Consider the following 70565-nt stretch of genomic DNA (forward strand, 5'->3'; position numbering starts at 1 on the left):
AAATAACGTCTCATAACCATCTGCAGTATAGGAATCCACACCCCACACTCATCCACAGCAGCCGGCCAACGTTCTTAGTGGTTGAGCCATCTCATTAGTGCAGTGCTGGTCTGGTTTGGTTCTTGTAGCCCCAAGGCGCAGCAGAGACAGGAAGTGGGAGTGGCCATGGCTGCAGAATTGATCAAGGACCAAGGACACTAGAAGTGTGGCGAAGGCCAATGCTGACCACAGCAGGGCAGAGAGAATTCACTGGAGCCTGTAAGATCAGAGATCCTGACATCTGAGGCTCTAGTGGTGTCGCTATAGCTGGCTATGACCACTGCTCACAGCTGTGGCTTGCAGCTGAGGGTTCCACCAGCTGCTGAGTGCCGGCTGCTCGCAAGTGGAACGCAGAGCCGTTGAAGCATTACGATTAGGGCTCTCACTTCAGCTCATGAGATGTCAGCGTTCACGGCACACAATGCTACACTAGGAAAGAGTTGTTAATATCATTATTATTTGCTTTTCAGAGACAGGGTTTCTCTGGGTAGCTCTGGCTGTCCTGGAACTCCCTCTGTACACCAGGCTGGTCTTGAACTCAGAGATCCACCTGCCTCGGCCTCCCAAGTGCTGGAATTAAGGGTGTGCACCACCATTGCCCAGCCAAAAACAGCTATTCTTCTTTTTTTTTTTTTTTTTTTTTTTTTGGTTTTTCGAGACAGGGTTTCTCTGTGTAGCCCTGGCTATCCTGGAACTCACTTTGTAGACCAGGCTGGCCTCGAACTAAGAAATCCACCTGCCTCTGCCTCCCGAGTGCTGGGATTAAAGGCGTGTGCCACCACGCCCAGTCAAAAACAGCTATTCTTATTGACTTGTACAATTCACATTTGCGTAAAGCAAAAAGACCCCAGCCACTCAGTCGTGCACAAGTAGGCAGCTTTTACTGAGACTGAATGGGTGACATCAAGCTACCCACATAGAGATCCCAGGAGGAATGTTCCGGAGCCAACAGCAAGAGGAAGTCAAACGTTGTCTTGACAAAAACTCAGCTTGGCTTTTAGGAGCAGAAGGCAAGTCATAATGGCGGCAGTGCAAGAAAGGAAGCAGGGTGCAAAGTCTGCAGGGACAGGCGGTGGCCTGTGTGACCTTTGCACATAGTCTTGATGTATTGCATGTCAGTATCTCTGTCCCTTAGCTCCTTGTCTCTAAACTTGTTCTTGCCGGTTCTCCTGGTCTGTTCTGAGAAGCTCTCTCTGAAAATTGCTTAAAGGAGGAAGAGAGTAAGATGATCAGAGATCATGCAGTCATCCATTTCCAATCATAACCAGCATGTTTTCACAGCCATTGTCCAATATCACCACTGAGTCCAATGGGGGAGGGGGACAGTCCATCCAAAAAGCAAATGTTTGAGCCACACATATGGTGAGCTCCATGCTAAAGGCTTTTCTATGTGTTAACTTGGCTACCCTGTACAACCCTGTAAAGGCTCTATTATTATCTCCACCTTGCATGGAGGATATAGCTTAGAGTCCCCACAAGACATGAGACTGCAATTCCCACCAGAGTCCTTTCCTTCTGAGTCACAGCCTCCATTGGCTCCATGCAGATCTGGTTTCCCACTGCAGGGCCTGCCAGGGGCAAGTGGCCAGACCGTGCATTCTCCAAGACCATGATCTCCATAAAAGGCTGTTGGTGAGTCAGAGACACACTCAAAGAACTAAAAGAAGATGCATCTCATATTACCCTGAACTTGTATTCTTGTTTCAAACCAACACCTGGCATATATTGCATATAACATATACAGAGTTCATGAAGTACTTTCTTCTGAATTTATTAGAATGTTTTAAACTACCTCTTGGTGCTGTTACTTTAAAATCTGATGCGCTTTACCTAGAAAGGTCAAAAGACAAAGTCCTTGTGATGGGAGGGTGGGCGAGTGGCAACACAACACATATGCCTGGCATGCTCTCCTTCAATCATGACCATGCCCCCAATAACGTAACCAACATACTACTTAAAAACAAGCTTGCCAGATGTGACAGTTCATACCTGTCATCCTAGCTCTTGGGATGGTGAGGTAGAGGATTCCTGTGAGAGTAATGCCAGTGTGGACCACATGGTGAAAGTCTGTCTCAAAATAAACAAACAGATAAGCTCATCCCGTTTCCTATCTTTCTTACATATCCATAAAGAGATATACATATATGTATATACTTAAGTATGCACACATTTATACATAAATATATGTATATTTATTATTTATATATAATTGATTTTTTTTTTAGGAGAGCACTTTTGGGGCTGGGGAGATGACTCAGTCACTAAAGTGTTTGCCATGCAAGCAGGAGACCCTGAGTTCGGATTCCCAGCTACAGGTGTTGAGTGACTGTGATGCCAAGGCTCAGGAGACAGAGGCTGGCAGATCTCTGAACCTCTGTGGCCAAACAGATAAATCAGTGAGCTCCAGGTTCATGGAAACTGACTCACCTTTATTCACAGCACTTGAGAGGCAAGGCCAAGTGGATCTTTATATTCAAGTCCAGTGAGCTCCACAGAGTTAGTTCTAGGACAGCCAGAGCTATACAGAGAAACCCTGTCTCATGAGGGTGTGGAAGGAGCTGGAAAGTGGGGCTAGAGAGATGGCTCAGCAGATAAAAGCATTTGCTCTCTTGCAAAGAATCTGGGTTCGGTTCTCAGCACCACGGGGCAGCTCACAACTGCCTGTAATTCCAGTTCTAGAAGGTTCTGACATCCTCTTCTGGTCTACTGGAGTACTGCATGAAATGCTACACATGTACATGCAGGCAAAACACACATTGAAAAATAAGTAAATGAGATTCCCTTTACAAAGGTAGACTGACTGAGGCAGATATGCAAAGTCCATCTTTGACTTTGTACACTCATTTGTTCTCAGGTATGCATACTTTCAACACATACACAGTTGTCATTTTTTAAAGAACACTATTTTTTTTTTAAAAAGAACACTATTATTATGTGGTGGCACATGCCTTTAATCCCAGCACTCAAGAGGCAGAGGCAGAGGCAGGTGGATCTCTAAGTTTGAAGCCAGCCTGGTCTACAGAAGAAGTTCAGGACAGCCAAGGGTATACAGAGAAACCCTATCTCAATAGGGTACTGCGTGCACGCAGCACTCAGTAGACAGAGGCAGGAGCATTGCTGCAAGTTTGAGGTCATACTGATTGTATATTTATGTGTGTGTATGTATGAATATATGCATGTATGTTCTGTATGTGTGTATACACACACACACACACACACACACACACAGAGAGAGAGAGAGAGAGAGAGAGAGAGAGAGAGGTTTCAGGCCAGTCAGTGCTACATAGAGAAGCCATCTCAAAAGTAAGATAACACAATAAAATAATGAACACTTAGAATGTACTGCAATTTGAATATTTGTCACTTTATTTTCTGCTGCTTCTGGAGATTAGAGCCAGGTGACGTGAGCCCATTTAGCAGTGACTTTTCTTTTTAGCCTTGTGGGGGCAGTGATCCATTTGAACGGCATGTGCTTGCCTGGCACAGCCTGTGAGGAAGTCCCATGGCTTCCTTCCCGAGACCTAGCTTGGTGCAGATCCTCTGTGTGCCCAGAACACAGCAGCTGTCAGCATGTCCCAATGACCCCTGTGGCCCCTACATTGGGATGTAACTGAGCAAGGGGTTGCTCTAAATAACTCCTGGGGCAGCCAAGCCTGGTTACAAGTCCTTTCTCAATATAGCCTTTGATTCCCTTTCCAAAGGTCAGCAGCTTGCCTGACTGTTTTAGGGATGGCCTCTCAGCCTGTGGATAAAAGAAGGAGGTTGTTATGCGTAGCATTCAGGAGACCCTGGCTCTATCCCTAACATAGCAAAAAGGAAAAGCGGGACAGAAGAGGGAATTTTTATAATTTGAAAAATGAGTCAGAGCCTGAAAACTCTCAGGCTCTCCCATGAGTCTTCACCTACAGAGGATGAATTCTGACAAAGTTGTAATAACACAAGCACAAGCCTGGGGTCACCTCTCCCACTTGTCCTGATGTCATGAGAAGATTCTCATTACCAGTCCTATCCACGTGCATGTTCACTTTTATATCTGTAATGAAAGTAGACATTTCTACTTAGGTTTTTCATATGTGGGTGTGCATGTTCATGCGTGTGGTGCTCCCGAATGTTGGGTGTGGTTCCTCGGTGGCCCCCCACCTTAGCTTCTGAAGGTCCTTCACTGACCTGGAACTGATTCAGTCAGGCTGGCCGGCCACCAAGCTCTAGGAGTCTGCCTGCCTCTGCCTCCTGAGAGCTGTGACCTCAAGGGTGTGGCATCACATCTACCTTTTTTTTTTTTTTTTAACATAGGTACTGGGGATCACACTCAGGACCTCACGTTTGTGCAACAAGCTGAGCTGTATATTCAGTCCTGACAATTTAATATTTTTACTCTGCCATTTAAATTATAAAAATATCCCTTTATGCTGGGCATGGTGGTGCACACCTTTGGTCCTAGAACCTGGGAGACAGAAACAGGCAGAGCTCTATGGGTTCGGTCTAGCCTGGTCTACTTAGTGAGTTCCAGTTTAGCCAGGCTTACATTGTGGGAAGCCACATACGCCATTACAAGATGTCACTGGCTACCGCTGGCCACCTCCCGTAAGTTAGGGTAAACAACCAATGTGCGCATGTGCATAAGGGTTTTGTGCCAAGTCACAGCCCATCCGGGGGAATGTAAATGAGGTACTGAAAGCACAACCAATCAGGTATAGACACGCCACTCCTAGGCCTATATAAGCAGCGCCAGTTCTGGGGCTCTCTTCGCTATCAAGCTCTCCTAATAAACGTGTGCAGAAGAATCCTGTTGTGGTGTCTTCTTTGCTGGCGAGTCGGGCGTCCACTTTACACGACATCTTGATGCAAATAATGAAAAAGGAAAGCAAATCAAAACAAGCAAACCTTTACAATCTCTGTCTATTTATCTTAAGATTTGAGAGAACTGCAAAATCAGTTCAATTCCCTGTTTTTATGAGTAGTGCTGAATCTCATTAATTACATAAAGCATAGTTGGGTGTGGCAGTGGTTGACTTTAATCCTATCACTTGAGAGGCACAAGCAGGTGGATCTCTGTGAGCGCAAGGCCAGCCTGGTGTATGAAGCAAGTTCCAGGACAGCTGGGGCTGTTACAAAGAGAAACCCCCTCACTTGGAAAACAAACAAACAAAAAGCCACAAATGAGATTCATAAATAAATAAAAGGAATCATTACAAGCACTATAATCTGAACCTAGATGAAAGTCAATTCTGTCTCCATCTCCCCAATTCTTTTCTTTTTTTTTTAAGATTTATTTATTATTATACATAAGGACACTGTAGCTGACTTCAGACACACCAGAAGAGGGCGTCAGATCTCATTATGGGTGGTTGTGAGCCACCATGTGGTTGCTGGGATTTGAACTCAGGGCCTTCGGAAGAGCAGTCAGTGCTCTTACCTGCTGAGCCAGCTCACCAGCCCATCTCCCCAATTCTAATTCCATCTGCCAACGTGAAGAGTAATCTATATGTTTTCTATTTTTCTTTTGTCTTTCCTGTGTAAATAATATATAATGGTTGACACATATTACCCCAGCACTCCAGAGACTAAGGCAGAAGGATCCAGAGTCTGGGATCCTTGAATTGGGCGTGGTGGCACATGCCTTTAATCCCTGCACTTTGGAGGCAAAGACAGGTGGTTCTTTGTCAGTTCAAGGTTGACCTGGTCTACAGAGCAAATTCCAGGACAGCCAGGATACACAGATACACAGAGAAACTCTGTCTGTCTCAGAAAAACTAAAGGGAGGAGGAGAGGGAGGAGAGAGAAAGAAAGAGAAAGAACAAGTCAGAGAGACAGAATCTAGGTTACTGAGACCCCGTCTCAAAGGACAATCACACTGTAGAGTACCAACATTTCTAGGTAGGTATTATGTCAAATGTTCCTACTGCAGCCCCTTAACAGTCGGCTCACTGAAGACTGGAATCAACAGGGGAGACCAAGATCCCTTAGTGAGAAACTCTGTCAACCTTTAAGGGTTAGGAGAATTTTAGGGGACAGTGTATCCATCTTTGAGACCAATTTGCCTAGGGTACTTGTAATCTAATAACCCTAGCCTATCAGTTATAGGTGTGATTTCTGCACTCTGGTCATACTGTGGATCAGGACCATGCTTGTATGGAGCCTGTATATTATACTGAGAAGACATGTTTACCCTCACAGTGTCTGAGGCACGACCTGTGTGTTTACACTGATAAGGACCTGTACCCAGAACTGGGGGAAAACATTTTTTTTTTTCTTAAGTTTCCCCACTATCAACAATTCACATGAGGACTCTCCTCCACTCCTTTTCTTTCTTTTGAAATTAGATCGTCTGTAGCCTGTGCTGGCCTGGAGTTCAAGGCTAGCTTAGGTCATTTAATGAGATCCAGCCACAAAAAGTAAAATGAGGGGGGGCTGGGGAGATGGCTCAGTGGGTAAGAGCACCCAACCGCTCTTCCGAAGGTCCAGAGTTCAAATCCCAGCAACCACATGGTGGCTCACAACCATCCGTAACGAGATCTGGCACCCTCTTCTGGAGTGTCTGAAGACAGCTACAGTGTACTTACATATAATAAATAAATAAATCTTTAAAAAAAAAAAAAGTAAAATGAGGGCTGGCGATACAGCTCAGTGGTAAAGCACTTCTAGGATGGACAGAGCCCCGGATTCAAGATCTCATAGCAGCAGCAGCAGCAACAACAACAACAGCCTTCGAAAGCAGGCATGGTGGTGGACATCTCCTCCCCCAGCACGTGGGAGATGGAGACTGGAGGATCAGGAACTCGAAGCCAGACTGGGCTGTATGAGACCCTGCCTTAAAACAAAAGGTAAATAAAAACAAACAAAGCTTCACGCCCTAAAACACAGTCAGTTTGTGGTGGTCCAAGTGAAGGAAGTTGGTTTTATGAACAGATCGAAGACAGCAGAGAAAAACAACCCCTAGAATGGACTGGTGATTTCAGCTCCGGTTTTGTGACAGAGCAATGGGGAGCTGATGGATGAGTGAGTTACTGTCCGGGGTGACTCCTGTGTGAGGATGGAGGCAGGGGGAGCATCATTACTACTCTGACGGATGCTGTCTGTCAGGAGATCCTGTGCTATCTCGCTAATGCTAATTTCTCAGAAAGTCAAAGAAACCTATGGGCTTCACTTGGTGACTGGAACTTTGATTTTTTTTTTTGGGGGGGGGGGCTTGGCCTGTTGGAGATGCTTAGTCCAAAACTGTGGACCCCTGGCTAGACTCAGTGGTTAAAGTGTGCACTTAGCATCGGAGAAACCATTAGTTCAGACCCCAGCACCAAACCAAAGCGAGAACACCCATGGCCTCCTGGAATCTTGATTTAAAATCCCTGAACGGAAAACACCCCTGGAGATCTCAGCATGGGCACTTATCTTATAGAAGAGTAAGCATGTCCAGAGAGGGGCCACAAAAGTTCTTGCCCTTAGCAGATGCCACACCCCACGGCTAGCCCCCTGGCAGTTTCATGAAGAGCAGTGCACATTTTCTGAGGGTGCTTCTTACTTTCCCGAGGTCCTTTCTCTTTCTCTTGGTCCATCTAATGACTGAGCGGAAAGTCCTGAGGGAGCCAGGTGACTCAGAGCTTAGGGTGACAGGGCAGGTTAGGGCTGTGCGTGGCAGAGATTGCTGGGCCACTAAGAGAAGGGAATGAGTCATGGAGGAAACCAGAGAGGCTTGTGGAGCTGGGCCAGCAGCTCGGCCTCAGGCCAAGATCGGCCCAGCAGCTGGAAGAGCTGAAAGAGGAAGGATCTGAAGAGGCAGCTCCTGAGGGAAGAGACTGGAAGGGTGGAGGGAGCTCGTATCGGGGCTGGTCAGTTACAGGGATGTGCGTTTTAGCTCTGGGACGCTGTGGGGACGCTGTGGGGCCACAGAAGTTTGGGTCCCTTCCTCTTTTGTCTTGGTGGCCAACTATTATGACACGTCTAAACCATTTTGCCACCTCAGGCCTTCCTTTCGTATTTCTTAAATCATTTTTTACACGTTCAGCTCAGTAACACTGATTACATAAATTGCAATACATGCAATGATCGTGGTTTCCAACATTCCGAAGGAAAAACGGCTCTCCCTTCCCTTCCCTATACCCCCTGGTAATCTCTAATTACTTTGCTTCTGTGGATTTGCCAATTCTAAGCTAGCTGTTTGTTTGCTTGTTTTTGCTTGTTTGTATAGGGCCTTACTATGTCCTGCCAGGCTGGCCTGAAACTCACAATGGCCTTGAACTTGTGCTTCTCTCCTGCACATTTGCTTAAACTCTCTGTGTAGGTAAAGATGACCTCCTGCCTCCGTCTCTTGGGGGGTTGGAATTAAAATTATGGGCATGTGGCACCATGCAGTTTATTAGTGTTGAGGACAGTCCTCGGCTTCATAAATGCCAGGCCAGGCCAGGCCCTCGTTTTAACTTATCAGGACAAGGCCCTGTGTAATACAGGTCGCCCTCACTTTGCTCTGTAGCCTATCTTGGACTTGAACTCTTGATTACAAACAAGAGTCAACATGTCCATTTTTTTTTATGTATTTATTGTGACAAAGTCTTGCTATCTATGGAGGGCTGGTCTTAGACTCATAATCTTTCAGCCTATATTTTTGGAGTGCCAGGCTCACTGGAAGTTCTGAGCCCATTGGAAGTTTCTTTTTTCTTTTTAATTTGGGGATAATCTCGTAAGTTTCTTCCAGAGGCACCAGTAGTTGTGGTTTATACATTAGTTTAGTTACAGCAGTAAAGGGGACTAAAATATTGTATTTAGAAAATACATAAAAACATATATTAAAATGTTAAAATAGAGTACAAGAATAAAACAATATTTTACATGTGCCATTTCATAAAACCTACAAAATTCCTGGTATCTACTAGTTATATACTTTTAATTTTTTTCTTGTATTTTTAAAAATTATATATATGTGTCTCCATGTGGGTTTGTGCATGTGAGTCCAGGTGCCCTGTGAGGCTAAAAGAGGGTGTTGGGTCCAATGGAACCAGGTTTACCTGTAGCAGTGAGCTTCCCAATGGGAGTGTTGGGATGTGAACTCAGGGTCCTCTGGAAGAACACGTGCTCTTCACTACAGCCATCTGTCCAGCCCAAAGCACACAAGAACAACAGCTGTCCTCAAACTGCTAACTCCACACTGGGCCATACATCTAATCCCCCATAAGATAAATACAATTTAAAAAAAAAAAACAATTGATGCAATACAATAAAATTGGTTTATCTGGGTCTGGAAGCCTAAAGTAATCTGCATAGGGACTTTGCCGACTCATTCCCGTTTATTTCTCAGAAACACAGCTCTAGAACTCTGGCTTGCTGTCTGAGAGCCCAGATAAAGTAAAACGTCTAAAAGGATTCAATGTTTATAGTTCCTCTGACTCAGCATATTTTTTTATTCCCTGTTGGCAAAGAAAACGATGATTCTCTGAGGCTCTCCACTATCTCCGGCAATAGAGCAAGCTTTGAGGTCCCTTGTCCAAAGGTTCATCCTTGCAAAGGCAGTATGAGGGACAGTGGCCGGGGACAGTGGGCACTGGCCCTGCTCCCGCTGGGGCTGCCCAGAGCCTCAGATTGCCTTGTCTGCTTCATCTGGAAAAGTCAAGGACTTGTGCTGTTTTTACCTGAAGCAAAAGAAGAAAAGGAATAAAAATCCAGAGAAGACTTTAAAAGGGTTGAACACAATAATCCTGGCATATGAGAGAGAGAGAGAGACAGACAGACAGACAGACAGACAGACACAGACAGAGAGACAGAGAGGGACAAAGAAAAAGAGAGAATGATTTCCTCAAGTTCATGTCAAGCCTAATCTATATAGTTGAGTTCTAGGTCAACCAGGGCTACCTAGTGAGATTTGTTTTTGTTTGTTTGTATGTCTGTTTGTTTGTTTGTTTTAAAAGACATTTAAAAGGAGAGAATTCTGACACGTGATACAGTACTGTGAACCCCTAGGACACTGCATCAAACTAGTCAGAAAGAGAAGCGTGGTGCACACAGAGGCTGGGGAAGGAGACAGTGTTTGATGGGAACAGGGTTTTAGTTTGAAAAGATGGGAAAATTGTGGAGATGGGCGTTGTCTGCACAGCATCAGGGACCAGTTAGTGATGCTGAGCTGCTCACGTAAAGGTAGGATTGATATCACATGTTCTACCACAGCACAGCATTTGAATGAGGGATCCACCCCAAGCCAGTCACGGTGGCTCACACTTGTAATTCCAGTACTTGAGAGGGTGAGGCAGGTGGGGTGCTGGATTATAGGCTTGTGCAACCATTCCCAAATTATGCAATTCTGGGGACTGAACCCAGGGCTTCCAACTGACCTACATCTCCAGCTCCCAAGTAACCACATCTGCTGAGCTTTGCAGCCCAGCATAAAACATCTGGACAGAAATGGCCAGACTGGGTCCCACCCACTCCAGTGTTCCAAGGTAGCCCTGGCTGTTCTGGCACTCACTCTGTAAACCAGACTGGCCTCCAACTCAGAGCTCTGCCTGCGTCTGCCTCAGGGACTAAGGGCCTGCACCATCACCACCTGGCATATTTGTTCTTTAGGATGTTTACATGTATTTGTTTGTCATGGGGGAGGGGCACACTTTTGCCACATCCACAGAACAGTTAGAGACAACCTGTGAGAGTTGGTTCTTTCCTTCCACCATGTGGGCCCTGGGGATGACTGTGGTTAGCAAGAGAAGAGGAAGGAGCTGGAGTGACAAGTCCCCAGACCATGGGCACTGAGAAGGTCTTGGTCGTTTTCTGGGCATCTTAGCATCTGCTTAAACGGTAGATTCTTGTTGTTTGTGAGTTAGTCATCTTAGGCTTGTCCTCTGATGACCACTGAGGCCTATGACACTGTCACCATTATTCGGTCAGGGCATAGGTTTGGGTTTCTGTGGCTGAGAAGAAGGACCTAGGATTTTGGAGAGCATCTCTTTCCCCTGTGCTTTGCAAAGCTCCCCGCAGGCATGCCTCTTACAAGCCAAAATCTTCCTCCCCATTGCTCCTCCAGGCCTCAGAGCATGCTTGACACCAACAGGTTCTCAGGCCTATAACCCCGGCACTGGTAACACTGAGGCAGGAGGATTATGGATTCTAGATCCCCCTGGGCTGCATAGTGATACTATGTCTAAAACAAAGCAAAGGACAACAGACTGAGCGACTAGGGAGTGAGCCATAGAATCCTCTGGCAAAGTTCAAGGCACATCGTTCTGGTGCCCTCGCTGATAGTGTAATCCTCAGGCAGAGGCAACGTCTCTTTAGTCCCTAGGAGCCAGGAATGAAATTGCACTGTAAAACTAACAGCTACTCATAGGCAGACAAAAGTTCAAGGCTGATGGAGAGAGAAAGAATTTCTGCCAATTTAATTTGATGTCTATATTTTTAAAATCTTGATTCGTAGAAAAAGTCAGATAGTACCTACTTTTAAATTCTCGGTGTACTAACTTATACGGTTTACCTAGCTATGTGGACCAGGTTGGCCTTGAACTCAGAGATCTGCCTGCCTCTGCCTCCAGAGTGCTGGGGTTAAATATGTGTGCCACCATGCTTCAACTTTGCTGGATTCCTCTTGATGTCTTTGCTAGTAGTTTGGATTCATGGGCTCTCTAGAAAGACCTGATTCTGATGATTCAAAGAAAAGACACAATTTTGTGTGGTCTTCAAGTACTTCTGACAGGCTACCTGGTGATGTGTCCCCCTAGTACATCCCACCTGACTCCATGACCAACACGCTTTTGGTTTGATAATGGTCTTAGTAATAATATTTATATAACGAGAATTAGTAAATATATTGTATCTATACTCACTATGTAACAGTAGTGTGTTAGTAAAACAGCTCTCAGGAGAACAAAAAGAAGCCAGTGTGCTGGTGGTGTATACTTTTAATCTCAGCACTGAGGAGGCAGAGTCAAGAGGAGCTCTGTGAGTTTGAAACCAGTCTGATCTACATAGTGAGTTCCAGGACAGCTAGGGCCTGTCTCACAAACAAACAAACAAGCAAATGATGCTAGCATGGTGGCACATGTCTGTTCTCAAAGCATTTGGGAGGTAGAAAAGGACAGAGGACTTAAACTGATTGGTAACCAGAGGAGATATAAACACGGTAGATATACAACTGAAGAGATGCTCAATGTCATGTGCCAGTAGGGAACGGCAAGTCAAAATGAAAGGAGCTACTACCCATACCTATTAAAATAACCCATATCCTGCACTCGTCTACCAGGCTGAGAATGTGGTATAAGCTTCCATTCTTTAAAAGAAGTTTGTGAAGGAATACTTCTTTCCTCCAGCAAGAACAGAGCTGGCTTATTCTGTGGTGCTGATGTGGAGAATGGTCCAAACCAAATGATAACAACAACACTACATGCTGGTGAGGGTGGGCAGCAGAAGGAACTCTCATTTATTGCCAGATGGGGTGTGGGAGGATTAAGAGTAGGGGGAGGGCTAAATGCTATAGGTGTGTGTGTGTGTGTGTGTGTGTGTGAGAGAGAGAGAGAGAGAGAGAGAGAGAGAGAGAGAGAGAGAGAGATTAATAAGGTGCACTTTTACTAGGTATTCCAGAATGAACTTGAACTCTTGTCCTGGCCTCTACTTCCCAAGTGTCCCAAGCGCTAGGTTTACTGGCATACACCATACACAACCACACTCAGCTAATTTGTCATTTTCTTGGATTGAACATACTCTTACCATCAGAGCCAGCAAGTGCTCTTTGATATTTACCTGAATGTGTTGACAGCTCGTGTCCACACAGCCATCAGTACCCACATATTTACAGCAGCTTTATCCATGACTGCCAAAACTAAAAAGTAAGCTGTAGAGACATGGTGGCCTCCAACTCATTCTGTAGCTCAGGCTTTGATTTGTAGTCTCCAGCCTTTGATTCTTATCTCATTCTTCCAAGTGCTGGGATTCTAGTTGTAGGCCACCACGTCTGGCCACAGTCTTATGATCCACAGGGTTCTAGGGATACACTCCTCAGCGCATGGCATTTCCGGTTATAAAGCACCTGTGCTAAGATCTCTTCTGCACATTGCAAACTCGGTTTACCACATCATGGCACAGGTCTGCAGAAGGCACATGCCAACTGCTGCTCCTAGCAAATTAAGGAGGGAAGTCAGTTTAGGAAACAGGAAAAACCTGAGGAGAATGCTCTGTCTTAGCAACTCTTACTCGCAGTGTAGCAAATGCTGGCTCTTAGGATGGACAATGAGCAAGTTGTGAAACTTCTGGCTAAAGTTGAGAGGGGGACAAACCATTCTCTCAAGAACTCTTCCTAGAACATTTTATACACACACACACACATACACACACACACACACACACACACCACACATACACACACACATACCACACACACACACACACCACACAAACCATTCTCTCAAGAACTCTTCCTAGAACATTTTATAGATTAAAAATATAATAATTCTCGGAATGCCTGTGTTCCAGGTAGTGTAACAACTGCTAGGATTGTGAAAATTAGTAAGACACATCTTTCACCTTGTGTAATCTGTAGTGCAGAATGATCTAATGTTTGCTGATGCTGCTTCTGAGACAGTCTCACCGTGTAGCCCAGGCTAGTGTTGAGTATGTCTGCCCTGGCCTTTTGTGTGCTGTGAATATAGGCGTGCATTGCTATGGGTTTTCTATAGTTTCATCCTCGAGTCCCCTCTATGGTATATATTATACAGGGATGAATAATACTCAGTGGATCTCAAAAAGTGGGCTGGGGTGCACCTCTATGGTAAAGTACTTATCTAGTGTACACACACACACATACACACACATCTCACACACACACACACCACACACACACACACCACACATACACACACCACACGTACACACACACACATACCACACACACACACACCACACATACACACACACACACCACACATACACACACACACCACACATACACACACACACCAGACACATACACACACACACCACACATACACACACACACACACACACACACACACACACACACTCATACAAGTAGAAGAAAAAAGCAACTAAAGTCCTGTATATATAGTGTGAATAAATTTGAGACAGCACTTGTAGCTGGTCTTTGCTACTGTGTGGGTTCTTCTCCCCATCCATATACCTCCCGGCTTCACCACCTATCACTATGATAGGAAGAAAAGAAGGATAGAGGGGGACAGAGGGGGATCCCTGAATCTAATTTCTTTCCTTTTGTTTCTTTTTTTTTTTTTTTTTTGGTTTTTCGAGACAGGGTTTCTCTGTATAGCCCTGGCTGTCCTGGCACTCACTTTGTAGACCAGGCTGGCCTCGAACTCAGAAATCCGCCTGCCTCTGCCTCCCAAGTGCTGGGATTAAAGGCGTGCGCCACCACCGCCCGGCCCTTTTGTTTCTTATTTGAGCATGACTACTAACAAACTGCAACCAATGCCCCCTCCCGAATGACACCAACCGACCCATGCCTCTCAGGGACCTAGCATTTATGTGCCCTCTGAAAAGTTCTCAGAATTCCAAATGTCACACAAACGCAGAAACTATCCACAGCTAGCAAAACCATGCCTCTGCTAGAGCTCGAACTGGCCAAAGCAACCCCTTATCCCACACATGAGATTAAAACGAAACACATTCTTATCACTACAAGCACTTGTAAGCACCTGTGTGAAATCTAGTGCAGGAATTTAGTGTGTTCTCCAAGAAAGACCTAAGGGCAAAACACTGGCTAAAAAGAACCTTTCCCAAAACAAAACAAAACAAAACAAAAGCTGGGCGGTGGTGGCGCACGCCTTTAATCCCAGCATTCCGGAGGCAGAGGCAGGCGGATTTCTGAGTTCAAGGCCAGCCTGGTCTACAGAGTGAGTTCCAGGACAGCCAGAGCTATACAGAGAAACCCTGTCTAGAAAAACAAAACAAAACAGAACCTTTCCAAGGGAAATCAGTGATTGGCTACTGGTCAACATAGCCCTACAGAATGCTGGGAAGATTACAGGACAGAAGAAGATGCACACTCTACCAGTGAGCACTACATCTCCTGGGTTTCTCTAGAAATTCTGATTACATTTATTTATTTTAGGTTTCTGTTTGTTTTTATGCTTGCTTTCTTGCCTGTCTTGAAACAGGGTCTCTATGCAGCCCTGGCTGTCCTGGAGCTTGCTACAAGACTGGCCTTGAACTCACAGAAATCCACCTGTCATAGAGATTGTACCTAAGCAGTGCTGGGATTAAAGCAATCACCACCGCAAACAGCTTTATTTCTAATTATATGTGTCTGCCTGTGTGGGGTTATGTGCACTTGAGTGCAGTTGCCATGGGAGGCCAGAAGATCGTTTCTGATCTCCAACAGCTGGAGTTATGGAAGCCTGTGAATTATGCAGTATAGGTACCTGGAACTGAACTCAGTCTCCTGTAAGAACAGAAAGGTCTTATCCTCAGAGATCTCTCCAGCCTGTGTTTGTTTGTTTGGGGTGTGTGTGTGTGTGTGTGTGTGTGTGTGTGTGTGTACACAGAGGGTGGATGTGTGCATGCACTAACAAGTGCCACAGCACTTGTGTAGAAGGCAGAGAACAACCTATTGGTCCTCCCTCTCCACCACATGGGGTACTGGAATGGAATTCAAGTCATCTTGGCCACTAGTGCCTTTACCCACTGAACCATTTCACTAGCCTGCTGACTTATTTTTAACTGCAATATCCATTTTGGGGTGGGACGGAGAAGGAGTCTCATGTAGCCAGGAATGAGCCCAAAGTCATACTTATCTGAGGATGACCTTGAACTTCAGACCCCTGACTCACACCCAGTTATCAAGGAGTCTCTCCTAATAGCATCATCACACAGCTGCTCCTTAGCTCAGCAAGTGACCCAGCATAGATGTCCATGCTTGTATCGGGTGAGGCCCTGGAAATTCATAGTTTCTTCTTCTAGTAGTGATATCGAATTATGTCTTTATTAACTGTGTATGTGAGCATTCTGTGTTTGTAAGTGTGGGAACCAAAGCAAAACAAAATAGAAACAGAACTAAATGAAATAGAACATTCTCAAAAAATATTCTATTAGAGTTGGTTGGTAGATAGAGGTAGGAAGATCAAGGGTCCTAGATCTTTCTCTGTGACCTAATGAGTCTGAGGTCAGCCTGGTCTCCTTGACAATTGACTCAGAACTTAACAAAAATAAAACACAATTCACACAAATTGTTGGGCATCTGCCAGAAATGACTGCCTGGATATAGATTTAAGCTGATAGAAAGTCTTTATTAGCTGTTCAGGATCCAGAGTGTGTGTCTGCGCTTTTAAACATAAAAAGCATGTCCTGGGTTGACATACTTCAGTTAACAACAGGTAGCCAGAGTGGAACTACAAATGCCAAAAGAGCAAGCTTAGTAGCCGGGCGTGGTGGCGCACGCCTTTAATTCCAGCACTTGGCAGGCAGAGGCAGGCGGATTTCTGAGTTTGAGGCCAGCCTGGTCTACAGAGTGAGTTCCAGGACAGCCAGGGCTACACAGAGAAACCTTGTCTCAAAAAACCAAAAAAAAAAAAAAAAAAAAAAAAAAAAAAAAGCACGCTTAGGACACTTAGAGATTTTCCCAGAACTGTGGGGTTTTTTTTTTTTTTTTTTAGATTTATTCATTTATTTTTGCATATATGAGTGCTCTGTAGCTGTACAGATGCTTGTGAGCCTTCATATTGAGAGATTTGTACTTAGGACCTCTGCTCGCTCTGGTCAACCCTGCTCGCTCCTTCCCAGTGATTTATTTATTACATAAGTACACTGTAGCTGTCTTCAGATGCACCAGAAGAGGGAGTCAGATCTCATTACAAGTGGTTGTGAGCCACCATGTGGTTGCTGGGATTTGAACTCAGGGCTTTCGGAAGAGCAGTCAGTACTCTTACCCACGGAGCCATCTCGCCAGCCCCTAGAACTGTGGACTTTAATGGATTAGGTTTTTCTTTTAGTTTTAGTTTGTCTACATGCTGAATTTTACAGCCTGAATGGTACTTCTTTCATGGAATGAGTAGATCTGGGGGCCTACTGAGGTCTGGGACTTGTTATAATACAACCTATCCTGTGTGACAAAATCACTATAGAAAAGGAACTGTGGCCAGGCATGGTGGCTCATGCCTTTAATCCTAGCACTTGGAAGGCAGAGGCAGGCAGATTTCTGAGTTCGAGGCTAGCCTGGTCTACAAAGTGAGTTCCAGGACAGCCAGGGCTATACAGAGAAACCCTGTCTCTAAAAATAAATAAATAAATAAATAAATAAATAAATAAATAAATAAATAGGTGAACCTCAAGAGGGTCAGAGGTGGCTGCTGCTCCCTGCTGCGGTGGGTTGTCCCTGCCTCCCCGTTGCGATGGATGGGTTGCTGGATTGCTGGATTGCTAGATTGCAGGTTGGAAATATTCTGACGATGAAGATTGGACTTGCCTCTGGAAACTCAATGTTCCTAGTCAGCAGGAAGTAGTCTAAAGAGGTCTCTGCCTCAAACTTTCCCCTCTAATCTTCTTTCTCTCCTATGTAGTGAAGGGCAGTAGGTAGCCCAAAAAAGTATGCATACAGATCCCCAAAGCGGGGGTCATGACCCACATGCTGCCCTAGATTTAATCCTCAGTACTGAAAGAAGGAGAGACAAAAATTACAAACGAGGCCTACAGATATTTACCTTAATCTGTTTTTATATAGGCATACATACTTAACGCAGCCCTTTGGAAATACCCAAAACCTTTTTTGGGCATTATTTGTGTAGCACAAACATAAATTCTCATACTCCTAGACAGCCTGTTTTTATGTCCTTGCCTTGGCTTAAGCAAAAAATTGTAAGAAATTTCCCCTGCTCCTAACACACACCTCTTTTTGTTTGTTTGTTTGCTTGTTTGTTTTTCTTTTTTTTTCTTTTTTTTTTTTTTTTTTTTTTTTGGTTTTTTGAGACAGGGTTTCTCTGTGTAGCCCTGGCTGTCCTGGCACTCACTTTGTAGACCAGGCTGGCCTCGAACTCAGAAATCCGCCTGCCTCTGCCTCCCAAGTGCTGGGATTAAAGGCCTGCGCCACCACGCCCGGCGCTTGTTTGTTTTTCAAGACAGGGTTTCTCTGTGTAGCCCTGGCTGTCCTGGAACTCACTCTGTAGACCGGGCTGGCCTCAAACTCAGAAATCCATCTGCCTCTGCCTCTCAAGTTGTGGGATTAAAGGCGTGCACCACCACGGCCCGGCCACACACCTCTCTAATATGAATTTTTGCACAACAGCTTCTCTGTGCATTACCTGGGGGAATTATCATATTCATGTGATCAAACCCATGCTATGAAATGAACTCATGTCAAGTGAGATGAGCCAGAGGAAAAGAGACAAACCTCATGTGTTCGCATCTATAACTTTTAGAAGTGACGTCTAGAACTTGGTCAGGCAGTGCATGCCTTTAGTCCCAGAGCTTGGGAGGCAGAAGCAGGCGATCTCTGTGAGTGTGAGTTCAAGGCCAGCCTGGTCTACATGGCTAGTTCCAGGATAGGTAATGCTGACCAATGAGAGAGACGACACTGTCTCCAAAAAACAAAAGTGTTGACCTCATTAAGGAGAGTAGACTCATGAGTGGTGGGCAGGGTAGGGGAAGCTGGAACAGAATGGAGTTGGGAAAGGCTACAGTTAGAAGAAAGAGTCAGCTCTAGTGTTCCCAGCATGGCTGGAACTATAGCTCAAGACCACTGTTACTCGTCTTGTGAAAACTGGAGAAGGTGAACTGAAACCTCCACAGAAAGAATGATAAGACACTGTAAATTCTAATTACTGATTTTATCATTACATACTATGTGTATAAATACCTATATATGTGTTGAAATATCTCACTTAGTGGATCATACAATCATTGTATGTCAATAAAAAAAAAGCAGGGTGGCCATGGTGGCTCACACCCACATGGTAGAAAGAGCAAACCGAGTCCTGCAATTTGTCCTTTGACTTTCAAACCTGTGTTTTGGTTGCCCCACCCCCACGAAATAAATAAATAAAATAATAATTTTTCAAATGAGGGTCTGGACAGATAGCGGTTAGGAATACTTGTTGCTCTTGCAGAAGACCTGGGTTGTGGTTCACAACCATTTGTAATTCTAGTTCCATGAGATCTGATGCCCTCTTCTGACCTCAGAGGGGACCAGGCATGCACATGGTGCTCATATGTATATTTAGACAAAATATTCATACACATAAAGATGAAATAAAGCTAAATTTCTTTTTAGTTTACAATGAAGAGCAGGGAATGGTATAGGGGTTAGAGGTGCCCGAGGACAACCCTGACAAATTGAGTTCAATCTTGAATCCCAGATGACGGAGGAAAAGAGTCAACCCCATACATTTGCTGACTTCACACACTCACCATGGCGTGTGTATACCACCCCCCAAACACAATACAAATTTTAAAAAAAATTTAGAAAAAAAATGTCAAGGCAATGGCTAAATGAATGTCATTTTGCAAATCTTTAAAACAAGATTTCATGTAGCTTAAACAGGCCTGGAACTTGTGATCCTCCTGCCTCAGACTCCTGAGTGCTAAGATCCTAAGAGTCCACCACTTCTTGAGCTGCAGGGAATGTCTCAAAGATCACTGGCTGAAGTGTGAACTGCTGGATTATGCAGATTCTTATCCTAATCTCTGTGCAGTAGCCAGGCTGGCTCTGTAAGTACAGATCAAGGTGGGGTTGGTGGTCACTGCACTGTCATGGCCTCAGGAAGACAGAATTGGCTACACCAGTCTGGAAGGTCTCCAGCTTTTTGGCCAGGTCTGCAGGAGCATGGCTCCTGTTTCTGCCAAGGGGCAAGCAGTGGCTGCTGAACCAAAGACCAAGACGAGGCTGTCTGGTACCTGGAAGCACACTGGCTTTGGCTCCTCCAAAGCTCTTTCTCTTTTTCAAAGTCACTTTGTGAGCACTGACTGTACTAGAATAATCAGCATTCTCTGTGGTTGCTGAAGGATGAGTCAGGATTTTAAATTCTAGCTGCAGAGCAGAGGAAATGGGAACACCAGGGAAGGCAGGAAGACCATGATGTCAGCAGCTTCCCAGAGCTGGTCAAAATGCTGGAAAGCATGGGCTGGGCTTGGCATGAAATAAGTGCATCTAAATGCTTCAAAAGAAGCAATAGATTTACTGAGACAAATCTATGGGCTGTTGGCATCTGCCCTCAAGCAGGTAGCAGGGTGATGGATGGGAAGCCAGGAAGATCTGCCCTATGGAGATGGAGGTGGGAGGAGAACGGGCTCAAGCCCTGCCCGGGCTCCTCCTTTGCCTGTACTGATGGAGGAAGAGGTGGATCTCTGTGCAGTTCAAGGTCAGATTGGTCTACATAGTGAATTCCAGGCCAGGCAAATAAACCAACAAACCAACAAGTAGATCAAACCAATCTAGAATCAGCATTCAATAGGTAGTAGCAGATGACAGAATGATCCTGCTTACTTTACGCCCGATGTTCTATGAAAGCTTTATATTCATAATTTTAATGCTTAGTCATCTACCTATCATTGATTCCTCTTTTAGTTTAGTTTTTTCTTTGAGATTAAAAAAAATTTTTTTTGTTTGTTTGTTTTTCAAGACAGGATTTTTCTGTGTAGCCCTGGCTGTCCTGGAACTCACTTTATAGACCAGGCTGTCCTCGAACTCAGAAATCCGCCTGCCTCTGCCTCCCGAGTGCCGGGATTAAAGGCGTGTGCCACCACGCCCAGCTCAACTGTAATTGTGTGTGTGTACATATGTGTGTGTGTGACTTTGTGGGAACGTGTACAGGTGAGTGTGCACTAAGGAAAGGGATGGGATCCCCGTGCTGGAGTCCCAAGTAGTCGTAATCTGGGGTCAGGACCTTTGTCCTCTGCAAGAGCCTGCTCTTAATCACCAAGCCATCTTCTTGCCTGGTGTTTTGTTTCTGAGACAGCATCTCACATTTTAAACCTGCTTGGGACTCACTCTAGGTCTGCTGTCCTTGAATCGCTTGAGTTCTTCCGATCTTGGTCTTGATCCCTAGGATTACAGGTGTGCTCTACCACACCCAGCCTGCTTTTTCAGGATTTAGTCTAGTCCCTGCCTTTCTGCTTTGGAGGCATACATGGAAACATCAGTCTGCTCTCCTCTTCCTTAGCCACATACTTTCCCAGTCAAGTCACAGCCGTTTCCCTGCTGGCACAGAAAACATAAAGGAAAAGACCTATGTATCATCTCAGTCTGACAGCAGAATCTAAGGCATGTGCGATGCAGCTGGGCACTGAATGGGAAATGGAGAGTTGGCAAGTGTAGCTGCTCTACTGTGACCTGTTTTAAGGACTGAATCCTGCTGAGTCATAGCGCCGGTCCTTTCTCCAACATTCAGTACTTTCTTATGGCCCCTGCTGACCGGCAAGTTCTTCAAGAGCAAGGTCTAGAGGATAACTGAATACCTTTGTAACCCATGTCACACTATGCACAATGCCTAACACTGAACAGGCATGGAGGATGGGTAAAACACATCCCAAGGGCAGAGACTAGAGCAGAAGTCTATTTCTACAGCACCACTGACAGCTTAACTTAAAAAAAAAATTATACTTTATTTATATATTTTTGTATGTATACGCTTGTGTATATTTGGAAATGTGCTATCCCATGTGTATAGAGGTCAGAGGACAAGTTGGGGGCAGAGGAGCATCCATTCTTCCCTTCTCACATCTGGGTTCAGAGATCAAGCCCAGGCTGAAGCCAGGCAGTGACACTGTTACTTGGTGAACTGTCTTGGTTGACCCACAGCTCAACTTTTGGTAAAGCTGGGTTTTTTTTCTTCCTTATTTTTAAACATTTCTTGTGAAATGGGTGGACATATTCAGTAACTACAAGTTAACTTCCATTATAGATCTCCTTGCCAACTATCACAGTGCCTCATGGCCAGTCTGGTTCCATGAATAGTGATAATTAGAGAATGTTGGGCGCCAAGTGAAGAGTCATCAGTTGTCACACCACCACGCCCAGTTTCAAAGCAATTTTTAATATGAGAAACATTCCATCCCTGGGCCTAAAAGTAAGATCAAACATTTTATGTGTGATTGTGCTTAAAATGGTAAATTAGGAACAAGTCATAAAATTATTAATTTAGACAGGTATGATGTCACACACCTTTAATTCCAGTAGAAAGAGGTAAAGGCAGGCAGATATCTTTGAGTTTAAGGCCAGGCAAGACTACATAGTGAGATCCTGTCTTAAAAGCAAAAAGCAGTTTAGGGTTCTCGTGTTCTGAAGCAGTATGGGCTTCATATATGGCTTTGCCTTATACATACTCACTGCTAGAATTTATGAAGATGCTGCTTGTCTGCAGTTGCTTTATCTGCAAGGTTCTGTGAGTTCGAGATCAGTCTGGTCTATGAGTAATGAGTTGCAGGATGGCCAGGGCTATGTAGAGACCCTGCCTCAAACAACGAGAACAACAACAAAGATTTATGTGTATGTGGCTGGGTATATTTATGTGCACCTCCTAAGTTAGAGGACATTAGACCCTCTGGACCTGGAGTTATATGTAGTTGTTAGTAGGATATAGGTGTTGGGAACTGAATTCTGGTTCTCTTCAATAGCAGCATGTGTTGTTGCTGTTGCTGGTGGTGTTTTTTTTGTTTGTTTGTTTGTTTGTTTTGTTTTGCTTATTTTGAGACTGGGTCTGACTATGGTTGAACATTTTGTTCTTCTGTTGAAATGGAATCTAGAGTCTTGTGCGAGACAAATGCTCTTTTAAACCATATCAACAGCCCAAAGGTCTTACTATGTAGCTATGGCTGACCTGGGAGTTGTTATGTAGATTAGATGAACTTGGACTGACAAGAGATCCTACTGCCTCTACTTCCCAAGTGCAAGCAATTAAAGGTATGCACCACCAGGCCTGGCTGCTCTTAACTTCTAAGTCATTTCTGTAGGCCCATGTTTTAAGTTTAAAGAGTAAGTCGCTAGCGGAAACTAAAATCTAGACAAATTTTAGTACTTTTTAGAACTCAAGAGACTTGAAACTTCCAGATTCTTCATGTTTGTAGTAAAAAATTATTAAGACGGGACAGAGTTCTAGAATGTTTTAGTTTATATAGAAATTGTCTTCAGGGTGTGTGGTAACGCTGGGGAATCAAACCCAGGACTTACAGGAAAAAATTACCTTCTGCTTTGAGGACCTGTGACTACACACACAATCTCTTTTGGAGACACCATGAAATGCAAACGAAGGTCTCTCCTGAATGGGGCAGCCTAGGCAATAACTTTCTTGGCTTCCTCTCATCCACAAATCCTAGGGATGTCATTCATTATGGGTCACAAGAAGTGTTGTGACACAAATCACCTGTCACCATCTTCAACCCCATTAGGCATTTTCATTTGGGGCTATTGCAAGCCAGGGGCACTATCAGCGCGCTGTCGGTTCATACCCAGGAAACACAAAACCCAAACGCATCTCATGGACCGTAATGGTAGCCACAGCCGCCTCTATGATCAGGCCACTAAGACCTTCCCCCAAACCTAAGTGTGTGTGTATTGGAAACCTGGCCTGCTTCTGAGCCCCACCGGGCTTAGGGGAGGCCGGGCAGGGGGAGGTTGGCTCCCGCAAGCTGCGACCATTGCCCGGACCAGCCCCGTAGGGTACAGCTGGAGAGAACCAGCAGAGATACGAGGGACGAACTACTAGTAGGAAAGCAGCGAACCACCCATCGCAGACACGGAACCTTAGCTACGGGCGGGAAGGCCGCGAGCGCCGCAGGCCGGAAGAGGGTGGGCGTGGAGCAGTCCGCCCCGCCCCTGCCGCCCTCGCGCGAGGCCGCGCTCCCAGCGGGCGATTCTGATTGGCTGGCCTGGCTTCCTGCGCTGATTGGACCCGTGGGCGAGGCGGAGGAGAGCCGTGCGCAGCGGCGTGTGTGGGGCCGTGTGCAGACCCGCGTGTGGCGCAGGCAAGGACCCTGAAAATAAACAGCCGCTGCTTTGCGAGTCGCCTTCTTGGTTCCACGTCCGAGTCTCCTCCGCTGTGGGCAGCTCAGACGCCGAAGGTGAGAGGCGAGGGTGTAGCCTGCGCAACGAAGGTGGCGGGGTTGGTGCGGCCGAGACGGACGGAGGGCCGGAACTGCGAGGCGCGATGGCGGCCGCACCTCGGCCTGCGCCCTGCTGCGTCAGGCGCGGGGCTCGGCCCGATCGCCGCCTCGGCCCCAGTTTCTGGCCCGCCGCACTGTGGCGGGCGTCCTGGCCGTCCTGCGGCGCTGGCACTAGGGCTGGAACGTGGGGCTTATCTTGGCCCCGAGGGCCACGCAGGCCTCATCCGTGTGGCGACGAGGCCCGGCGCCCTTGGGGCCGAGGCGAGGAGAGTCGCGCGCGGGCCTAGCGCCGAGGGCCAGTGTGGCGGGAACTCCTGGAACGGGGCGGTGTGGCGGGGGCGAGCGCCTGGTCGAGGTGGAGGTCCCCAGGCCGAGCGCCGGGTGGAGGCCTGGCGGGCCATGTGCCAGGGGCTGCGGGGCCTCAGGACCTGGCCTGTGACGAAGCCCGCGCACGCCGCTGTAAGGCTTGGGAGTCTGGATTCGGTTCTCTGTACTGGCGACCTTTATTCAAACTCCTGATTTCCTGTAGTTCGTATTCTTAAGCAGCTTATTCGACATCGCTAGTCAAAAGAAACCACCTTTCCCTGGATTGATGAGGTTCAAGTCTTAGGTCCCTCACCCCCCCCCCTTTTTTTTTTTAATGGAGCGGGAGCGGGGTGGAAAGGACCCGTAGGTTGTCAGGCCTTTAAGGCCATCAGGGCGGCAGAAGTCCTTGCCAATATTTCTCGGATTAAACGGATATAAATTACAAGAAAGCCTCGGAAGTAGAGTTGGCAAAGATCAACCTAGATTTTTCATTACCGTGAAAACCTGTTTTAGGACGGTTTAATCGTTCTCACTTGGGTTTGGGTGTTGATTTTATAGGTGAAGCCTTTTGCCACATGTCAAGCACATGGCCTCGGCCACCAGGCACTTTCAGAGGAAGTGACTACATCTGGGGTGGGGGTGGGGGTCTTAGAAAAGGAGACATTGCACAGCAATCGGCTGATTAGGTTTTTGCAATATTCTTGAAGACACAAAATAGACAAGAAACCACGACACTCAATCTGACTGCATTAAAGTAAAAGGGGATTAAGTTATATCTCCAATTTACCCCCAGATGTAGTTTTATGTGATAAAAATTACCATTTCCTGTTGCTTGACCCAATTCTGGAGAGACTTATGACAATGGATTAATCTTTGGATTTAAATTTGCAAATTTGTTAGCCATTTGCTCCTAGTATATATTGAATTTAAGATTTTGAACGTTTTAAAAAAAGATACATAAACTGTAATCCTTATCACTTTATTCTTTAAGTCTGAAAAACTGAAAGTTACTTTGGTTAAAATTCAAGCTTATCAAATTGTAATCCGCATAGTCCTAGGTACTTTTTTTTTCTTTTAAAGCTTGTTAAGCTTGCTTCTTGTCTACAAGGAACTCTTTGTATGCTGGACTATAAATGGAATAATTTATTGGAATCCCAGGGGCTGAATTAAGGGCTTAATTTTTCCCTCAAATTTCAACTCATATCAAGTTTTTAAAACCATAACAGTACGATATCTGACTATTTACCTCCTACTTCATATTGGGAAATTAATTGTATTTGGATTATTTTCATATTAGTACCAAGAGGTAATTTATTTCAAAGAGATGTGCAGTTTGTAAAATGTTTTAAGCCAAGTCAGCTGAAGACCAAGGGCTTATATTCTGGCAGTTGAAAACTGCAAATATTAAGATTTTGTAATGATGTATGGCTTGATTCTTTTTACCTTTTAGACCTAAAAACTTATAGTGAATAAGTCACTGCTGGAGTGATTGTTAGGTAAATGCATTTCCAGAGAGATTTTGCCTCCCTCTACTCCCTCCTGACAGTAAGTGGGGAACCAGAGTACTAACACCAAGCAAGGCACCCTGGCCGACTCTGTGGAGAATGCTCTTTGCCACACTGCCTCACTTAATAGGGCTCTTGTTCTGGCACTGTCTAACTTCAGGTTGCTAAATACTTGGGATAATAAAGTGAACTTATGGCCTCATGCATATAGGATGGCTTTGTACCTTATGAATACAAGCCAGGCTTAATGATAAAGGCCTATACCATCCCAGTACTTGGGAAGGATGGACAGGATTGCAAATACATTTGAAGCCTGCCTAGGCTACAGAATAAACTTGTTTTAAAAGGGCAGGAAAATTCAGGAGTGGTGACACACTCGTTGAATACCAGAACTGAGGCCCATCTCTTAAATTTGAGGACTGCCTCCTATGTCCAAACCCAGAACACTCCTTTTCACTGCTGTTAGACAACAGATGTGTGTTCTCTTCCTCTTGCTAGTATCTTAGCAGTATAAAAAGATTCCAGAATCATGGTTAAGTTAAGGTTAGCCAGTTAACTTGACTAGCCATTTGTTAGGGCCCTCATCACCAACTATGATGTGTGTTCAGCTAACTTTACTATTTCATCTGGCCTTAACACAGTGATTTATATCCATTTTTATCCTCTAGACCCTTAAGTTATATTTCCCAAGCAAAGGGTTATCCTTGCGTTATCACAGTTGTTATACTGAGACACAGGGCAGTTCTTGCCCTCTGAACATACTTCTGTGCTCCAATAAATTGGCATGGCACCACAATACCACACTCTGTTGTTGTAACAAACTAGATATAATAAAAAGCAAGATACAGTCTGTTACCTGATTCTGGCCACCATGATGAAAAATAAGAGTACCAACCAGAAGAAAACCCTATAATTCACTACTTCAACCTTTGTTAATGATATCTGTATCTGCATGTCCTGACTACTGTGCAAAGGCTTAATAGCTGAGTATCTACTATGTCAGCCATAATTACATAATCTACTATCTTAACTACTCTTCAAGTTATGTATCCTTATTCCCTTTTAATAAGGAAACAGGATGGCTGGGTTTGGTGGCACATTCATTTAACTCCAGCACTAAGGGAGGCAGAGGCAGGCTGAATTCAAGGCCAACCTGGTTTAGACTTCCAAGACAGAGAGTGCTATAAAGAGAATCCTGTCTCGGGGGGAAAAACAATAATAATAAAGGTAGAACCTAGTATTGACAAGATGTCAACAGTTTGCTTCTAAATTTGCTAAGGCTAGCTAAGTGATAAAGGAAAATACATACATGCTGCTGCTTATATGTAATTTAAACCTCAGTGCAGAAAGTATCTATTCTTTTAGATAAACCAAATAAAAACTACAATAGGTGAGATACTGGAATCATTTTTAATTTATTCACAGTAATCCTTCACAGAGATGTTCTGATTTTAGGCCAAAATCGTTTGTCTTCTTACCCTTTTGAGTGTTAATACATACAAATACTAACAGCTTAATCTCACTAGCTAAATGCCCTCATGAGTAATTTTGGAGTCAACTCCAGATTACTGCAGAACTCTTGTATTTCTTCTACCTTCCCCAAATCTTTTGGAATAGGGTCATATGCAGCCTATGTTGCACCTTCCACTGAGCCTGATAATACTGCTTTTTACATTTTCTTTCTTTTAAGGTTGTGTGTGTCTGTGTCTATGTCCTGGAGATGGAACCCAGGGCTTCAAGAATGCTAGGCCAACGCTATACTATACTACAGTTCTAGCCCAATATTTTGTTATTTCATATTGTCATTTTTATGTAGCACTTCATGATAGTAATTCTATAGGTCTGAGCTTGTGTGACAAATTACAGTAAGACAGACACTTGGCTGCTGGCTCATTTTAGTTATCTCTGGTGGAAATTCTCAACTACTCTTGGATTTTTAGATACTTTTTTTCCTCCACTTAGAACTGCCTTGATTTGCTCTTTATGCTAGCACTTTTATTTTGTATGACTCTTTGTCTGCATGTTTGTGTGTGTGGCATATGTGTTGTAGCCGGTGCTAGTGGAAGTCAGAAGAGGGTGTACAGTGTCCTGGAACTGGAGCCATGCCAATGTTAGGAAGAGAATTCTAGTCCTTCCACAAGCAGCCAGTACTTGTAACTGTTGAGCAATCTCCAGCCTAGAGGGATTTTTGTTTGACTAGTTTGTTGTTTTTTATCAGAAATGTCCTTATAGAGTGAGCCTTAATCCCTATTGGAAGCAAAAGCCTTTGCTCCTAAAAATTTGAGAAAGTTTGAGTAATGTACCCTTAGTGAGTACTTAATTGAAGACATTAACATAGTAAATTAGTGATTAGTGACTTGTGATACCAAGCATTTTTAGTGTTATACTGTTAGTATTTGATTAGATTGAATTGGGTCTGTATAATTTAAGGCCTCCACAAAAAGCCATGTTATATAACTGCTACTATTATGCTGCAGTGATTCAAAGGTGAGCCAACTCAGTCTCAGCCCTCCAGGAATATGATTATAAGCATTGTTAGTGTGATTTGATAGCTGTTAACAAGTACCCCGAATTTTAATGTGAATTTAATGTGGCTGGGAGATATGGTCAAAATTTTTTGTAATAGACTTGGCATTGAGATGGCTCTTAAAAGTTGGAAAAGGGTGTGACAAGTGAGGGGGGGGTGCAGAAGAATCTGAGAGTCACAGGTAGTGAAAGTCATAGTTCTCAGCCATGTTTTAAGTTTCTACGGGGAATGGCCAAAATCTAAAAGACCTAATTACATGCAGCAGTTGTACATAAGAGAGAGTACTTTGGGAGAAGGCAGTTTGCATAGTGTCTAAGACTTCTGAGCTCACTCGCTGTGGGTTACTTTTGGTAACAGGTTTTTGAGAAAGTGAATAGATGTAGCCCAGGCTGGCCTAGAACTCAGGATTCTCTGCAACTGTTTTTGGCTTGAAATTTTAAATTAGTATTTCTGGGCAAAAGTAAGTGATACATATTTTAAGTTTCCTTGGGCAGTAGGCGTATATGGCGTGCACGTGCATACACACACACACACACACTTAAGCTGGACAGGAATATTGAGATGTTACTGAGATTATTAACACGGGTGTGTTAATAATATATGCCCCATTTAGAAGTTTGTAAGATATAGTTTCAGAGTTTCATTTTGCATATGGTAGGTGTATGAAGCACAAGTAAATAGATTGATACTGGTCTTTCTAATCAGTAAGAATTCTTAAGTGTTTAATGATATTTTTTTGATATTCCAAAGCTCTAACTGCAGCTATGAGCAGCAACGAATGCTTCAAGTGTGGACGATCTGGCCATTGGGCCAGGGAATGCCCTACTGGTGGAGGTCGGGGTCGTGGAATGAGAAGCCGCGGCAGAGGTGGTTTTACCTCGGATAGAGGTATTTTTGTCGAATAAAAAACTTTGAAGTGCTCCAGCATTCATTAATACCAAGACTGGCCTGATTATCCCAATTCTTTTTGTTTCTACTCAAAATAGGGTTCCAGTTTGTTTCCTCGTCTCTCCCTGACATCTGCTACCGCTGTGGTGAGTCTGGTCATCTTGCCAAGGATTGTGATCTGCAGGAGGATGGTAAGTATTTAACACTTGATACTCTTGGGAGAGGTGAGTGTGTATTTACACACAGCTTTGGAAGGGTTTGTAGCATATGGTTTAAACATACTACTTTATAAAGGTTTTATAGTCTTGGTCTGCTTCTTTTCCTTATTGTTGAAGCCTGCTATAACTGCGGTAGAGGTGGCCACATTGCCAAGGACTGCAAGGAGCCCAAGAGAGAACGAGAGCAATGCTGCTACAATTGTGGCAAGCCAGGCCATCTGGCTCGTGACTGTGACCACGCGGATGAGCAGAAGTGCTATTCTTGTGGTGAATTTGGACATATTCAAAAAGACTGCACCAAGGTGAAGTGCTATAGGTGAGTCATGAAGTGGTACTGAAAAACTTGGAGATATTTGTGCAGGTAGTATCTGTTGAGAACGGCTTGTGACTTGATCTCCTTCAGTAGGGTAGATTCAGGCTTAGTGGCAAATAGATGGCTTTACTTACTAAGCAGTCTTCCTGTTTTGAGATGAGTTTACTATGTAGCCCAAATTGGCCCCTCAATTTGAGGCAGTTTCAACCACTCCTAGTAAAGAAACCCTGCTACTGGTTTTCCTTTTGTGGCACTAGGTATTGGAACTAGGACCTCAAACCTGGATGGCAGATGCTACCACTGAACCAAGATAGTGTACAGTTTGGGGTAGTAATAAGGTCTCAGTGAATGTGAAAGAAATTGTGCAGGTCTGTATGTATACCATAGAGAAGGATGAAACAAAAAACCTGTCATATATGGGAAGTCAAGATTATAACTATAAACACTATGGCTTGTGTGTGGTGTAGTTACTAAGTGCTATTGGAGCATATAAATGAAACCTTAGGGATTCATTTACAAATAAAATCATCTTTGCTGATGTTTTGGGCTTGGAACTAGTTAATCTCTTATGACAAGGTTTTTGAGAACCTAGTTTTTACTCTTCTCTGTTCTTGGTTAGAAGATACAAAGATGTAGACTCTTAGCTGGGTACGATGATTTAACTCCTGTAGTCACAGCACAGAGCTAGAAGGTTGTGTTTATGGCTTGCGCTGACTTATATATGAGACTGTTTTCAAAAGTAAAGCTGTGTATAGCCCTTTTAAAAAAGAAAACACATGAGTGCACTGTAAGGGATTTGAAAACAACCTGGGCAGTAATGTCTCATAAGAGAGAATAGTCTTAACAAAGAAAAATATACTTATTTGTGTTCATAAGTTTTTTTTTTTTTCCTGTATTGACCATTGATTTGAGAGTGGTGTTATTTGTTCTGAGAAGCAATGTCGAAACTATGTAATTTTTTTTTTTTTTTTTTAGGTGTGGTGAAACTGGTCATGTAGCCATCAATTGCAGCAAGACAAGTGAAGTCAACTGTTACCGCTGTGGCGAGTCAGGGCATCTTGCACGGGAATGCACAATTGAGGCTACAGCCTAATTATTTTCCTTTGTCGCCCCTCCTTTTTCTGATTGATGGTTGTATTATTTTCTCTGAATCCTCTTCACTGGCCAAAGGTTGGCAGATAGAGGCTGTTCCCAGGCCAGTGAGCTTTACTTGCAGTGTAAAAGGAGGAAAGGGGTGGAAAAAACCGAATTTCTGCATTTAACTACAAAAAAAGTTTATGTTTAGTTTGGTAGAGGTGTTATGTATAATGCTTTGTTAAAGAACCCCCTTTCCGTGCCACTGGTGAATAGGGATTAATGAATGGGAAGAGTTCAGTCAGACCAGTAAGCCCTTCTGGGTTTGAGTGTGTTCCCATGTAGGAGGTAAAACCAATTCTGGAAGCATCTAAGCTTCCATAAATAACTTTAATTCTTAGCATAATGACGGCCTTGGATTGTCTGACCTCAGTAGCTATTAAATAACATCGAGTAACATCTGCATCAGGCCCTCAGAATATACAGTTGAGTTGGGAGTAAACTGAAAAGACAAATGTGTTGAAGGCTATGCCAGGGAATCTGGCTAAAAGCCTAACACAAAAGCAGCTTCATCCCAGTGTTGATGCTGGACGTACAGATGGTGATGGCAAAGGTGTAGAACACATTTTTTCAAAGACTAAATCTAAAACCCAGAGTAAACATCCGATGCTCAGAGTTAGCATAATTTGGAGCTATTCAGGAATTGCAGAGAAATGCATTTTCACAGAAATCAAGATGTTATTTTTGTATACTATATCACTTAGACAACTGTGTTTCATTTGCTGTAATCAGTTTTTAAAAGTCAGATGGAAAAAGCAACTGAAGTCCTAGAAAATAGAAAATGTAATTTTAAACTATTCCAATAAAGCTGGAGGAGGAAGGGGAGTTTTGACTAAAGTTCCTTTTGTTTGTTTTAAATTTTCATCAATGTATATAGAACAAAATACCATATTAAAGAGGGGAATGTGGAGGACTGAAAGATGACAGTTTGGACTTTTCTTTCTATGCTAAGTAATATCTTCAGTAAGGAAAAGCTGGTGATAAAAGAATGCACTGTTTTATTAATTTGTAGAGCTATGAAGTTTTCTATGGATCTTCTATTGGCTGTTGCCACATAAACTTGGTCACTTGAGTTTTTAGTTCCAAAATCTATGTAGAGGTGGAAAAAAAGAACTGAATCCACAGTTGTGCTTAGACACATGAACAAAAGAACATTGTGTTGACTTTAATTCTTAGCATAATGATGGCCTTGGATTGTCACCGTGCCCCTTATTCTTAGATCATGCAGAGTGATCTGCCACTTTACTCTGCTAATGCTTTTTAGCATTTTACACTTTAGCTTTATTATGTTGGATTCCTTGGCCCTGTCAACCCCAGGCTTGTCTGATTTTATGCCCTTGTTTTATAGATTAGATAATAAAAGCAAGTTAATAGGATGCTGTTCAGGATTAACCCCAAGCACTCTTCCTACTCTGCTATCTGAGACACAATTAGTGGTTTTCCCATTTAGTAGTTCTGATCCACTCACTGCCGTGTAATTCTTTACACTGGGTGGTCTTTTTGTCAGTTTGTGATGGTCTGTCATATTGATGGCATTGTGGGAGTATATCAGCTGTGCTATGTCTATGACATACATTTCCACACTTAGAATCTTTGTTTTTACTGAGCAAGTAGCATGTCTAAGCAGCGGAGCATATTAAATACCCTAGTAAGTCTGTTTCTAAACGTAGAAACTAGCATAAGGAATGACCTGTTTTCTAACATCACTGCGCAATATTGTTGAGGGTGGGCACAAAAGGCTGAGCTGGTAATGGTGCCTGATAGGCTGAACTTGGAACCCCTGCTAAGGTGGAAAGAGAGCAGGCTTACACAAAGATGTGACCTGCACACAGCTTTGGCATATATGCATGTGCTCAATAAAAGTAGCTACATTCCCAGCCCTTAACCTAATGGTTTTAAAGAGTACTCTGCTTTATTCTTCCAGGTGCTGGGATTAGATGTGTGAGTATCAATCCCAACTTTTTGAGGCAGTCTTCCCTTTTTGGCCTCTTTTATCAGTACATTTGGGGCCTTGAAGCCAGGTGTATGCCTTTAATCTCAGCACTCAAGGCAGAAGCAGGTGGATCTCAGGGGTCAGCCTGGTCTACAAAATAATTTCTAGGACAGTCAGAGCTGCTACACAGAAAAATCCTGTCTTCAAAATAAATAAGTTGGTGCCCTGTTCTTTTGTTCTAGTATCCTTTAACCTTTAATGGATTAAATTTACTATGTGCCTATAGGTATTTGTATTAAGGTCAGAGGACAACTTTGGAGTTGTCACGATTTTTTTTTTTTTACACATTTAATGTCCCTCAAGGAAGTGTCACCATCAGTTGGTAAATTTTTACATGATTGACTGGAATGTAGTTTTGTAGTCTTTACAAATACTGAAAATTGTAAGGACTTTGGCTCTTAATAGAAAATTAAAACTGATGCTGGGCATGGTAGCGCACGCCTTTGATCCCAGCACTCTGGTTGGAAGAGGCAGGCGGATTTTTGAGTTTGAGGCCAGCCCAGTCTACAAAGTGAGTTCCAGGGATACACAGAACCAAACAAACAAACAAAAAACTGCAGCAGGCAGTGGCTGCACTTAATTTTAGCACTTGAGAGGCAGAGGCAGGTGGAGTTTTGAGGCTAGCCAAGTTTCGAAAAACTGCATGGGGGTGGTCGTGTGTGCCTTTAATTTAAAAACTCAGCAAGTGAGGTATGTGAGGTAATCTTGCTCTAAAGTTCCAGGCAGAGCCAACATAATAAAACCCTTTTCTCAAAAAAACAAACAAAAAAAATGGAGGAGAGACTGGTATAGATAGGACCTGCCTGTGGGGTCCTGGCTCCAGCACCAAGACTAATGTCAATCACCTGTAACATTTCCAAAGGATCTACTGCCCTCTCCTGGTCTCCTTGGCACCAGGCACATAGTGGTATTTGTATATGCATGCAGGCAAAACATTGGAAGTAAAAACAACAAAAAAACTGTGTTATGCTACATAGCCTAACTGCTTTGCCGCCCCCAGCATTTAGGGGACAGAAGTTTAAGGTTTGCTTGGACTACAAAGCAAGACCCTGTCTTAAAATGAAAAGATGGGAAACGAGAGGTGAGATGGCTCAGAAGGGAAAGACGAGGATGGCTTGAGTTTGATTCCTGAAAGAACTGATCACTCTTAAGTTCTTCCTCTGGTTACTAGTGAGCATCTTGGAAGACTGTTTTAATTGGGGGGGGGGGGGGGTTGGTTTTTCAAGACCGGGTTTCTCTGTATAACCCTGGCTGTCCTGGAACTCACTTTGTAGACCAGGCTGGCCTCGAACTCATAAACTCACTACCAGTAGTGAGATCTGAAGTGATGCCATATGGTGTGTCAGAAGACAGCTACAGTGTATTTATGTATAGTAATAAATTTTTGGGCCGGAGCAAGCAGGGACTGAGTGAGAAATCTTACAGTTCAATTCTCAACAATCATGAAGGCTCACAACTATCTGTTCAGCTACAGTGAACTCACATAAATCTCAAAAAAAAAAAAAAAGATGCAGGAGACGTTGGCAAAAGCATATTCTGGCTTATGGGTCAGAGTTGAGGAATATTTTTAACTTGGAAATGTTCTTTTTTTTTTTTCTCAACCAATTCAGTCTACATTTTTCTATCCTTGGCATAGATGACAAAACAAGGCTTTTGCATGAAGTGATTGAATTGACAAATAGATCGTGCTGTCCCATTGAGGATTCTTAAATGTTTTACTTTTAAAAAATTCTGTGGATATGGGTGTGAATGTGGAGGTCAGAGAACAGTTTGTAGGAAGTGTTTCTCTTACATGTAAATTTCAACAAACTAAGGTCATCAGACTTGCTAGTAAACACCCCACTCATTTGAACTGTGAGCTTCGTGTAGTGGAATACATCTGTAGTTGCAACATTGGGAGGTTGAAACAGTATTAACATAGAGTTCCAGATCAGCCTAAGATGGATAACAAGACCTTAAAAAAGAAAAAAAAAACAACTAAAAGCTTTGGGTTTTTATCCAAGGTGTGGTGGCTACACACCTGTAATACCAACACCCGGGAATCAGGAAGATCAGAGATTAAGGCACCATTTTCAGCTACCAGGCAAGTTCCAAGCCAGCCTGGGCTACTTGAGATCCTGGATGAAAATAAGTCTTTGAAGTCAGGTATCAATACACGACTTTAGCTTGAGGCTAACCTGAGCTACACAGGCCAGCAGAACAACCTAGTGACAACCCCCCCCCCCCTCCCATGTCTTAATGTGAAGAATGACCATTGTTTGGTTGGAATAAAATATTTTAAGACGATGGCCAAAACCATTCAAATAAAAAAATTCCTCTCAAATTTAGAGAGAATTGGCCTGGGCCTGGCAGTGGGCTCTCGACTGCTCGTGATACTGCCAGTTCTCAGCCTAAGCTGGTGGCTCCTGATTAGGGTCATCTCTCAGAATAAGGAAAGGGGTGGGAAATGGAGAGGGCAGAGGTTTGTTTTTAATGTGCTAGGCATTTAACCTAGTGTTCTTTCATTTCCATTGGCTTCCCCTTACCCCAGCCAGAAAAGGTCAGAACTCCACAAATCTCTGAATGTGAAAAATCAGTGAGTGCTTTAGCAGTGCAGAAATTAAGAGTTAAGGCAAAAATTCTTGGGGTTCCTGACCCAAAGCACCACTGACAATCATTTGGTTCCACCCTCACAACCTATTTGCAAGAAGTGGGGGGACACAGATTCTAGCTGGGTGACCGGCTGCCCACTTACATAGATGCTCTAAGTATCTGTTGGAACCTGTTTCATTCTGAACTACTAGTTCCCGCCTCTGCTGAGATCTTGGAAAGCCTATATAGTGAGCTGACCATGGCTGAGATGTACAGCCAAAAACGTCTGCTGAATGCATACCAAAACAAAGGTTCTGGTGCCTCTCACCTACATCTGACTGCAATGCTTTTAGCTCAATAAATGCCGTATACCTGAGCTCTGATGCAGTGTGCTTTGGGACAAGAGCCTGCCCACTAGTTGCCAACTAATAAAGGACTCTAATTTGGTCTAATTTGGTCTTATATGCACAGTGGTAACATCCTTGCATGGACTATGACACGGGTACTCTCCTTAGTGTTGACTCAGTGGGAGAGCCCACCACCATTTCCAGAATCCATCTCTGCTAAGTGACTCACGTAGTCTCTAACTTCCCACCTGCTCCAGGGAACTTTTTCTTCTCTGGACCTCACTCCGTATTTCATTTTCTCATTACTTTTTTGTTTTTCGAGTCGTTTCGTGTGGCTATCCTGGAACTTTGTAGACTAGCTTCAGACTTCAAAGATATGCCTGCCTTCTGAGTCTTGGGATCAAAGCTGCCTTTCTCTTTAGTTTTTGAGGCAGGGTCTCACTATGCACCCCCGGCTCGCCTGGAACTCCTCTCTATGAAGACCAGGATGTCCTCCAGTTCACAGAAACTGGCCTGTTTTGCCATCAAAATGCTGGGATTGAAGGCAATAGCCAACAAGCCTAGCCTTATCTCTGTATTTTATTTTTATTTTTTGGTTTTTCGAGACAGAGTTTCTCTGTGTAGCCCTGGCTGTCCTGGAACTCACTTTGTAGACCAGGCTGACTTCGAACTCAGAAATCCGCCTGCCTCTGCACTCCTCATGCGAGTGCTGGTATTAAAGGTATGCGCCACCACCGCCCAGCATCTCTATTTTAAAAGGCGTGGTCTCTGCCTTCTGGGAATGTGTGGAGAGAGAACTGATTTCTTGGCTTAAACGTTTCTTTCACGAGCCCATCTGTCAGTTTCTTGGAAACAGTCACCTTTAATAAAGAATAATGATAATTATACACGTTTCTTAAAAGGAGGACGATCATAGTCTCAGGCACTGTTCAGCTCCAAGTAAATGGCAGGCAGCGGTGAAGAAGCCTCCCAGGAAGGCAGGTTCGCCCCACTGGCTTTGGTTCGCCCCAATGCCTGCGCCTGCGGGGTCCAGGCAGGTGACAGGAGTCCACGCAGGGCCCCGTGTGGCTGTGAACACTCAGTGCATTCACAGAGGTGGAGTCATTTTCAAAAAGGTCATCTGCTGTCATAGAAGACTCAGGAAGAGCAGAGGCAGGCGAATCTTTGACCTCAGTTACCAGCAGAACGAAACCAAACGACAACTGACGTACACATTCCTGCCGCGCAAGCGTAGTCTTGCTGACTTAGGCGCGGGATGACGCACTGGACACGCGTCGGCGGGAAGCCGCCCACCGAAGCTCCACTGCAATTCTCTCCCCTCCCTCGTTCTCCCTCCCTCGCTTCCGGTCCTTAACTTCCGGTCCTTTCCATTTAGTATTCCGACAAAAAGACCAGACTGTCCGCTGTTTTCCGTTCCCGCGTCTGCCTGCCTCGTTCCGGGCGCCTGAGCACTGTGCGTTGCGAAGCGGCGCCAGGTCGCCCTCGCCGGCACCATGGTGAGTGCGGTGGGGAAGGGATGGGGTTCACGGGGGACCTGAGGTCTGGGCCAGTGTGCGGCCTCGGGCTTCCTGGCCTATGCCGGGATTCTTTTCCCGCCTGGCGTAGCTGTAAAAAATGGCAAGAAAACTGACTTTGGGAGCTGTATTGAGTCTTGGTGGTTCAGTCCGGGTGAAGCACATTATGCGTAGAAACTGAACGGCCCGGGGTTCTCAGGTTCCACGGATAGGACCTTTTAAAGGGCAGGATCTCCACGCCTTTGCTTGCCTGAAACCGAGGACAGAATCTGGCATTCTCTACACGTGTGTGACATCACCGTGAGTGAATGAATAGGATGGGCTGACGTGTTGAGAGGTTGTGATTCTCGGTTTCATTCACTCAAGAACCGTTTAATAAGTATGAGATCAGACACAGTGTTGGTTCAAAGAGGCGCAGTTACTGTAGTAATTTCAAAGCAAAGTCTCCGTGGACCTCGAGAAATGGCCCAGTGATGAAAAACCACTTCACTTTGGTTCCCAGCACCCACATGGTTGCTTACAGTCATCCAAAACTCTAGTTTTAGGGGATCCAACACCCACTTGTTAAGTGACACTAGACACTCATGTGGTGCACTTACATGCATACAGACAAAGCACTCATACACATACAAAAAATATTTAAAAATTAAAGATAGAAATCTCCTTAAAAGTATACGGAGTGGCTTTCATACTTCTGAGATTTATTGATGTCTTTGAAATCTGTATAGTCTTATCTACAAAACCAGCCCATTTTGGTAAATTTTTTTTTTTTTTTTTGGTTTTTCGAGACAGGGTTTCTCTGTGTAGCCCTGGCTGTCCTGGCACTCACTTTGTAGACCAGGCTGGCCTCGAACTCAGAAATCCGCCTGCCTCTGCCTCCCGAGTGCTGGGATTAAAGGCGTGCGCCACCACGCCCAGCTGGTAGATATTTATCTATATGCATATGCCAAAGTATGTTTAAGGATCAGGTGTAAGTATATGCATAACCACATGCAAAATATGGACACTTATTCAAATATATAGGCCTTCTTGTCAGTCTGTGCTTTACAATACTAAGTAGAAAAAACCCATTAATACACTTTGGGCGGGGTGGTATTTACACATACATGGGTGCAAACAGATACATACTCCTGTTAAATAAAACAGATGCATAAACATTTAAGGAAGCCATGGAATGCTTACAGAGGATGTTTTGGATGCTACAGACTGTTGAGAACAGAAACCTAAAAAGGAGAGGAAACAGTGGTCTTGAAGCAGCTACGTCTGAAGGAGGGTGTGTCCTGTATTAATGTCATGTTCATATATCCACCTTCCACTGGCCAGGTTTCAGAGTTGATTGGAAGGGGCATTCTGAAGGGCAAGTTAAATTAAACTCATCTTGCTGACTCTCTAGACTGTGTGTCTGTTTCTGCTTGTCTTCATGTGTTTATCTGAGTAAGTCATCATAACATTGCAAGATCAAAGCTACGATATGTGCTGTGAAGGGAAACTTAGATTTTGGTGAGACCATGTCTCAGTGATGGTGAGAGGAAGAGCTGGGAGCAAAATCTCAAGTTCCACATTCAGCAGGTGCGCTTTCTGTGTAGTTCACAATCCAACTGAAAAAAAAATCTGTGTTCTCTTCCTGATCCTGTGTAACATTTAGGGACCATTGACCTAACACTGCAAAGCCAGTCTGGTTGCTCTCCTCTGATAGCCACTGGCAGCAGACAGACAACTAGGCTGTTTCTGGTTAGAGTGGTGTATGGTAGTGCATATGTTATCGTATCAGGAGCGAGAGAGGGGTCAGAGAGGTTAGTGGATATGATCACAATACATTCTGCACATATGTATGATTTAAAAAAATAAAAAATAAAAACCAGCCTGGTGATGGCAGCGGCACATGCCTTTAATCCCAATGCTCGGGAGCCAGAGGTGGCCAATCTTTAAGTTCAAAGACAGTCTAGTCTACAGAGCAAGTCTCAGGACAGCCAGGGCTACACAGAATATGCTGTCTCAAAAAGCCAGAAACCAACTAATGGTAGGTTTAGATTTTTTAAAACCTATTTTTAATGAGGGTTCTTTTTTTTTTTTTTTTAAAGATTTATTTATTTATTATATGTAAGTACACTGTAGCTGTCTTCAGACACTCCAGAAGAGGGCACCAGATCTCGTTACGGATGGTTGTGAGCCACCATGTGGTTGCTGGGAGTTGAACTCTGGACCTTCGGAAGAGCAGTCGGGTGCTCTTACCCACTGAGCCATCTCACCAGCCCTTAATGAGGGTTCTTAAATGTTTTAATGTCCCTTCTAGTCCACCACCCACCAGAGGCAGTGGAAAGGAAAGGCTAACAGAGCAGAGGAGGATGTGGGCCTGTTGAGAAATAGTTCTTTGGAGCAAATCCAATTTTCATTGTCAGGATATCAGCATTTTAGTTTACACAGATCAGCAGTATTAGCTAGATCCGTTCACAAATACCATCATGAGTCAGCAATGGCGGGACTGGAAAATACCATTCATGAGTCAGCAGCGGCGGGTTGATCCAGAAGAAACTGCAAGGCTCTGGCAATTGGCCTGAATCTGCAGAAGCGGCAAGAAGCTGTTGGAACATCACCAGAATTTTTTTTGGTTTGTTTTCTTCTCTGAAGTCATGACAAACAATGACTGACAAAGAATGGTAAGGCCTACCAATACCATCCAGCATTATCCACTGTCTATTGGACTACATTTATATCCTTTCCAAACATCACATGTTCTCTCTAGCATCTGCTCTATCAAAACATCACATGCCCCTTTTCCAGGCTGCCTTCAGACAACACCACATGTCTGTTCTTAGCAAAACATCCTCCCATGTGTCTGCTTCAGCAAAAACATCCTCTCATAAGACAGTTTCCAGTAAGACATCACATGACACAACTGAGTTTCCAAAGAAACCAGAAACTTCTATATCGCCAACCAACAAACAAACAAAACAGTAGAAGTGATAAAGATGTTCTAGGGCCAGAGGAATTGGCTTAGTGGTTAGGAGCAGGTTTGGTGCCCAGCACCCATGTCAGGCGGCTGACAGTTGCCTGCACTCTAGTTCCACGGAGCTGATGTTCTCTCCTGTCCTCTGCACACACACAGTGCATGCACAGACAAGCAGGCACACACATTGACGGATTAAAACGTACGGCTTAAAATCAATCACAAGAAAGACAATTATTCTAAACTTGGTGTTTTCTTCCCTTGTCTCCTTCTAGGCCCGAAATGCAGAAAAAGCCATGTGAGTATCAATTTTCTTGGGGCTGAAAAATTTGACATTTAGTAATCGGCACAGAGCTTGTATGAGATCCCTTTGGTAGGAATCTTTTTAGAAGTGGTTTCTTTTCCCCATGTGTTAAAATAACCTTTCTTTGTTTGCTTGTGTTTTTTTTTTTCCCCACTAATGTTGTCTGACATCTTCCAGAACTTTCAGTGAGTAAACATTTTCCCTCTTGAAGATGAATTGGAAATGATGGGAAGGGCAACCTGATGTTAATCTTTTAGCTCTTCTTATTTTTTTTATTTAAAAGATTTATTTATTTATTATATGGAAGTACACTGTAGCTGTTTTCAGATGCACCAGAAGAGGGCGTCAGATCTCATTACAAATGGTTGTGATCCATCTCTCTAGCCCCTTTTAATACTTCTGTATATTGCTTATCACAGTGTGATAAATAGCAGTTCCCCACAGTCTATATATGCAATGTAAATATAAAGTAGATATTTGAGTGCCCAGAAACACAAATGATGTTGGAGGCCTATCCCTTGGAACATACAAATCCTTAACTACTATGTTTTTTTTTTTTTTTTTTTTTTATTACCATTTGCATGAATGCTGTTAGCTGTGGTCATGAGCAGATCTACCCCATCCAGGAACTTGAGTGCTAAGAAATCTAATGGGGTCTTTTGTGTGCCTGCAGGACTGCCCTGGCGAGGTTTCGTCAAGCTCAGCTGGAAGAGGGAAAAGTCAAGGTGAGTGAAGCACTCCCTGGGAAGTAGCAGGAGCAGATGCAGGCTTGGAGCCGCAGCTCTGCCTGCTGTGTTAGCTGAAGAGTTTGTGCACTCGTGCTGCTGCTTTGCCTCTTTTCTGTTGGCACGTGGTTATCTGCTTCCCGCTTGCCCCTTATTGTTCCAGCTTTAATGTTGACTAGGAGAAGGTAGAGAGTGGACCTGGAGAGACTAAATATTTGCATATATTTATTTTAACTATACACAGTTCCTTGAGTAAGTATATATATCCTAATTATATAGCTCCCTAAGAGATTGTACAGTGACGGTTAGGAATTGAATATCCTCTAGCACTGTGACTTCAAGTATATTTAGAGCATTAAATATTTAAGGTATCAAGGCTGAATCGGTTGTGGATGTCACATAGGTGTGTACAGAGCCCAGTTCCCATGTGTGTTACTCTCACCCTCCTTAGGAACGGAGGCCCTTCCTTGCTTCCGAATGTACTGAGTTGCCGAAAGCGGAGAAGTGGAGACGGCAGGTATGTTCAGTAGAAATAATGGCTCTGCTTGCTTCTTTTTACCTCATCAATGATTATTAACCAAAAAAAAAAATTTTTTTTTGAGATTGGGTCTCTTTTTGTATTCCTGGCTCCACTGTGTATACCAGGATGGTCTCTAATTCACAGAGATCTGCCTGCCTCTGCCTCCCTAGTTCTAGTTTTTTTTTTCTATTCTTCTTTTTTTTTTTTTTTTGGTTTTTCCAGACAGGGTTTTTCTGTGTAGCCCTGACTGTCCTGGAACTCACTTTGTAGACCAGGCTGGCCTTGAACTCAGAAATCTGCCTACCTCTGCCTCCCGAGTGCTGGGATTAAAGGTGTGCACCATCACACCAGGCTGTTTTTGGTTTTTTGAGACGGGGTTTCTCTATGTAGCCTTAGCTGTCCTAGAACTCTCTGTAAACCAGGCTGGCCTCGAACTCACAGAGATTGCTTGCCTCTGCCTCCCAAGTGTGCACTACCACTGCCCAGTGCTGTTTTTTTTTTTTTTTTTTAAGACATAGTCTCACTTTGTATCTTGGCAGGCCTGGAATTCATTGCATAGGCCAAACTGTGTGTGAACCCACAGAGATCTTCCTTCCTCTGCCTCCCCAGTGGTAGAATTAAAGGTGTGCTCTGCCACACCTATAGCATTTTTTTTTGCTTGTGAATTACCAGTTTCTTGTACTTTCAGATATGTTCAAAAATGATGAGAATGTGCCTGTTGCTTCCCACAGATCATTGGAGAGATCTCAAAAAAGGTTGCTCAGATTCAGAATGGTAAGCTGCCTGCCTTCTAAAGTGTTCTAGAACACAGTCAGATGTGGGGACCGGTGTGAATGCTGGCCAGGTGTGGTGCATGCTTGCGATCCCAGTGTCAGGAAGTGCGGGCAGGAGCTCTGGGCAGCCCTCACAGCTACACAGCACGCTGGAGGCTAGAACCATCAAACAAGTAAACACAATTTTGTCAGTTTGACCTAGTTGGCATTTCTAGAATGCAGCACCTAATGACATTTCATTTAACTTTATTATGTTTTTTCATTATTTAGAACAATTTTAAATTTAAATATATTTTGATCATATTCTTCCCCTCCTTCAAGTCCTTCTAGACCCTCTCCCCCTTCCTACCCAACTTTTTTTTAAAAAGATGTATTTATTTATTTATTTTATGTATATGGCTACACTGTAGCTGTCTTCAGACACACCAGAAGAGGGCTTTAGATTCCATTACAAATGGTTGTAAGCCACCATGTGGTTGCTGGGACTTGAACTCAGGACCTCTGGAAGAGCAGTCAGTGCTCTTATCCACTGAGCCATCTCTCCAGCCCCCTACCCAATTTTTAAGTTCTTTCTCTAAAAGCAAATGGTAGCACAATACAACAACAAAATCCCCCAAACCAAAAAACCAAAATACCTCCCCAAACAAAACAGAACAAAGAACAAACCACTAAATTGCAACCAAATATAAATGTAAGCACATTAAAAAATGGTGGAGCCCAGTATCTGTCTGTCAACTACTCCTGAGCATGAGGCCTGTCGTGGAGTGGTTGATATACCTAGTGTTGTTCTATTATTGAAAACTGATTTCCTCTGTCCCAGCATGCATAAACAACAGTCCAGTTGTTAAACTTTACTGTAGTGGATAGGTCTTTAATCATTCATTCATTTACTCATCTTAAAAAATAAATAAGATAAAAGAAAAATTATCACATCAAAATTGGACAAAACAAACCAACAGAAGGAAAAGAGCCCAAGAGAAGACAAAAGAATCAGAGACCCATTCATTCACACTTCAGGAATCCCATAAAAACACCTAGCAGGAAGCTGTCATAGGTGGCGCACGCCTTTAATCCCAGCACTTGGGAGGCAGAGGCAGGCGGATTTCTGAGTTCGAGGCCAGCCTGGTCTACAAAGTGAGTTCCAGGATAGCCAGAGCTATACAGAGAAATCCTGTCTCGAAAAAACCAAAAAAAAAAAAAAAAAAAAAAGAAATGCAAAGGATATGCTGGGAGCTGTGCGGGCCCTCTGCATATTCAGCCCCTAAGTTCACATGAGGTTTCCTCATGGTGACTTAGAGGGCCTTGTTTTCTTGGTGTCCTTGATCCCCTCTGGCCAGTACACTTTTTTTTTTTTTTGCCTCCTTTTGTGAGGTTTTTGTTTTGTCTTGTTTTTGCTTTTTGAGACAGGGTTTCTTTGTGTAGTCCTGGCTGTCCTGAAACTCGCTCTACAGACCATGCTGGCCCCCAACTCAGAGGTCATTCCTGCCTTTGCCTGCCAAGGGCTGGGATTAAAAGCATGTGCCACCACTGCCCTTGGAGGGACGGGATTTGATGTAGACATTTCATTTAGGGCCGAGTGTTCCTTCTCTGTGGAATGTCTGGCTGTGGATCTCTGAATGTGTCCCCATCTGCTGCAGGAGGAAGCTTCTCTGGTGTTGGCTGAGCAAGGCACTGATCTATGAGTGTAGCAGAGTGTCAGTGGGACTGATTTTATCACGGTGTTCCCCCCCCCCCCTTTTAGACTAGGATTATTTGGTGTTTGCCCTTGGTCCCTGGGCTGATCACCCAGCCAAGCAGTGTTAGGTATGGGTTGTATCTTGTGGAGTGGGCCTTAGGTCAAGCTAATTATTGTTGGTTACTCCCACAGCTTTGTGCCACCAATTGCCCTAGCATATCCTGCAGGCAGAACACCATTGTAGTAAAGAGTTGGTAGCTGGGTTAGTGTTTACGTTTCTCTCTCTCTTTTTTGTTTTTTTAAGACTTATTTATTATATGTAAGTACACTGTAGCTGTCTTCAGACACCCCAGAAGAGGGCATCAGATTTCATTACGGATGGTTGTGAGCTACCATGTGGTTGCTGGAATTTGAATTCAGGACCTTCAGAAGAGCAGTCAGTGCTCTTAACTGCTGAGCCATCTCTCCAGCCTGCGTTTCTCTTTTTAGAGCATGTAGAGTATGGTCCTTTACCAAAGATGCTGGAATGTAGGGGTGAAGGCTCTATGTAGACACTGGCTAGACAGCTCCATCTTCAATGAATTGTGTAGATGTTGTCTTCAGCAATGGGGCTGTGCTGTGCAGTTTGCGGACAAGCAACCTGTAGTCTTGGCAACAGCCTGGGTTGTTTAACAGTTCCTGTGGGGTTCCTTGGACAACAACTCAATTAGATATAACACAATTTTGGCAGTAGAAGTCTAGTTTGGTGATAAGAGTCGATCGCCTTCAATATGTATATATTTTAGGAAGTTTCTTCTGTATTAGGCTTCCATACTACCCCTTTTAATATTAGCTGTCTCTCCCTGTATTTCCCTCCAACCCTCCTTCCCTTGTTCCCACTTGATTCTCCCATTCCAGCCCCCCATCTATCTGTGACTATCTATTCATTTCCCTTATAAGGCCACACAAATTATTCACCAAAATAGAACATATTCTTTCTAGGCTATATGACAAATGTCAGAAAATTCAAAATAATTGAAATCTTACAAATTAAGTTTTCTGATTATAACAACAGGAAGAAAAATGCCTACATACTTAAAAATTAACATGTGCATGTATATATGTGGAAATTCAAACGCTTTTGTGTTGTTACCATTTATAAAATCAGCAAGTGGGAGGGTCAAGCAGGACAGCCTTGTGTTTAAGGACATGACCTAGGTTTGAAAACTAACCAAACACACTACTTGAGATGGTCCATAATTTCTTTCTAGCACACAGGGAGACAGAGGCAGGTGGATCTCCATGTCAGCCTGGTCTGCAAAGGGAATTCCTGGACAGCTAGGGCTATACAGAGAGAAACCCTGTCTCAAAGAAGAAAACAAAGAAAATAAAACAAACAAACAAAAAAGTAAACAAGAAAAGAAAACCAATCATACGGATAACAGCAAAGGGCTGGGGAGCTGGCTCAGTGGTTAGGAACACTGGCTGCTCTGCTCTTCCAGAGAACCTGGGCTTGGTTACCTGTCTCCACTTCAGCTTGCTTACACTTAGCTCTAACTCCAGCTCCTGGGGATCCAGTGCCCTCTTCTGACCTCTGCTGGTACCCACATACAGGTGTTAGACACATATACACACATATAAATAAAAATTGAAAACCCCCAGGAAACCAGGAGTATTTGCACAGTATCTGTCTGTTTAGGTGGCGCTGGGGATTGAACCTAGGGTCCTGTACAGTTGGCCTTCCACTCCTGAGACATACTCCAGTCTACTTGTATATAAAGCTAACAGATATATTCAGAGTTTGTTTGCTGAAACAACAAAATATTACTGAAAGGAATTAAAAGATGTTAATAATAATAATGAAGAGATGCTGTGTTTCAAGATGGTAGGACTCTGCATAGTAAACGTTTCCTTTTCTTCTTCCTCTTCCCTTCCTCTCTCCTCCTTCCCTTCCTCTCTCCTCCTTCCCTTCCTCCTCAGCTGTTCTGGTACTCACAGCTATCCTCCTGTCTCAGCCTTCCTAGTGCTATGGTTACTGGCATGGACCATCACACTCAGCTTTTCTGTTGATACTGTTTGAGATAAGGTCTTGCTATGTAGCCACCAGTTTTTTCCCGCAAATGCTAGCAAAAAGGATTTATTTTATGTATATGAGTACACTATTGCTGTCTTCAGACACACCAGAATAGGACATCAGATCTCATTACAGATGGTTGTGAGCCACCATGTGGTTGCTGCGAATTGAACTCAGGACCTCTGTAAGAGTAGTTGGTACTCTTAACTGCTGAGCCATCTCTCCAGCCCTTCCTTCTTTTCCTTCCTTCCTTCCTTCCTTCCTTCCTTCCTTCCTTCCTTCCTTCCTTCCTTCTAGCACCAACTGTGCATATGTACATGCAGGTGCGGTTGCCTGCTAAGGCTAGAAGAGTTCACCAGACAAATCCTCTGCAGCCTGAGTTACAGGTGGTTGTGAGCTGCCTGATGTGAGTGGCTGCTGCCACTCAAACTGGTCCTCTGCAAGAACAGCAAATGCTCCTAACCATGGAGCTCTCTGTCCATCTTACCTTTTATTCTTTGTTTCAATGGACTTATGCAGGATGAAGCATGCTACCTCTAGCGTAAGTTAGAGGCTTATGTGTCTGTGTAAGCTGTCCCCAGATCCAGGTTGCACCCTTCACTGCACAGTGTTCCCCCATGATCACTTTCAGCTTTATTCCAGTTAGCTTTGCTTTAGACCTTGCTGTGACTCCTGGGGACTCAACTTGTGTGTGGTTACCAACTGTCCTCTCATCTTTGGGGTGTCCATCTGTGTCCAGTGCTTAGCCACCTTGGCCAGCCTTTCAGCATGCGCTCTGTGCATTTCCTCTTTCAACTGGTCTTAGGCCGGCTATCAAGTCCACAGTCCTGGCCTACTTTCCTGAAAGGGCGAATGTAGCCAGACTCACTGAATTTTTGCCTGCCTCAGAAATAACTGTTGCCTATAGCCTTGACTGTTCACTCTAAAGTGCTGTAAATGATATAGAAGGGTTTCCTTTTATAGTTTTTTGGTTGCTACTTTTTAAGGTTTTTTGATACAGGGTTTCATTGCATAGCCCTGGCTGTCTTGGAACTCTCTTTGTAGACCAGGTTGACCTGGAAAACCCACCTGCCTCTGTGCATATGTACATGCAGGTGGAAAACCCACCTGCCTCTGTCTCCCAAGTGCTGGTATTAAAGGTGTGTGTCACCATCACTTAGTGAGGATGAAGTTTTTTGTTTTTGTTTTTTTTTAAGATTTATTTATTTATTATACATAAGTACACTGTAGCTGTCTTCAAATGCACCAGAAGAGGGTGTCAGATCTCATTATAGATGGTTGTGAGTCACCATGTGGTTGCTGGGAATTGAACTCAGGACCTTCAGAAGAGCAGTCAATGCTCTTAACCACTGAGCCATCTCTCCAGCCCAGAGGATGAAGTTTTTTAAAAGACTTTTAACCCTACATTATTGGGAATCTTTATTTATAGTACTTGGTCTTCCTTTATTTGGGTGTTAGTGACTTTCCTTAGTCAATTTATTATTTATTTACTTTTGAGCTGGAGTCTCACTGTGTATCCCTGGCTAGGCTAGAACTCACTGAGGTTTGCCTGCTTCTGCCTCCTGGGTGCTGGTGTTAAAGCATGCACCACCACACCAGGCCTTTTCTTCTGAACTTCAATGAGTAGTTTTAGGCAGTGTACCTTTGGGGTTGAAGCCTTTCTAAAGCTGTAACACTGAGTATATTATTGAAAGTACTGACATTCATTACTTTAGGGCATGGCATCTTGAAGAAATGATATTAACGTTTTTTGTTTTCTAGCTGGCTTAGGGGAATTCCGAATTCGAGACCTGAATGACGAAATTAACAAGCTGCTGAGGGAGAAAGGACACTGGGAGGTCCGCATCAAGGAGCTGGGCGGTCCTGATTATGGAGTAAGTATGGAGCTCCAGGGGCACCTGGGACAAGCTGATGACTTGTCTAAGCATTGTGTGCATTGCCTGTAGATTCAGTCCATCCTGTCCAGAGGGGCCAAGGGTGGCAGGGCTGAGAAGCAGCTGTTACATGCAGGCAGGATGCCTGCGAAAAGGATGGTGGCACCATCCTGAAATCCCACATGGCACAGGCCTTGGCCTGGCTCCGCAGAGACATTCCTGTCTGCTGTCTTCCCTCCTGTAGTATCATGATTGTAGTAAGACACATGCTCCCACACTTTGTTTGTTCGTTTGTTTGTTTGTTTTGAGACAAGCTCTTCCTATTATGTAGAGACTCCTGACTCTCCTGGAACTCATTATGTAGACCAGGCTGGACTTGTGTGTGTGTGAGTGTGTGTGTGTGTGTGTGTGTGTGTGTGTGTGTGTGTGTGTGTGTGAGAGAGAGAGAGAGAGAGAGAGAGAGAGAGAGAGAGAGAGAGAGAGCACGAACATGAGTGTTGGTGCCAATGGAGGTGGGAGGAGGAGTCTGATCTCCCAGGAGTTGGAGTTACAGGCAGTTGTTATATTTGAGCAGAATACCTGTGAGCCTCCTGATGTGGATGTTGGGGATTGAAGGCAGATCCCCTGCAAGAACAGGATGTGTTTCTACGGTCTAAACCATTTCCTAGTCCCAGCACACACACTTTATGCTGCTATGTGATGCACACCAAGTGTGCTGGGAAAACTCTGTAATGTACTTTGGCATTTTCCATTCTATCTTATTTTTTATATTTATTATTATTTTTGTTTGTTTACCTTTTTATTTTGAAATATACAGTAGGAACATTTATTTAAACACTTCTAAAAGGTATTATCCATGCTTGTTTATCTTTTGAGACAGGGTATCATGTAGTTCAGGTTGGCCTTGAAGTAGCTAAGGCTAATCTTGCCTGTCTGTCTCCTGCGTGCTGGGGTTTCAGGCATATACCACCATGCCTGGTTTTATGTGGTACTGAGGATTGACCCCAGAGCCTTGTGTCAGCTAGGCAGGGTCTTCCCTGATGTAGGTGCATCCCAAGGCCCCTTGATATATTTTTATTTTGTTTGTTGTTGGTGTTTTTTTTTTTTTCTTTCTCTCAGACCAAGTCTCACTCTGTAGCTCAGGCTGGCCTAATACGATATGCTCTAACCTAGCCTTGAATTTGTGACAGTTTTCCTGTCTCGGGCTCTCAAGTGCTGAGATTCTAGGCATGCACCCCACACCTAGTTATATTCAGGTATAAGGAAGCACTATGCACCATTAGCATCCTCGGCCCTATTGGGTTTTTTTTTTTTTTTTTCTTTTGGTTTTTAATTTTTCCTTTTTTCTTTTTCTTCCTAAACATTTATTTATTTTATTTATATGAGTACTATGTAGCTGTCTTCAGACATACCAGAAGAGGGCATCTGATTCCATTACAAATGATTGTAAGCCAAAAAGCCACAATGTGATTGCTGGGAATTGAACTCATGACTTTTGGAAGAGCAGTCAGTGTTCTTCTTTTTTTTTTTAATATTTATTTTTTGTATAGGAATACACCATAGTTGTCTTTAGACACACCAGAAGAGGGCATCAGATCCCATTACAGATGGTTGTGAGCCACCATGTGGATGCTGGAAATTGAACTCAGGACCTCTGGAAGAGCAGTCAGTGTTCTTAACTGCTGAGCCATCTCTCCAGCCCGCAGTCAGTGCTCTTAACCATTGAGCCATCTCTAGCCTGGTTTTTAATTTTTCTTAATGATATTTATTTACTTATTCATTTATTTATATGTGTGCATGTACACACAGAAATGCACATTTAGTGGTCAAGAGGACAAGTTGTAGAAGTTTTTTTTTTTTTAATTCTACCATGTGGATCCTGGGGAATTGAACTCAGGTCATCAGGCCTCCTTCTGTAGCCCCTTCAGTGCTGAAATTAAAGGTGTATGCCACCGTTTCGGGCCAGCATTTTTTATTTTTTTAAGCTTACTTTTTTGTGGTACTGGGAATAGAGCCAGGGCTACTTGCATGCTAGACAAACACTACTGAGCCACATCTCTCTAGGTTCACTTTTATGGGTTTTGAAAACAATGCACAATTGTTCTTCTATGTAGAGTGTTTTTCATGTGTGACATTATTATCTCAAATTGTATTTTTTTTTTTTTTTACTTTTTATTAGGTATTTTCCTCATTTACATTTCCAATGCTATCCCAAAAGTCCCCCATACCCTCCCACCCCCCCCCCTACCCACCCACTCCCACTTTTTGGCCCTGGCGTTCCCCTGTACTGGGGAATATAAAGTTTGCATGTCCAATGGGCCTCTCTTTCCAGTGATGGCTGACTAGGCCATCTTTTGATACATATGCAGCTAGAAACACGAGCTCCGGGGTACTGGTTAGTTCATAATGTTGCACCTACAGGGTTGCAGATCTCTTTAGCTCCTTGGATACTTTCTCTAGCTCCTCTATTGGGGGCCCTGTGATCCATCCAATAGCTGACTGTGAGCATCCACTTATGTGTTTGCTAGGCCCCGGCCTAGTCTCACAAGGGACAGCTATATTAGGGTCCTTTCAGCCAATGCTTGCTAGTGTATGCAATGGTGTCATCGTTTGGAGGCTAATTATGGGATGGATCCCTGGATATGGCAGTTTCTAGATTATCTCAAATTGTATTGTAAACAAAAGAGCAGGCTTGTGTGTCAGATCTATTCTTCCTCTTTCTTTCCCAACAAGAAAGTTGGCCCCAAGATGCTGGATCATGAAGGTAAAGAAGTCCCAGGAAATCGAGGTTACAAGTACTTTGGGGCAGCAAAAGATTTGCCTGGTGTCAGAGAGCTATTTGAGAAAGAACGTAAGTAGTTCATGTGTTTGAGAGTGCGTTGGCCTTTAATTGTTGCTACTGAGTGAGAGAAGTATGCTGTATGCTATTTGGTAGGAATTATTGCTCCCAGATTTTTAAAAATAGTTTAAAATTTGTATTCCTAAATTTATTCTATATTTTTGTAGCATGGTCTCATGTAGCCCAGTCTTTGAATGCCTCATCTTCTTATATCCACCTGTTAGGAATATAGACATCTATCCTTTTTGTTAAAAAACAAAAACAAAAAAACCATTGTTCACTCTGGCCTAAGACTTGCCAACTAACTTCTGTCTCAGCCTTCATAGTTCTGGGATTATAGACCTGCATCATCGTGTCTCGTTTTTGTTGTGATTGTTGTTCTTGTTCTTGTTTTTTGTTTTGTTTTGTTTTGTTTTCACCTACCATTCATTTTTCTTTATTGTAATTGACATTACTAGTGTGTCATCAGACCTCTGCTGAGTACCATTACCCACTGAGCCATCTCATCGTTGAATTTTATACAAAGTTTTCTGCCTTGTTAAGATTTGAGTCCATGCCGGGCGTGGTGGCACACGCCTTTAGTCCCAGCACTCGGGAGGCAGAGGCAGGCGGATTTCTGAGTTCGAGGCCAGCCTGGTCTACAAAGTGAGTTCCAGGACAGCCAGGGCTATGCAGAGAAACCCTGTCTCGAAAAACCAAAAAACCAAAAAAAAAAAAAAAAAGATTTGAGTCAATGAGCTTGCACTTGTTAGACAAGCACTCTGCCACCGCCTTCCGTCCGCAGCCCTTAGCTGGGTTTTTCCTTCAGTGGTAGGCTTTGTTGTTGTTGACACAGAGCCCTTCCGTTTTACCCCAGGCATGTCTTAAACTCGTGAGCTCAACAGCCCGAGTAATATCCTGCCTCAGACTCCTATTCGACCAGGCCTGGCTCAAGAGTGGTGTGCATGAGTCACCCCTCTCAGTAGAGTTAAGGAGAGGTTTAGGTCCCCTTGCTGCCCCGCTGCAGGACTCTGTAGAGATGACTGGGACCCATTGTTATCTTCAGGTTTCCTTGTAGGCTTAGTTTTTCCACATTAGGTAAAGTATTAATCAACCTCAGTTGACTGAAAGTGTTTCTTCTTCTATTTCACATGATTGCATTTTAAACCTATTCCTTACGGTCAGGAGGATGGCAGTGCTTTTGCTCTGGCCAGTGTGATGAGCACCCCTTCACAGGACATGACCTAAAGTGGTACATAAAGTTGCCATTATCAGATGTGGGCAGTGACTGGAGGTCTGCCAAAACATGGCTGTCCCATACTGTCGTGGCACCCCTTGATGCATGGAAGAGCTCCTCCCCAGTGGTTGTGAGGAGTTCAAGTGCATCCCAGGGGCAGTGATGGGGAGCACCTGCTGAGCCTGTGCGGGGAGGCCCTGGGCTAGGGCCTCAGCACCAGAAGGAAAGCAGGAAGGATCATTGTGTGGATTAGCCATTTTTTAAGCCGTGTTCTGTTGGTGGGCCAGCCTTTGTTTCTATAATTCTCATAATTAGAAGATATTTGTGATTTTAAAAAACGATGTTTATGTGTCTGTATGTAACTGCAGGTACATGTGTGCTCCCATGTGCATGTAGGGGGACAGCACTTGGGAGTTGGCTCTTTCCTGCTGTATTTGAGGCAGAGGCTCTCTTGTTTAAACCTCTATGCTGTGTACTTTAGGCTGGCCCGCCCTCCAGCTTCCTAGCAATTCTCCTGTTTCTGTTTCATATCTTTACGCAGGAGTCTGGATTCACAGATATGTGCTGCCTACTGCATCTGGCTCCTTTACACGGTTTTAGAAGTTGAAGTTGAGTCATCGGGTTTGCATAGCAAACACTTTTTGCTGCTGAGCCATCTCCTGTTTTGTTTTGAGCCATTCTTCCTGTTTTGTTTTGAGACAGGGTCTTACTGTGAAGCCTGAGCCAGCCCGGAGTTTGTATGGTAGCCCAGGCTGGCCTCCCTTGTCCTGGAATCAGGGATGTTTGCTATCATTCCCTGCTTATTTCTGTAATTCATAAAGTTGATAATTAAATTTGATTACCAGTGGAAATGTTCATATATTTTTCTTAAAATATTTTTTGGGTTACATATTAATTTTGTGAGTACAGATGTTTTTGCCTGCATGTGTGCCCATGCATGCTGTGTCCCCCACCCCAGAGTCCAGAAGGGGACATTAGATTCCCCGGACCTGAGGTTACAGATGGTTGTGAGCTACCATGTGGATGCTGAAACCAATCCGAGGTCTTGGAAGAGTGGTGCTCTTAGGCACTGAGCTGTGTCCTCAACCTCTGCAATTTTCCCTTCTTTAGTGATCAACCTTTATTCTTAGACCAGTGTTATAGTTTTCATTTGCTTTCTCTTTGATAATTACATTTGTGCTCTAGACAGCTGTCTGGTCTGACGGGGCTTCCTCAGAGCGCACTCATCTACCCTTCTTAGGCTTTATTGTCCATGTGGTTGTTTTGTGTCAGAGAACATTGTACCGATTCTGGGTTGTAAAGCAGCGTTAAAGAGGCTTCGGGATAGATACCCACCACGCCATGACTTACAGTCGTAGGTTACCCCTAGTGTTTTCAGGACTGTAGGAATAGTTCTGTATGAATGATATACTGTATGAATGATGCATTTCTTTCTTTTTTTTTTCTTTTTTTTTTTTTTTTTAAAGATTTATTTATTTATTATATGTAAGTACACTGTAGCTGTCTTCAGACACCCCAGAAGAGGGTGTCAGATCTCGTTGCGGATGGTTGTGAGCCACCATGTGGTTGCTGGGATTTGAACTCTGGACCTTCGGAAGAGCAGTCGGGTGCTCTTACCCACTGAGCCATCTCACCAGCCCGAATGATGCATTTCTCTGCATATAAAGCTATTAGGGACCTGTGGGTTTGAAGGTGTTGCTAGAAAGTGCTTCAGACTTTAAAGTGGGCTCTAGGGCTTGCTAAAAAGTGGTCACTATTGATCTACATCCCCAGATCTGTCTATTTAAACCATACACATTCCATTTATTTACTTGGTATGTATCTACTTTTGTAATGCTGAGGGCTGAACCAAAGGCTTCGGGCATGTGAGACAAGGGTTCTATCACTGGCCTATACTGGTAGCCTAAGGATAAACTTTAATTAGGTTCCACTTTGTTGGACCAAAGCTTTAGCTTTAGGATGGGTGGGTGCAATCACTTGGTCCCGTGTGTGACTCAGAGAAGTGCTGACTGTGGCATCTCCATGGCCATGTGTCCTGTGTAGAGAAAAGGTTTGGCTCAAGGATGAGCTTGTTGGGAATTCAACTTAAGTTGCTGCCATTTCTTGTAGCCCTTCCTCCTCCCAGAAAGACACGTGCTGAGCTCATGAAGGCCATCGATTTTGAATACTATGGTTACCTGGATGAAGATGATGGAGTTATTGTGCCCTTGGAACAAGAGTATGAGAAGAAACGTATGTCCATGAGTATGTCACTATAGCTGACACCTGGTTTTTGTTCTCTCCATTGCAAATGAAACAGTGCATGATACCAAAAGCTGGCTTTATTGTTGCTGAGGGTCTGCAGGGGGCTGGCAATGATCTGACATCTAGGTGGCAGGTGAGGCAGTTAGGGTCATGCTGGGTTCCAGAACAGCAGGTGAAGCCACAGATTTTCCTCTGTCCTGATCCAGTTTCTGGGAGGGCTCAGTCTAGCTCAGTTTAGCCAATCTAGCTAAGCTCAGTCTTGTAAGCCAGCTTTTCCTGAACTTGTTTAGTAGTATCCAGTAGCTTGTAGACCTGCTTCTTGCACAGCTGACAGCTTACTGTGTGGTGTGTATACCAGTGGTTGCTTCTTCCCTGTAGAGCATACCATGCCAGCCTGAGGAGGCGATCCATAGCAGTTCCCAGCAGAATTTGGGAATGCTTGGTGAGGGTGGGACCCAGCGTGCACTGTCCTTCCCTTTTTCACGTATGCATGTCAGTCGACCACTGGAGAGATTAGAGACATTGTCACAAAGCCTGCCTTGTACCTACCTACCTACAAGGCTAGAGGCATTGTGGCACAGACTGTCCTTTGTAGCAGTTTTCACTCTCCAGGGCAGAATCGGTGTCTTTTTCCAAAGGGGACATCTTGGTCTTTTAGCCCACTGAAATGTATTTTAAATAATTCTCTATTCTCCTCTGTCTTCAGTCAGAGCTGAGCTGGTGGAAAAATGGAAGGCAGAGAGAGAAGCTCGGCTGGCAAGGGGAGAAAAGGAAGAGGAGGAGGAGGAGGAAGAGGAGATCAACATCTATGCCGTCACGGAGGAGGAGGTACGGGCATGGGTCCTGTCTGGTGCTCAGTGACCTCTTCTCTGAGCTACAGAGTACACTTGGGGGAGGGACTGGGCCATGCAGAGCCCAGCGTCCTCACCTGCAGGACGGCTGTGGTAACCCTTCAGAGGAGCACAGGAAGTTCCAGACAGGAAGGGCTAAGGGACCTAGTGTTAGCTTCCTTCTAACGGGCCAATTCTCTCGAATGATGGAGGACAATATGTAAACTCAGTTGAGGTCACATAAGCTTCAGCCCATGACCTTAGCACTTCTGTGGCTCAGCAGGAACTCTTGAGTAGACTTCTAACCCATTTCACAGATGGAAACAGGCCTATGGATTTCTGCAGAGGCTTGTGACCAGGGGTGGGCCTATGATCCTTACCTCTCAAGCAGAGCCTCTGGGCTCTAGACTCTTGGTCCAGCATGGATCAGTCAGAACACCTCTGATTTGCTGTTCTGAGACAGGGGAGACGAGGCAGGTTTTCCATGTACAGTTGATGAAACTTGCTTGTACATCCCTGGCAGAGAAGCAGGTTTGGAACAGGTTTGATGACTTTGTGAATGTGTTACAAGATATGGAGGTTCCTGCACAGTCCAGCTGACATGCAGTAGGGATCAGCAAAGCGTTTAAAGCAGGGTGGCAGCATGCCCTGGGCTTTCTCTGGGTTACAAATAAACACTCACCTGCTTCCTCAGGTCTATAGTCAGTGGCCTAGACACACCATGCTCAGCTAGGTGCAGGAACAAAGCAAGCAGCAGGTACTGGAGAAGCCAGGATGGGTGAGGACAGCTGGCTGGCCAGTGGTTGGGCACAGACCAGTGTAGCTGGTGTGATGGGCTATGCAGGGGTTCCACCCAACAGGATTTTCCTGTATTATAAAAAATAATGGAAAGGACTTTTTTTTTCCTTTTAAGTAATTTTACCTTTTTTTGTTTTGTTTTGTTTTGTAAAGATTTATTTATTATATGTAAGTACACTGTAGCTGTCTTCAGACACACCAGAAGAGGGCATCAGATCTCATTACGGATGGTTGTGAGGCACCATGTGGTTGCTGGGATCTGAACTCAGGACCTTCGGAAGAGCAGTCAGTGTTCTTAACCACTGAGCCATCTCTCCAGTCCCAATTTTGCCTGTTTTAAGCATTTTGTTTGTTTGCTTGTTTTGTGTTACTGGGGAAGTAAGCCTTCTAGCACTGAGCTCTGTCGCCGGGCCTCTCTTTGTTCTGAGATAGGGTTTACTACATTGTTGAGGGAGGCGTTAAGGTGGCTTTCCAGCTCTGTGGTGCTTTTGTTTCTTACTGTTACTTTTGGAGATGGGGGTCACTTCTTCTGTAGCCCAGACTGACAGGAACTTGAGGCAGGCCTCTTGCCTTAGCTTCCCAAGTGTGGGATTGCAGGTTTGTGCCACCAGGTCCAGCTTGGGTGACACTTTCTTTCTTTTTTTTTTCTTTTCTTTTCTTTTCTTTTTTTTTTTTTTTTTTTGGTTTTTCAAGACAGGGTTTCTCTGTTTAGCCCTGGCTGCCCTGGAACTCACTTTGTAGACCAGGCTGGCCTCGAACTCAGAAATCCGCCTGCCTCTGAGTTCCCGAGTGCTGGGACTAAAGGTGTGCACCACCACGCCCAGCTTGGGTGACACTTTCTATAAAGGTGTTGGTGTTTATGTCACTGACAACCTGCTCATGGCTTGTATGTTCATCTTCTGTGCAGTCTGATGAAGAAGGCAACCAGGAGAAGGCCGGGGAAGATGGTCAGCAGAAGTTCATTGCTCATGTGCCGGTGCCATCACAGCAGGAGGTAGGCTGGATGCTGTGGGAGGTAGGCTGACTGCTGTGAGCCCTGAGGCAGAGTGCTGCCCTTAGAGCCAGTCCACCCGTGAGGCTCACCTTCCTGGGTGTCTCTTGTCCCTCCCTTCCACTGTGCACTCTTGAATCCTAACCCTGTGGCACACAGAGGTGTGTTCACAAAGGGGTGGGGGATCCATGAAGGGCTGGGCCGTCTTGACGGAAGTGATAAGCAGGAACTTTGATGGACTGTTGCTCGGGAAGTGGCTGGGTTCTTGCAGACCCCCAAGATGTGCTGACCTTGTCCCTGCAGGTAGTCCCTGCTTAGGTTATGGTAGAGGTGGGGGCCTTGCTGAGAGTGACTTCTTTACTGTGGGTGTCCACAGATTGAGGAGGCACTTGTACGGAGGAAGAAAATGGAACTGCTCCAGAAATATGCAAGTGAGACCCTGCAGGCACAGAGTGAAGAAGCCAAGCGACTCCTGGGGTACTAGGCTGAGCCAGAGCCCTTCTTGAACTCTGGAAGACCTGGTGGGTGTGCTTGGTACGCTGTGGCATGCCATCCTCATAGCTGCCCTGGGCTGTGGCTAGGCTGCCTGGCGCTGGAAGGCCTGTACCTTTCTCACCCTTCAGCTTACCTCCGTTTCTGGACATGTGAACTGGCCTGATAGTAGGGCCCTGTCCCTTCCCAGGCAGCTGCCAGATACTGAATGCTTTAGTAACCATCGCCTTTGTACAGATGCCTTTGCTACCGTGTGGATCCATTTATTTTTGTCTTGGAATGTGTAAAATCTGTTCTCTGAAAATCTCCTCTGCCCTATGCTGTGCTTTTGGGAATCAAGAAGGATCAAACTAGTCGCCAGTTTTCAAAAATACATGATTTTTATTCAAATCACATCCAAATTTAGAGACACATCTTCTCTGGGAGACTGAGATGGTGTGTCGACCCTGAGATGGAATTCCGTGGTCAGTGCTGGAGCCATCCCTGCGTCTGGGCACTGCTTACCTTGCCATGATCCCCTTCTGGGAGAGCCATTTCACCTTCTCCTGTCCTGTGGACAGGAGTTTTGAGTTAGCGACTTTATTTTTATAACTTGTTTCAGAGAAAGGTACTTTTATTAAAGGTTTTTAATAAGAAAGGAAACATCTGTGCCTAGAGCTTGTTCTGTGGCGTATCTAGACTGTGGTGGCTTGATATCAGACATGGAAGACACTGAACACTGTGGGGGTGGGGGCGGGGATGGGGAGGGTACAGAGTGGTTGGTGATAACCAGGAACCGTACAGATCCCAAGGCTGCACGCAGCATGCACGTACCACAAGCTTACACTTACAGCAGAGGATGGTGGTATTCTGTCTGTGCGTGCACATGGTAGATTCTCAGTGACTGAATCCCAAGCACCTTTGAGCTGAGTTTTTGCTGCCTATCAGGAACCTCCTGCAAAATCTCTAAGCCCAAGCATTGTGAGCCCTAAGCCTCCTTTTCTGAGGATGGCAGCAGCATCTGGGAGGTCAGAGACATTGTAAGTGGCTCTCCCTTGGGCACAGGGACCAGCCCAGGCCGAGGGAACAAGGACTCTTGGTTTGGAGCAGCTCATCCCATGGTAAGGATGTGGGGCTTCAGAGGCTGGGGAGCAACATCATGGAAGATCGCAGAACTAGCTATATTGCTTTATGTGGCTGTGTTGAAGTAAGAGCCAAACAGGGATTCTGCTGTCTGACTCTTAAAGGAGCTTTGTTCATGGGAACTGGAAGGTTCTGAGCAAAGGCAGTGAGACCTAGGTAGTAGGAAACTTCTCTTGGATCCTCCCTGAGGGGAGGACTGGCAGGGACTCCTGAGCCACGGCTACTGTGTACAGGGAGAAGGCAGGTCTAGTGTGGAGCTTTGGCAACCCTCAGAGGCAGGATGGTAGGGCCTAGTACGCCAGGGCCTGCTTTTGTGTTGGCCTTAGGAAAGAACTTGGAGCTTGGAGCATATCCTTGATGGCCTCTGCCTTGATTTCTGTACTTCAAATTCCAGCCTGGTGTTACTCGGTGGTCTTAGCAGTCCTGTGGCTTGGCCATAGGCATCAGAGAATCCTGGGGACAGACTAGTATACATCTGAGCCTTTGGAAGACCCTGGGGTAGCCAGGCTTATCTGAAAGCTGAGGGCTTTTAGGAACTTCAGGGTATTATTAAAGCTTTCCCCTAGGCAGTTTTCTTGGTATGTCCTGGGGTGCAGGGTAGAACATTTAGATGTCACCTTTATGGAAACAGACTCTGGATAGAGAGGTGAATGGCCTGCCACTGGTGTCCTTGGTGGGGGCCCCAGCAGTGCCTGAGTATTGAGGGCAGGTCTTTCCAGAGCTCCTGCCCAGGCTTAGGAACAGTCAGAAGCTACCTGGACGGTGTGTGAGTATTGATGTAGGTGTGGTCCTCTTGGCCTAACTCTTTGCATAAAGGGCAGAACCAGTCTTGGTAAACATTGTTCAACAAAGTCTCTTTTAATGTGCATGCATGCTTTAACTTAATTTGCCAGTACTGAAAGGAGATTGTCTTAGTTTGGGTTTTATTGCTGTGAAGAGACACCATGACCAAGGCAACTCTTATAAAGGACAACATTTAATTAGGGCTGGTAGCAGTTTCAGAGGTTCAGTCCATTATCATTATGGCAGGAAACATGGTGGGCATCGGGCAGGCAGACATGGTATTGGAGGAGCTAAGAGTTTTACATCTCCATTAGAAGGCAGCAGCCAGAGACTGCAATACTGATCTAGCTTGAGCTAAGGAGGCCTCAAATCCCACCCCCACTGACACACTTCCTCCTACAAGGCCACACCTACTCCAAAAAGGCCACATCTACTAATAGTGCCTCTCCTATGGCCAAGCATTCATACATGTGAGTCTATGGGGGACACATCTATTCAAGCCATCACAGTGACTTCATCATCATCTCCTCTCCTGTCTTTAGCCCATCTATCCTGTGAATCTAAAACACAGTAATCTAAATCTAAAACTCTTTTCTTCAGGACAAGTGCCTGCCACCCTAGCCAAGACTTCAGCTGCCCTCCTCCCCATCTTTTCCTTGTTCATATAACCCCTGTGCCAGCTAGTGTTATGTCAACTTGACACAAAGCAAAAGTCATCTGAGAGAAGGGAGCCTCAATTGAGAAAATGCTTCCATAAGGTTAGGCTGCAGGCAGGAGGCATTTTCTTCATTAGTGATTGATATAGGAGGACCCAGTCCACTCTGTATGGGACTTGTGGTCCTGGGTTCTATAAGAAAGCAGCAGGCTGAGCCAGGTGGTGGTGGTGCACATGTTTAATTCCAGTATTCAGGAGGCAAAGGCAGTCAGATTTTGAGTTTGAGTCCAGCCTGGTCCTCAGTGGGTTCTAGGACAGCCAGGACTACACAGAGAAATCTTTATCTTGAAAAAGAAAGACAGAGAGAGGGAGAGAGAGAGAGGGAAGGAGGGAGGGAGGGATGGAGGGAGAGAGAGAGAGAGAAGAGAAGAGAGGAGAGGAAGAAAGGAAGAAAGAGAAAGAAAGGAGGAAGAGAATGGAAAGGAAGGAGAGAACAAGAAAAAAAGAAAGACAGCAAGCAGAGCAAACCAGGGGAAGCAAGCCAGTAAACAACACTCCTCCATGGCCTCTGCATCAGCTCCTGCCTCCAGGTTCCTTCCCTGTTTGAGGTCCTGCCTGTCCTTCTTCCAGTGATGGCCATTTGGAAGAATAAGCCAAATAAACCTTTCCTCCTTAACTTGTTTTTGTTCATGGTGTTTTATTGCAGCAACAGAAGCCATAACTAAGACAGCCTCTCACTCCAAATGCCCACTCTCGTCTGTACACCCCAGGAGTGGATGGAAACTTTGCCTGTCTTGTGCTCACCCTTAACCTAGAACATTGGCTCAAAGGTTGGATAAATGGCAGCAGCCTATTCTTGTTTCCTCAGGCTGATAAGGCAGGGATTTCTCACCTACAGGTTGACCTGACAGGGACATGCAGTCCTGGTCCATGTCCCAGCCTGTCTTGATTCAGGAACAATAGGTTTCTAGGGTGGACAGTGTCAGGTTGGCTCCATTCTCCCCCCTCCAACTCAGGCTTGTGTTTGTGCACTGGCCACTTTTCTTTCCTAGCATCCCTGGACCTTAGAGGCAAATCACTGAAGTGTTTGAACTGAGTTTCCATTTTAGTAAAGTGAATAGTGGGGGGGGGGGGGGGGCGCGGGATGCTGCTGTCACAGGTCCTTCTGGCTGGCGTGTTTAAGGACTTGAGGGGCAGCGGGGGACAGATGATGCTAGGGAGCAGATGATGCTAGAGAGTCTTGAATGCTTGGACATTCCTGGGGGTCTGAAATGTCTCTTCAAGTCCTGTGAACAGATATGCCAGAGAGAGAGAGAGAGAGAGAGAGAGAGAGAGAGAGAGAGAGAGAGAGAGAGAGAGAGAGAGAGAGAGAGAGAGAGAGAGAGATTATAGTAGGCAGACTTGGTAAGAAGTGGGTAGGGTAGACCAGAAGCTGAGGCTTGGCCTGGGATATTGAAGGACAGCAATAGAAATGGGATCCTGCACAGCATTGGCAGAGGTGGGAGGAATAGCTTGAGTATTTTGAGACAAAGCCTGTAGGCTAAGGCCACCAACAGAAGAGTCATGGGGAGGTTGGGTTTGGCCTGTCTTTATGGCTTTTGAGTATTTGGAAAGGGAGAGAGTCAGATGCCTGCCCTTTCTGTGGCCACTGGGTGAGCTGAAAGTTGCCCAAAGGGCTACTCTTTACCTTGGCCAGCTGCAGCCCAAATCACCAAGGTCTCAACTGTTTCAGGGTAGCTGCTTTAATTTTGCATTTATTTCTCTAACATTTTGCAGCAGCCATTCTATATTAAGGACACAGGATAGAGGTTGGTATACGGCCATCTTTGTAGTGCATTTTCCTTCCTGTTTTTATTGGGGGCTTTTAAGGGTGAGCCATCCCACCTGCCCTTATAATTATTACATTTCTTTTCCTCTCCCCGCACCTCCAGACACAGTTTGTAGTCCTGGAACTCACTCTGTAGACCAGGCTGGACTTGAACTTAGAGATTCAATGATCCTGCCTCCCAAGTGCTGGGATTAAACTACCACTGCCCAGGTAAATAAATAAATCTTTTTTAAAAAGGAGGAGGAGGTTTGGCACAGGGCTTGTGGTATGGCTTAATGACTCAGTGACTAGAGCACTTGCTACTCTTTGGAGGACCTGAGGTACCTGAGTTTGGTTCTCAGTCCACAGGCATCTATGATTCCAGCTCCATGGTATCCAGTGCCCTCTTCTGCTCTCTGCAGGCACCTGCACACATGCGGCAGCCAGACATACACATCAATAAAAACCAGAATCTTTTTAAAAATGTTAAATCTGTGGCTTGCTTAAATTTGAGATATGCATTATTTCAAAATTTGCTATCAAAATAAGACTATTTTTATAGGAAAAGTTGTATATTGAATACATATTTTTAAACTTCCCTATCTTAAACAAGCATAATACATGAAAAAAAAATCGCCATTGGATTTTGAAAAAATACACTGTCAAAAAAAAGGACATGCAGATTTGTCAAGGTGTGATTTATATAGCATAGAATATGGTCTTTGAAAGTGTAAATTTGTGTGTGTGTGTGTGTATGTGTGTGGTGGGAAGCGCCTGTGCCTATATTCACATGCAGAGGCCAGAGTTGGTGCTGAGTGTCCTTTATCCTCCTTGTTTTCCGTCTTATCTTTTTTTAAGATAAGGTCTCATTTGAGCTTGGAGCTTGCCATTTTGGCTAGGTTGGCTGGCCAGTATGCCTCCAGGATCCATCTGTGTCTGCTCTGCCTATGGTTATAGGTGTGCACCTCAGTACCTGACATATTACAACTGCTGGAACTCTGAACTTGGGCTCTTACACCTTCACAGCGAGCATTTTATCTGCTGAGCCATCTCCTCAGCTCCCATTTTAATGGCTTTAGTACATTTGCTGAGTTATGCAGCCCTCACCATGGGTACAATGTTTTCGTTTTCTGAGACAATGTCTTCTGTATATCCCTGACCAGCCTGCTACTGTATAGACCAAGCTGCCCTTCAACTCAAGGCAACCCTCCTGCCTCAGTGTCTCAATTGCTGAGATTACAGGTGCACACTACCACACCTGGTTACACAGTCTAATTTTTAAAATGTCTTAGTGGTGGATTGGCTTTGCTGACAGAACCCACATCTAGACCAAAATACCTTCTTTCCTACACCAATTCCAGCCCAGGGCAGAGTAGAGGCCAGCGAGCCATGACTAACTACCCTTCTGCTTTCCCAAGCCTCTCCTGGCCTTTGCACTCCCTTTTCCCTTGGTGTGAGCTAGGCCTGGCTGAGGGGTATTTCCCACCCCACAGCTAACTTCAGGAAGGGAACCACTATGGTTCAGTGCACATCTTGGGGTGGAGGCAGTTTCTTGAAGCTGCAGTTCTCCACTACCATGAGTGTGCAGAGCATGGCTCTTGGAATTCCTTTGCACAGCACTTTAGGGGGGTCCTGGCTGCAACTGCTGGGCATTTCTCACAGCCATGGAGTTCCAACTGTTTCAGAACAAACTCTTCTGTTTTCTCCAAGGTTCAGCTTTTGCCTTTCATCTACTTGGCCAGTGAGGCTGGTCACAGGGCCTGTGGAGATGGTGCCTGTGGGCTTGCTTTCTCTGATTTCCTTAAGTTTCCTCTTCCCTTCCCTACTGGGGAAGTTTTGGATTTTGTCTTGGATTTTGTCTTTCGTTCATGGATGGACCTCAAGGCCCTAGAACAATATTTGGTTTGCAACAGCCATTATTAAAAAAACTATCGAATCAAATGGCCATGCAGGGCCTAAGGGGGCTGTCCAAAGAAGCTAGAGTATTCTCAGCTTCCTCTCATTTTTAGGGATGGGTCCTATTTGATCTAGTTCAAACTGTTTACAGACATCTGGGTCCCATTTCTTTGACCTCTGGTTTCTCAGGCCAAACTTCTGAGCTGGCTGACTCACAGGTTTCCCTTGTGCAGGACTCCTGTTCCCAGCCAGCCCAGGTTTGACTGGACGCCGCCTGTCTGCACTATCAATTCTTCCAAATGGGACTCTAGGCCATTCTGCCCTCAAGGATTTTCATTTCCTCTGTCTTCCTTTTTCACCTAAGGGAAGCTGCCTTTACTGTGTGTCACCAGAACTTTCGATTCTCCGAAGAGGGAACGTTGAGTTGTGTTCTGCCTCATCAGCCCTTCATTGTCAGCCATAGCTGTCCCCTGCCCCAAAATGACCCTTATCGAGGCCTCTTGTCTGTTCCCCACTGGGTGCAGGCCAGGCGAGGAACGGAGGCATGGCATAGCTGTCCCCTGCCCCAAAATGACCCTTATCGAGGCCTCTTGTCTGTTCCCCACTGGGTGCAGGCCAGGCGAGGGACGGAGGCATGGCAGTGAGGGGTGGACGTGGGGCCCGGCTGAGGAGGGCATGAGGTTAGGGAATGATGAACTGGCTATGATAACGAGTTGTTGACCTAGTAGAGGCCAAAGCCTGCTATGGGCGCGCAGCGGACCGAAGCGGAGTTGAAGAGGGGAGGAGAGCTGCAGCTGAGAGGCGTTAGGGAGGAGTTAGCTCCAGGGCTACGAAAAGGTGCGGGTGGATTTCCGTCTTGGATGCAGTGCCTAAGGCGAGGTCCAAGCCAAGAGGCTCTGGAGGATTAGGGCGGGGTAAGAGATGTTAAGGGCGGGGTCAGGACCAAATAGAAGATCAAGGCGGTGTTGACAGCGGATCCGCACCCGGCTTAAGTCCGGGTTAGTGAAGTACTGAGAAGTGAGAAAGAACAGTGCTGAAGGCGGGATTGGGGTTGTGTTGAGAGAAGGGTCAGAGGCTTTGGCCGTGGTGGGGTGCGGGCGGTGCTCGGAGAAGGATCGGGGAGGTGAGAAGCTTAGAGGGAGTGCTGGGGTGTCGGGACTGTACTGACAGGCTAGGAGGCATTGGTTATGGGAGGGGGAGACTGGGCGGTCCTGGGGGCGGGACCCGGAGGCGGAGTGGCGGGAGATGGGCGGTGCTGGGGATCAGGGAGGCTCGCCCCGCCCTGAAGGCGGCGCACGAGCGGGCCTGAGGTAGCCGTGGGCCGGCACGGCACCGACGGCTGGCAGAGAGCTGCGGAGGGCCGGGCGGTGCGCTCCCGGGCGGAGCCGAGTCCTCGGGGCTCCGGAGCGGGGCGGGGCGGGGCGGGGCCGTCGATCGGTCCGCAGCGCAGCTCGTTCAGGTGCCGCCGCCACTCCACGTAGCCCGGCGGCGGGCCGGCTAGGGCACACGGACCTCGGCCCGCGGCTGTCGTTAGCCCAAGCCGGGCCCTTGCGTCCCAGGACTCCCGCGGAGCCATGGCGGGCCCTGGCCCGGGAGATCAGGACGAACACTACGATTTCCTGTTCAAGCTGGTGTTAGTGGGCGACGCGAGCGTGGGCAAGACGTGCGTGGTGCAGCGCTTCAAGACCGGCGCCTTCTCGGCGCGTCAGGGCAGCACCATCGGTGTCGACTTCACCATGAAGACGCTGGAGATCCAGGGCAAGCGGGTCAAGGTGGGAGGCGGCGCGGCCCGCTGCTTTGCTCCCGGCGGGCGGTTCGCGGCCAGTCCTTCGGCTTCCCCTTCTTTCAGAACGGGCTTGGGCCTTGATGTCCGCGCTGGGTTCAGGTCCGAAAGCACCGCCTTGGGCTCTGGGAGTGGTGACAGTGGGCGGCCAGAGCGTGGAGGAGGAAGCCTGCACCCCACTCCCGCCCCCCGTCTCGCAGCCTGGGGACTCCTTCGAAACAACTTGCGGTGGAAGGCAACCTGCGGGCCGTTCCGTGAGCGCCACGCATGCCGGGACAGACCCTTCCCTGCGCGGCCCTCTGGGGAGCACTCAGCCAAATAACGACATCCCCGTGACCGGGAGGGACCAGGAAGTAGTGGCTGCTAGGACCGGAGGTCCAAAAGTTTTTGTCAGAATTTCCTCCCTGGCCACGCCTCCCCGCGGTCTCTTTTACGGACCTGGTGGTGGAACTCGACTCCACCAGGGCCAGCGCGGGGTTGGGGTGGGGGTGGGGGGCCTCCCCGACTAAGGGTTGATAGAAACCGAAAACTTCATCACAGATACCGGAAGGTGGGGGAGAGAACCAAACTTTGGCAATGACCCCAGCAGAAACAGCAGGATGTGGTTGTCACAATGTCCTGGCAATGATTTGATAAATAATATTTGTGATGAATGAAATCAAGTTTCTTAACCTAGGTGTCTGTCCTCCCTAAAAAAAAGGTAGCATCCTGGACAGGACACAGCACTGTTCTTGTGCACAGAGGCTCTTAGTAACTTTCCTCATTTCCACCCTGCAGAAATCCTTTGCCGTTTTTCACGGTTTCTGGTTCACAAGGATCTTCAAGACAGCTTTGAAGAGAACTGGGTGGGGGCTGTCTTGTGTTTTCAGATGTGAAGCCCGAGGATGGGAGTCTTTTGACCCTGTTGCTGGTGTGGCTCACTGCTCATTTGGGTGGCTGTAAGCCTGTTCTCTGTTGCCCTTGGCTAGGATACTTAGTTCTTTGTTTCTATAAAGTTGGGATAATTTCTGGGTGTTGCCTCTCTCCTGTCCCATAGTGTAGGAAAAAAAAAAAAAAAAGCAAGTCAACAATCATTGTTTTTATGACCACTGTGCCTCTAGAGATTTGCTTGCAACGTTTTAAACGGTCTTTTGGGTGTCTTGGTTTCAGTGTATTTTGGTTTCCTTGAGGTGGAAAAGGTCCAAGAGCAGGCAGGCAGGTTTAGCTGTTCTGGACCATTCCTTTGGAGCAGGTGGCCAGGGAAGGGCTGCCATGGGTGGAGTATGTCTGTGGTCAAGTTGGTGCCTTCCGATAATGCCAGTAGTCAGCATTCAAAGCGCAGTGTGAAAACAGAAACATAAGGACTATGAGTCCCTTTTGAAAAACTGTTGGCCTGTGCCCAGCATCCCTGTGCTGGATCCCTGTGCTGACTGGTCAGGGACGGTGCAGTATTCCTGTTTACCTGTAGAGATAACCTGTCACCTAGTGCAGCCCTGGATGGACTGTGCACTTGAACTTAGGTTATGCAATACACTACATACACTACAGTGCAGCTAGTTAGTTCCCTTCCTGATGGTCACTGCAGCTTTTCCTCTCAGGAGGCAGCCTCGAGGGCCTGGGAGCAGCAGAGCTGCGTCTGTGTGGTAATACCTCAAAGCTCTGTTGCTTGTCCTTTCTCTAAGCAGTTGTGAGTCAGCTGTTTAATGGTGTGTTCTACGGGCTGGAGGCCATTGTTAGTGGTGCTGAGGGTTGAACTTAGGGCTCTTTGCATAAGCTCCACAGGAACCCTGTCTCCCACCTGATCTGGGCCTTGGAAGGGTCTGTGCTAGCTCTGCTGTTGGAAGTTCCCAGGAGTGAGTTGGGAAGGCTCTGCTTCCCCATCGGTCAGAGCAAAACCACCTTATTCAGTTCTGTGTTCCAGTTGTCAGAGCAGAACTATCTTATGTACTTCTGGGTTTCAGTTGTCAGAGAAAAACTATCTTATTCACTTCTGTGTTTCAATCTTACTTGTTTGTATAGAGAGTTCTGCTATAGTGGAAAGCTGAGAATAACAAATTTAGTCAAGTTCTTTTTTTTCCTATAGTTACTTCCCATTACAACTATTGTGCTATATTCTACTTGAAGAGATGGGCCTGTATATCTCCTCAACCCTATTTTCTAACCTGTATAGCTCCCTTCTTTAAATAGTCCAGGATTGGATGGCCTTTGCATCTATTTCCTCTTGTCATAGATCCCTATGTCCCTTAGATCCTTGTGTGGCTATTTTATTATTCGGGTTCTAGCGTGAATACTGCTTTCCCAGAGTCCTCCCCTGACCTCCCAGGTCTTTTTTTCCCTTTTGTCTGTGTGTTTATAGGACTTACCTGGACTTGAAATGACCTGGATTATTTGTCTCTTCCTGTTGGAGATAAGCCCCTTAAAGACACAGATCCCTTTGGCCAGCATCAGACACATATGTTCACTATATGCTTGCTTACTGGTTAATATTTATAGAGGAGACGCTGAAGCCAAGGAAAGTGAAGTAACTGGTTCACCTGAGGTCTCCTGTAAGTCAGGGGCAAAATCAGGATCTGAACTCTGGATTTGGCTGCCTTCTGGGTACAGTGCTTACTTTCTGATTCCCTCTGTGCCGGGAAAGGTCGTTCCAAAGTTCTGAAGGCTGATGAACCCAATCAAACTATTGTCTCACTGAGAGCTGAGCATGCACTTGGGCTGGCTTGTTTTGTTTTCTCTCTCTCTCTTTCTCTCTCTGTCTCTGTCTCTGTCTCTGTCTGTCTGAGTGTCTGTCTCTCTCCCTAGGGCTGGCCTCAAACTCACAATGTAGCCGAGGACGCTCTTGAACTTGTGATCCTGATCCCTTTGCCTCTACTTCCCACATGCTGGGGCTTCAGACATCTATCACTACAACCAATTTTTATACCTAGGAATCTTATAAATATTTTCAATAAGAGCTGGCACCAGAATATTTCAGGGTGTTTATCAGCTAATAGGAACATTGAGATAGGGCCATTCAGGCTGGTCAGATGACTCAGCAAGTAAAAGCCCTGGCTGCCTGAACCCAGGGTCTAAGGTGAGAACAGACTCCTGAAAGTTGACCACTGACCTCCACATATGTGCCATGGCATGTGTGCACCAGGGTGTGAGCATGCACTAGTGACACACATCATATATAGACACACATCACATACAGGCACAGGATATATTTTTAAAAACATAGCCCACTCAGTTCTCAGAAGCTGCTGTGGAAGTTCACAGGCCTTTTTAAATGGTCATTTGAGGTGGCTGCAGCATTTGTTTTAGGTCTGAGGACTGGACATAGCACATGGATCTGAATGCTGTTCATCTCTCTGGTTGGAGAGTCTGAAGGCGTGGGTCTCCTTTCTGTCTCTGCTGTTGGAGTCTTTTCTGGTAGCCTCAGGCCTCTTCCTCTCTGAAATGGGACTAGTGACCACTCACCTACTTGTGAAGGGTGTTGAAAAACTGTGAACACGTTTAAAAACATTTAAATTTTTCCTGGCTTTTTAAATGTATTATTACGATTATTATTGTGTGTATGTGTGTACATGCACACACGTGCATGCACTTGTGTGTCAGCAGGCTTGTGGGGGTAACAGGACAATCTTCTTTCCTTCCACAGTGTGGGTCCTTTGGCTGGAACTCAAGTTGCCAGGCTTCGTAGCAAGCCCCTTTATTCCCTGAGCCATCTTGCTGCTCCTTCCTAGATTTTTTCTTTTTAAATAGATGATCTAATCATATAGTTCAGATTACAGAAATTCAAAGACTTAATAAGAGACACACAGGGAAGTTGTCCTTACTCCTTTATTCCTCCCAAGCTACCCCAAGCCCAAGAAGCAAAAACCAATTAGTACTGCCCACTTTTTTTTAATCCCCCAAGTATATTGTAAGTAAAGCCAAAATTTATGATGCAAACAAATAAGAGGGCTTGCTTATCGTTGCTTCTGTCTTCTCTCTGGATGAGTAGGGATAGCCAGCTTGCTTCTCCTCCTCACCATTCCCCAGGTACTGCCCCCCAGGAAAGCTCAGCTGTAAGCCTGGAGTGCCTTCCTGCTGCTGCTCACTTCCTCTCTGTGGGCACAAAGGCCTGTTATATAAAGTTGCCTGTGCAGATCACTAGGCACTCAGGCCCGGGTATAAGGAGCCTGGTTAGGATTTCATCCCTTTACATGGCTCCCTCAGGCCGCCTGGCCACTTGGTGGAGATACCGGCGCACTTAGGACCAGGGCTTCCAGCTCATTGTCCTTGACTCAGGCTGTTCTCCGCCTCTAGAGTGTTCTTTGTTTTCATGGCTCCTCCTGTTACTTCCCAAGTAGGGATAGGGAAGGTTTAAAAGGAAAAAGGAAACGTGTGTGTGTCTGTGTCTGTCTGTCTGTCTGTCTGTGTATCAGTGTTGCTGATGGAACCCAGCGTCCCCATGCACTCTAGACAAGTGCGCCCCACTGAGATACACTCCCAACCCAGAAGTTTTTGTTTGCCTTCCCAGTTTTTCCAGTCTAGGATCTGGTTTTGTGTCTGCATTTCCTATTCAGATAAAATCAATTTGACTTTTTCGGTTCTGCTCAGAAATAGCAGAAGGACTGTTAGATAAGAGACGTTCTAGGTCACAGTGATTTTATGAAGAAATCTGTTCTTGATACCAATGGCCACCATCCTCACTGTAAACTAAACCTTGCCTCCTGAGGGTTCTTACTGTCCTCACGCAGCGCTTGTGTGTGTGTGAGAGAGAGAGGGGGGCGGGGAGGGGAGAGAGAGAGAGGAAGAAGAGAAGAGAGGAGGATGAGAGAGAATGGGCAGGCTGTAGAAGCAAGCACATATTATCTTGGGCATATGATGACTCCTCTTCTAACTCACCATTCTCTAAG

The 70565-nt window shown here is 45.2% G+C and overlaps 3 protein-coding genes across 8 annotated transcripts in view; all 3 read left to right on the forward strand.

Annotated features, from left to right (window-relative positions):
- The first annotated feature begins 23852 nt into the window (after positions 1–23852).
- On the forward strand, positions 23853–31873 carry Cnbp (CCHC-type zinc finger nucleic acid binding protein). Of its 4 annotated transcripts, none has more exons than XM_085840369.1 (5): positions 23853–24021; positions 29152–29289; positions 29388–29480; positions 29625–29823; positions 30796–31873. In XM_085840369.1, exons 2-5 carry the CDS (start codon positions 29166–29168, stop codon positions 30911–30913), a joined length of 534 nt encoding a protein of 177 aa, XP_085696495.1. In that variant the 5' UTR covers positions 23853–24021; positions 29152–29165; the 3' UTR covers positions 30914–31873. The 4 variants fall into 4 exon arrangements, with proteins under 4 accessions (XP_085696495.1, XP_085696498.1, XP_085696497.1 ...); XM_085840372.1 differs by having other exon boundaries at positions 29388–29478; positions 29620–29823; XM_085840371.1 differs by having other exon boundaries at positions 23861–24021; positions 29152–29268.
- Positions 31874–37044: 5171 nt separating this feature from the next.
- On the forward strand, positions 37045–58053 carry Isy1 (ISY1 spliceosome associated protein). Of its 2 annotated transcripts, none has more exons than XM_021164032.3 (11): positions 37045–37361; positions 40602–40624; positions 41304–41355; positions 41807–41872; positions 42607–42649; positions 48138–48250; positions 50984–51101; positions 54415–54549; positions 55256–55377; positions 57085–57171; positions 57545–58053. In XM_021164032.3, exons 1-11 carry the CDS (start codon positions 37359–37361, stop codon positions 57650–57652), a joined length of 870 nt encoding a protein of 289 aa, XP_021019691.1. In that variant the 5' UTR covers positions 37045–37358; the 3' UTR covers positions 57653–58053. The 2 variants fall into 2 exon arrangements, with proteins under 2 accessions (XP_021019691.1, XP_021019692.1); XM_021164033.3 differs by having other exon boundaries at positions 37047–37361; positions 54415–54537.
- A 7244-nt stretch (positions 58054–65297) lies between these two features.
- Positions 65298–70565, forward strand: part of Rab43 (RAB43, member RAS oncogene family) — a 22701-nt gene continuing 17433 nt past the window's right edge. Inside the window, exon 1 of one of the 2 annotated variants that reach the window (XM_021164034.2) lies at positions 65298–65695. In XM_021164034.2, coding sequence (XP_021019693.1) covers positions 65498–65695 — 198 coding nt within the window. In that variant the 5' untranslated portion in view covers positions 65298–65497. Of the gene's footprint in view, positions 65696–66285; positions 67329–70565 lie in introns of those variants that run through there. The other variant, XM_029478413.2, reaches the window with a different exon arrangement.

The sequence above is a fragment of the Mus caroli genome, unplaced genomic scaffold, assembly GCF_978045245.1.
Source record: "Mus caroli unplaced genomic scaffold, Mus_caroli_1 scaffold_7, whole genome shotgun sequence".
NCBI lineage: Eukaryota > Metazoa > Chordata > Mammalia > Rodentia > Muridae > Mus > Mus caroli.

Bases quoted from the DNA above. Each gene is read 5' to 3' on its own strand.
- Cnbp (XM_085840372.1), top strand. From the start codon at position 29,166: ATGAGCAGCAACGAATGCTTCAAGTGTGGACGATCTGGCCATTGGGCC. The intron at 29,290-29,387 runs GTATTTTTGTCG...TACTCAAAATAG, and splicing joins TGGTTTTACCTCGGATAGAG to GGTTCCAGTTTGTTTCCTCG. The intron at 29,824-30,795 runs GTGAGTCATGAA...TTTTTTTTTTAG, and splicing joins ACCAAGGTGAAGTGCTATAG to GTGTGGTGAAACTGGTCATG.
- Isy1 (XM_021164032.3), top strand. The intron at 48,251-50,983 runs GTAAGTATGGAG...TTTCCCAACAAG, and splicing joins TGGGCGGTCCTGATTATGGA to AAAGTTGGCCCCAAGATGCT. The intron at 57,172-57,544 runs GTAGGCTGGATG...GGGTGTCCACAG, and splicing joins CGGTGCCATCACAGCAGGAG to ATTGAGGAGGCACTTGTACG.